This window comes from Acomys minous (genome assembly GCF_964271855.1).
Source record: "Acomys minous genome assembly, chromosome: 6".
Classification (NCBI taxonomy): domain Eukaryota; kingdom Metazoa; phylum Chordata; class Mammalia; order Rodentia; family Muridae; genus Acomys; species Acomys minous.
In genome coordinates this window covers 98,119,255-98,183,853 of record NC_140487.1, presented here as the reverse complement: position 1 = coordinate 98,183,853, position 64,599 = coordinate 98,119,255, and the positions used below count along the sequence as shown (strand labels likewise).

General features: G+C 50.9%; 2 protein-coding genes across 4 annotated transcripts; one reads left to right on the top strand and one right to left on the bottom strand.

Annotated features, from left to right (window-relative positions):
* The first annotated feature begins 18,770 nt into the window (after nucleotides 1-18,770).
* Nucleotides 18,771-19,250, top strand: LOC311599453 (large ribosomal subunit protein eL27-like). The gene has a single exon (XM_084785362.1). It carries the CDS (start codon nucleotides 18,799-18,801, stop codon nucleotides 19,207-19,209), a length of 411 nt encoding a protein of 136 aa, XP_084641488.1. The 5' UTR covers nucleotides 18,771-18,798; the 3' UTR covers nucleotides 19,210-19,250.
* Nucleotides 19,251-21,038: 1,788 nt separating this feature from the next.
* Nucleotides 21,039-62,383, bottom strand: RIMS3 (regulating synaptic membrane exocytosis 3). 3 transcript variants are annotated; one of them, XM_084784895.1, is made up of 8 exons: nucleotides 62,237-62,383; nucleotides 45,114-45,287; nucleotides 39,907-40,154; nucleotides 34,426-34,567; nucleotides 30,518-30,627; nucleotides 28,560-28,661; nucleotides 28,119-28,258; nucleotides 21,039-26,330 (listed from the first exon to the last, which is right to left on the bottom strand). In XM_084784895.1, the coding sequence occupies exons 3-8, from the start codon at nucleotides 40,121-40,123 to the stop codon at nucleotides 26,118-26,120; spliced, it is 924 nt and encodes a 307-aa protein (XP_084641021.1). In that variant the 5' UTR covers nucleotides 40,124-40,154; nucleotides 45,114-45,287; nucleotides 62,237-62,383; the 3' UTR covers nucleotides 21,039-26,117. The 3 variants fall into 3 exon arrangements, with proteins under 3 accessions (XP_084641021.1, XP_084641019.1, XP_084641020.1); XM_084784893.1 differs by having other exon boundaries at nucleotides 62,048-62,376; XM_084784894.1 differs by lacking the exon at nucleotides 62,237-62,383 and adding an exon at nucleotides 46,942-47,122.
* Nucleotides 62,384-64,599: the final 2,216 nt, after the last annotated feature.

The window sequence follows — 64,599 nt, the reverse complement described above, 5'->3', positions numbered from 1 at the left end:
ATGGTGTTTTGCTTTAGATTTTTAGTGTTTCTGCCTTGGGACTAGTTCGTTCTATCATGTTCTAAGACAGCAGACACTTTTTCTTTTCTTCTTTTTTTGGCGCTGGGAATGGGACCAGGGTCTTAAGCAAGTCTATCACTGACCTGTGCCCCAGCCTGCCATTATTACTAGTGATTTGGTGCCTCACTGTGTAGACCAGGTTAGCCCTGAACTTGCCCCGTTCTTCCTGCCTCTTCCTCTTTACCTGCTGAGCTATCTCACTGCTCCCATTTTTTGAGGCATAACTTTGTTATCTGCCCTAAACTAGCTGCCCTGCACCCAAGATTTTCTTGCTTCAGCCTCCCGAGGGATGGAATTATAGGCCTATGCCTTCATGCCTGACTTTTAAAATCAATTTCTCCACGTGATAAAGCACCATGGCCAAAAGCATCTTGTGGAGGAAAGGACTTAGTTCACCTTACAGCTTGTAGCCTCAGGCTACAGCCTCAGCCAAGGAGGTCAGGGTCGGGACTCAAGGCAGGAACCTGGAGGCAGGAAGTGAAGTAGAGGCCATGGAGGGGTGCTGCTTACTGGCTTGCTTCTCGTGGCTTCCTCAGTTTACTTTCTTTCTTTCTTTTTTCTTTTTCTTTTCTTTCTTTCTACATTCTTTCTTTCTTTTTTTTTCTCTCTCTTTTTTTTTTTTTTTTTTTTTTTTTTGGTTTTTCAAGACAGGGTCTCTCTATGTAGCCTTGGTTACCCTGGACTCACTTTGTAGACCAGGCTGGCCTCGAACTCACAGCGATCCGCCTGCCTCTGCCTCCTGAGTGCTGGGATTAAAGGCGTGTGCCGCCAGGCCATTGTTGCTGAACTGTTGGTGTCGTGGGTTTGTTGGGTTTTGGCTGTGGGTTTTTGTATTAGGGATGTCTTGTTCCTTTGAAAGCCAGAGCGTAACGGATGACTTCCTTAAGGGACAGCTTTTATTTCAGAGATAGAAAAGAAAGACGTGACTCTGTTGGGTATGAGAAACCCTGACTACCGAATGCTGAAACTAGACTTTGGGGTGGGTGGTTACTAAGCAGCAGCTTCGACATTGATACTGTTTCCGTTAACTCCATAAGCAGGGTATCAGAGTTCCAAGCCTAGCATAGCTACAGTGTGAAACCCAGTCTCAAAAACAGAATCGGAGCTAGCTGAAGCTACCCTGCCACAGAGTGTCAGCTCAGTGGAGTAGCGTAGCTATGATCGTGAAATGGAAGCTGGAAGTGCTGGCACATGACTGTTGCCCCAGCACTAGGAATTCAGCCCGGGAATTGAAGAACAGCCTGGGGAACAGTGAGACGCCACCTGGTGGCGCAGGCCTTTAATCCCAGCACTCAGGACGCAGAGGCAGGTAGACGTGAGTTCGAGGCCAGCCTGGTCTACAAAGCGAGTCCAGGACAGCCAAGGTTACACAGAGAAACCCTGTCCCAAAACAAAACAAAACAAAACAAAAATGAATGCACGAATAATTTTATGTTTTATCTTTCTTTTCATGTATTTTTGTGTGAACTGGTTGGGACTGTTCCCTGAGCCACACACCCACCATCTTAGAGAGTTCAGCTGTTGCCACTTGCAAAAGGATTATGCCAGCTGGGCTTGTTGACCAGTCATGTGCCCTCATGGTGGCATGGGGAGGGCCACAGGACCCTCACCTGAGCAGCCTGCCAGCTCCCTACCAGGTGTTTCTATGCAGCTGCACTTTAGTTGCACCTGGCAGGGGATGGGAGGTGGGGGCGGAAGGGTAGAGTGTATGTAGGCTGGGCCAGGCGGGGAGGGGAGGGAGGCTGTGTCTGTGCGGGGCAGGGAGCCCTGGCCTTGCTGGGTAAAGGCTTTCCAGGGCAGACTTTTGGGGGAAGAGCCCCGCATTTCTGTAAGTATCCCCTCACCTCTGCTCTGTAATTAAGTCCCATAGAAACTCATTGGTTCCCTAAAGAGAACGTTGGTAGAATTAAGCCTCAGTTTGTGGATGGAACATTAGGAGAAAAGGTAACCCTTGTTTGCGTCTCACCATAGGAAGGGATTTTAGCTACGGTGGTGTGTGTGTGCGCGCGTGCGCACACACACACACACACACACACACACACACACACACATATGCATATAGAAGACAGTCACAGAAAACTTGGAGTTCACAAATAAACACAAAGTGACTTTTAAATGTATAGACAGGCGTCCAACCTGTCATAATAAGAAATGCCAATCAAAACGGTACTGAGGCCAAGTGTGGTGGGTGTGTTTTAGGTGCAGCAAAGCTAGCCTGACCCCTGAGTTCGAGGCCAGTCTGGTCTACATAGCAAGTTCCAGGCCAGTCAGGGCTGCGTAGTGAGATCAGGTCTCAAAAAACTAAGGGGGGAAAAAAAAGGAGATCGGTATGGGGTGAGGGTGGGGGAGGGGGAAGGGGGAGGGGGAGAAACCTGATAGTGCCAACCAGGACTGTAGATATATTTGCCTTTTGAGCTACATTCTATTCCTGAGAATCTACTTGTGGGTAGATTGGTGCATTTTAATTGACCATGAAAATATTTGCCATTGTCTTCGGCAGTGAAAAATACAAACCATGCCCACTAGCAAAAATGGGTTTAATAAACTTTCCGCCCAACAACGGAATAGTCTGCAGCAGTTACAAAGAGCCAAGACTTGGTTGCTTTTTTTTTCTTTTTTCTTTTTAGCATTTTAACATATTTTTTTATGTGTGCCCACATGTACGCCTTGCGTCCTGCACATGCCTGATGCCTGCAGAGGTCAGGAAAGGGCAAGGTCATCTGGATCCCTTGAATCTGGAGCTAGCGATGGTTCTGAGCCACCGTCACCTGGTGGGAACTACGCCCAGGTCCTCTGCAAGAGCAACAAGTGCGCTTACCTGCTGAGCGGTTCCTCCAGGGCACAGTTTCTGTTCTTTTGTTCTGTATCCCAGCTTGGCCTTAAGCTTTCTACGTAGCCCTGGATGACCTTGAACTTCTGGTCCTACTGCCACTTCTTTGGGTGCTAGGATTATAGGTGGGCACTACCACGTCTGTGTATGGGGTGGTGTGGCTGGGACCCAGGTGGAATGCTAGGCTGGCACCCTACCCCCTGAGCTTGCCTCGCCCCACCCTGCAGTGTTTCGTAAAGGCAGCAATGGAAACACTGGCGTCCAATCCTCATTCTTCTTGTTCTTCTCAGGTGCCGTGAGGCGCTGATGAGGAGCATCTGGTTTAATTCTCCCCCCCCCCCCCAACCATGACAGACGCTATTGGTTTTTGCTATAAGTGACAATGACGTGTCAGGCAGGGTGGCAGGTTTGGGATGAGCAATTCAGGAGGATCAAGAGTTCAGGGCCGGCCTGGAGAAATGGCTCAGAGGTTAAGAGCACTGACTGCTCTTCCAAAGGTCCTGAGTTCAATTCCCAGAAACCATATAGTGGCTCACAACCACCTATAATGTGATCTGATGCCCTCTTCTGGCCTGCCGGTGTACTTGCAGACAGAGCACTGTATACATAATAATACATAAATAAACCTTAAAAAAAACAAAAAAAAAGAGTTCAGGGCCATCTGAGCGTGGTGGTGCACGTCTTTAGTCCCAGCACTTGGGAGGCAGAGGGAGGTGGATCTTTATGAGTTTGAGGCTAACCTGGTCTGTGGGAACCAGGCCCGACTGGGCTGCCTGCCTGTCTTGCTGTTGCATGTCCTGTTTTTAGCAGCTTCTGTGTCTGTGCTTAGGATGGTCAGCTAGTCATGTTTACCGCTCTGAGTACGCACCCCTCCCTTCCTTCCTTGGGACTTTCCCTCACGTGCGCAATCACCTCTTGAGAGATTTCATCTGCGAGTAGCATTTCTGCTTTGCTGCCTATAAAAAGACTCTTTGGACGCTGGACAAAGGCTGCTGCTCTCTTAGCACAAAGGACCCGCTCTTTTATTGTGTGTTAAATCCGCAGTCCCTCGCCCTTGACTCAGTACCTCGGTGGCACAGGCGCCACACTGGTCTACAAAGTGAGTCCAGGACAGCCAGGGCTACACAGAGAAACCCTGTCTCAAAACACACACACACACACACACACACACACACACACACACAGAGAGAGAGAGAGAGAGAGAGAGAGAGTGAGTTCAGGGCTATCCTGGGTTACCCAGGAAGACCCTGTCCCAAAATAAGAGGAACTAAGGAAATTACTCGGTTGGTAAAGTGCTTGCCTTGCAAACACAAGGATCTGAGTTCAACCCCCAAACCTGTGTTTAAAACAAAACAAAACAGGGATGTTGCAGTCACTTGGAATTCAGACCCTAGACAGGCAGCGTCAGGCTCGCTGGCTGGCTACTCTGGCCTACCGGGTGAGTTCTAAGCCACTGAGAGACCCTGTCTCAAGGTGGAGCAGCACCCGAGCTTGTCCTCTGGCTTCTCCACAGGTTACAGCTGCCCCAGCAGCTCTTGGCTTTGGTCAGCTGGAAGTCTTGCCGTGTGTGGCCTGGCTCTGACCAGCAGGCCTATGCTTGGTTACACTAGGAGGCTCTAGTTTCTACAAGCTTCAGGCAGGTTTAAAAGAGCTTTGAATTTTCACCTTCTTGAGTCCCCTGTGGCTTTGCTTGCTGTGATCTGAAGTTCACCTGCGGTCCCCTAGTCCCTCTAGTGAGCACTCACTCCAGTGTGCTCAGTCAGCACTGGGAGCCGCTGTCCTCTTACCCTGCTAGGAAAAAGCACTGGCTGTCCCTTTCTTCCACCCTCCCACCGGGGCCCCCACCCCTAATGCGAGTTCCTCAAGGAAGCTGAGTCCAGGCAACTCAATTCTTGACAACTCACGGCTTCCCTCTTTCGTGTTTCGGGAAGCTTCTGTCTTGTGATGATATTTAGGACTCTAGCCATGTCTAGCTGTTAACCTGGATTCTTTCCAAATCGAGTGGCGTGCTCTGGGTCTTGAAGTCTGCTGCCTCCAGGCACCAGCGAGTGAGGACGAAAGAGAAAAGAGAGACAGCACAGCCAGTGGACTCAGCTGCTGGCCTCTAGAATCAGGCAAGAAAGCATACGCTGCAAACTGGCTCCAGAAATGTCACGAGGTAGCCTGGACCCAGCAGCTTGTATCTAACATGATAGATTTTCTTTCTTTCTTTCTTTCTTTCTTTCTTTCTTTCTTTCTTTCTTTTTTTAAGATTAATTTTTACGTGCATTGGTGTTTTGTCTGTATGTATGTATGTGTAAGGGTGCCAGATTCCCTGTGAGGTTAAAGACAGCTATTAGCTGCCATTTGGGTGCTGGGAATTGAGACCCAGGTCCTCTGGAAGAGCAACCAGTGGTCTTAACCACTGAGCCAACTCTCTGGACCACATGAAATGGGTTTTTTTGTTTGTTTGTTTTTGGTTTTGTTTTTTGTGGGGTTTTTTTTTTTTTTTTTTGGTATTTTTGTTTTTTGTTTTTGAGACAGGGTCTCTCTGTGTAGCCTTGGCTGTCCTGGACTCTCTTTGTAGACCAGACTGGCCTCGAACTCACAGCGATCCACCTGCCTCTGCCTCCCGAGTGCTGGGATTACAGGCGTGCGTCACCACACCCGGCTCATGAACTGGTTTCTAAGACTTGACGTCCCACTACAGTCAACTGTTCCCTTTGCACCTCCGTCTTTGGCCACCTGCTTTTCTTCATCACTCCACAGCTCTGTCTTCTCTAGTTCCAAGCAACGTGTGAGCTACAGTAGAGACGATTCCAGTGCTTTCTATTTTGTTTTCCTTACTAGCAGGAGCTGTTAGGGTAGAATTTGTGATTAGTAGTCATTACTATACAGATACAGTACTTTTACTTTTGCCTTCATTTATTTAGTCGAGCAGCGGCAAGCATGTGCCGTGGTGCATGTGCAGAGGTCAGAGGGCGACTTGTAGAGCTGGTTCTTTCCTTCCACCGTGGTGGCCCTAGGGACTGAACTCAGGCTGACAGGTTTGGTGGCTGGTACCTCAGCGGCCACTCATCTCGTTTTTGGGGGGCTGCACATGTGGAAGTTTTTCTGTCTCCTTCCACTTCTTCGTAGATTTGTTTCTCCCCTTCCAGCTTTTCGTGGGTCAAACTCAGGTCGTCAGACTTGCATCATGCCTTACTTACTGACACACACCGGCTGACTGACTGACTGACTGACTGACTGACTTACTTGTAGAGACCAGAGGTTTTAATCAGACTGGATGGTAGTGGCAGTGGCGACAACAGCGCTCGCCTTTAATCCCAGCACTTGGGAGGCAGAGGCAGGAGGATCTCTGAGTTTGAGGCCAGCCTGGTCTACAGTGTTAAGTTCTCGGGTAGCCAGGGCTACACAGAGAAACCCTGTCTATAAATATAAATAAAAATAAAAATAAAAGAAGAAAAAGCAAAAGAGTTTTTAATCAGCATGTTTGCTGTGGATAAATTGAGTCTTTGGAATGCTTTCTAGTGTAGAAGGATTGGGCTGGAGTGGAGGTAGAGTTCTGGGTCTGACCAGGTACCTCTGGTTCTCCACCTTGCCTGGTACTTGGGTACCCAGTTCAGTCCTCTGTGCCTTATTAACCAGGAGAAAATGTCCTTAATACAAAACAAGAGGCTAGAGAGCTCCAGGTCTGGCATGCCTTCTGTAGGGTTGGCTAGCTGACCTCCCTATTATTCCTTGGACTTCCTGTCCCAGTAGCCTCTTACCTGCAGTATTTTCTCCTACCTAAGCAGAGAAACATTCAAGCGTCATAGCACAGGTCCGGAGGAGCTGGGGACTTGTGTTTAAGATGCTCTCTCATGGTGCTCTCACCTGCCTGAAGCAAAGAGGACACAGATGGTGTGGTCCTCACCAGAACAGGCTGCCAACTGTGCTGGCAGGGAAGGGAGTCTCCACTGGCAACGCTCACTGGCTTCAGTCAGAGCGTGCTCGCTCAGGTCTGTACAGCCTCAGCTTCAGAGAGTCCCTCAGCGGGCTAGTGCTGTCCTGATAACTCAGACACCTCATTCCCTGATGCATGTTTCCCGGCAAGCATCAGTGTCCTAAAACATGCCCACAAACTGGGGTGTGTGCACATTTACAGTTCTTTGTTTGATTTGGTGTTTTTTGAAACAGGGTTTCTCTGTGTAGCCCTGGCTGTCCCGGAACTCGATCTGTAGACCAGGCTGGCCTCGAACTCAGAGGTCCTCCTGCCTCTACCTCCCAGCGCTGGGATTAAAGCACCACTGCCACTGTTTCCCAAAGGCTCTTATGTGAAAAGCTTGGTTCCGTTGGTTATTCTGCGGTGTTACTGGAAAGTGGGGAGACCCACTTACCGTGGTAACCGAGGCGTGGTATGGGGGAGAATGGGGACCACAGCACAGCCGAGCTACAAGCTCTGTCAGAGACCATGGGATAGATTGACGAGACAAAGAAAACACCAAAGGCTTCCTACTGGACACAGGGTTTGCTGAAATGTAGGAGGAGCGGGGGGTGGGGGGGGGTGGGGGAGGGGTGGGGTGAGGAAGAGAGAGAGGGAGGGAATAGAACTGGGAGAAAGTCTGTGCCACACGCTGGACCAATAGCTCTGTTTTTATACGGCACTGCTCACTGTAGGTAGCGAGGCACCAGTTAAACTGCCTAAGCAGTAGCATCATTAGCTTGCCAGCTCGCTTGTCCTCGGATGACCAGCATTCCGAGGAAGAGCTGACTTAGCACTGTGTGGGAAGTAGGCCCCGTCTTCTGGTAATGCTACTCAGCTGGTTCCCAGGGATGTACGAGAACTTCACTTCGCCTGGGCACCCTGCTTCCAGCCCACCCGCCATTATCCCCTTGGCTCCCCTAGAACCTTGGGAACAGAAAGGGCACTTTAGGGGCTTTGGCAATTAATGTCACTGCCCTGTTTTTCTCAAGGATCATACTTGGGGCCTAATGAAAAGAAGTTATTGGAGTGTGTCCTTGAGAGGATCCAAGATACCAGCCCTGTCTTCCCGCGTTTGCTTCCTGACTGCCGTGGACTCTGCCAAACCCAAGGTTCCTAAGTAGCAGAGGCAAGAAATCTGGGGGCCGAGAGCCCTCAGGAGAAGAGCCAAAACAAGTCCTTCCTCCTTTAAAACCGATAATGTCAGTGTTTCGTCACAGCGACAGAAAACCATCAAATGCAGTCACTTGAGCTCAGTACACCTCTCTGGCAGAGGATAGAAAACAGGAGGGACTGGGGTTGTGGCTGAGTTAGCTAGATGACCGCTTAGCCTTGCACGGAAGCCCTGGGTTCAATCCCCAGCGTCACGGGAAATCCAAGCGCTGTGGTGCCAGCACTGGGGAGGAGGCATAAGGATCAGAAGTTCAAAGCCATGGTTGGCTTCGTAATGAGGTTGGAGCCAACCTGGGCTACATGAGACCGTGTCCCAAAAAAATCAAAACAAAATAAGACAGGTCACAGAATGCAAGTGTTTACAGAGTGTAGACTGTCCAATTATTTGACATGTAAATCTTAGCGCTAGATTAACCACTTCCGCCACCCACGGAAGCTGCTCTCACCATCACGTGGGTGAAAAGTGCAAAGAGTTGCTTATTTTACCTCTATTCTTACCTTCATTTTTTTTTCAATTTCTCTCATTATGGTTGAAATATGTTTTGTTTTGTTTGTTTGTTTTTGCTTTGTTTTTACTTGGGAATTAAAGGTGTGTGCCACCTTTAAGAAATCTGCCGTGTTCATCATCTTTAGTGTCCAGTCCACTGGTGTTGGTGTGTGACTGTCTCTGTAATCCTTTTTAGATCACCAAAAACCAGAAACGCCCCCTGTAGCATCACTCCCTGTTCCCTCTCCTCACAGCTCCTAGCACGTGGCATCACATTGTTCTTGTCTTTTTTCTTTTTTTTGTGACTGGTTTATTTTGCTTTACAGAATGTCTTTAAATCTCATTTGCACAGTCAAGTGTGTCAGAACTTCCTGCTTCACAATGGGCATTTGGGTTTTGTCCATGTTTTATGTATTATGAATGACACAACTGTGGAACAGTTATGCAAATATCTCCTTGAGATCCCACTTCCAATTCCTTTGGGTCTATGCCCAGAAAAAGAATTGCTGGACCTGCTGGGCGTGGTGGCGCACGCCTTTAGTCCCAGCACTCGGGAGGCAGAGGCAGGCAGATCGCTGTGAGTTCGAGGCCAGCCTGATCTACAAAGTGAGTCCAGGACAGCCAAGGCTACACAGAGAGACCCTGTCTCGAAAAACAAAAATAAAACCAAAAACAAAAGAATTGCTGGACCTGTGGTGACCCCGATCCTAATTTCCTGGAGAACCTGCCTGCCACACTCTATTCCTTTGAATTCCTACCCACAAGGCACCAGAGTTCCAATTACTCTCAGTCCTTAGAATGTTTACTATCTTCTGTGTGCTGATATTAATAGTGGCCATCTTAATAGGCAGCGTCCCAACTGTAGTTTTGATTTATATTGCCCTAATAATATGTTCAACTTTGCGTTGGTGAACATATTAGCCTACTTGTGTGTACCTTTTTTTTTTGAGACCAGATCTTGCTATTTATTTCAAGACGGGGTTTTGCTGCATAGCTCTGGCTATCCTGGAACTCACTCTATAGACCAGGCTGGCCTTAAACTCAGAGATCTGCCTGCCTCTGTCTCCTTAGTGCTAGGATTAAAGATGTGAGCCACTATGCTAGGCTCCATTTTGTTCTCTTGAGGCAGGATCTCTCACTGAACCTGCAATTCGCTGGCTTTGGCTAGACTGGTTGGCCAGTAGACTGCAGCCTCCGTATGCACACTGTGGCACATATGCTGCCTCCCCCATGTACATACAGAAGTATTAAAAAAAAAAAAAAAGACCTTGAATGGGGCTTGGCAGTTAAGAAACTGGCTGCTTTTCTAGAGGACCCGGGTTCAATTCCCAGCACCCACATAGCAGCTCACAATTGCTCTAAACTGCAGTTCCACAGGTTCCATACAGAACCCTCGTCTGGCTCAAGGGCAACAATAAAGTAGGTGGTGCCCAGATATAGATGGAGCCAAAATACTCACACACATACTTTTTAAAAATCTCTAAGATAGTAATAACGGGATTATTAGCAATAGGTTATGGGCCATCAGTCTTAAATTTCTATCATACAAAATACAAGCATCCTCACTAGGATGAAAGAAACACTCAGTGGAGGAATTTAAGTTAGCGAAACTCCGCGTGCCCAGCGTCTGAGTAGCAGGCGCTCCCTGACTGTGGAGCAAGCAGGCAGTCATGCTGCCGTCTCCAAAACTCCAGTGTCTGTGTTTTCCCAGGCAAGGATCCCGAGTGATAGGGCCAACCCACTCCTCCTGCCGTCCCCAAGGACGAGGATGGTTCCCAGTTCCAGGGACACGGTCCCAGCCTCTGCCCTACGGTTCTACCAGTCTCCCTGAGGAGACCTGCAGGACCACAGGATCGATCATACAGGGTCTCTCTCCAAGAGGCTGCGCCACAAACAGGTCTGGGTAGCAGGAGCTCCCAGTGACTGCAAAGCAAGCAAGTGGCTGTGTTGCTCACTCCGAAACGCCAGCATCCGTGTTTCCCCCCAGCATGAGGAGGGCTCTCAGGGGCCAGGTTCGCTTGGTTGGTTCCAGCCTCTGGCCTCCGAGCTATTCCGGCCTTCCCAGAGGATAGCTCCCCAGGTTCCAGGGACGTGGGGTTCCAGCCTCCACCGTTCTACTAGCCTTCCTGAGGAGACCTGCTGGACCTCAGGACCCCACAGACCGGACTCGAGCATAGCTGTCCTCTGAGAGGCTCCACCCAGCGGTGGATGGGAAACACGCTGAGACTCAAAGGCAAGTAGGCGGAGCATAGGGAGCCTTGTGGGAGAGTGGCAGGTGGAGGCGGGGCGGGGGCGGGGGGGGGGGCGGGCAGAGAAGGGGACCCCCGGAGAGGACAAGGACTCCAGAAGAAGACAGTTAACTAACTCGCCCAGGGGGCTTACGGAGACTGAAGCACCAACCAAGGACCATGCATGGACTGGACCTAGGCCTCCTACATATACGTAACCAATGGGCAGCCTCGTCTTCATGTGGTTCCATGCGGTTCCCCTAGTAAAGGGAGCTGGGCTGTCTCTGCCACGGATTCTGTCGCCTGCTTTTCGATCACTCCACCCTGTGGCCTCGCTGGAAGAGGATGCGCTCAGTCCTGATGAGACTTGATGTGTTGGGGTGGATTGGGGAGGGGGGCTCCCTTTTTCTGAGGAGTAGGGGAGGGATGAGGGGGAAAGAGGGAGGGAGGGAGGACCAGGAGGAGAGGAGGGAGGGGGGGCTATGATGGAGGATGTAAAGTAAATTAGAGAGAAAGAGAGAAACAAAGGAAAAAAAAAAAACGGGGAAAAGGGAGTACAGGCCTAAACAGAATTCTCATCAGAGGAATATCTAATGGCTGAAAAGCACTTAAAGAAATGTTCATCATCCTTAGCCCTCAGGAAAATGTAAGTCAAAATGACTCTGAGATTCCATCTTACACCTGTCCAAATGGCTAAGATAAAAAAACACAAGTGATAGGGAAAAAAGAGGGGAAAAAAGAAGGAAAGACGAGAAAGAAACACCACTCACTGCATATGCACCATAGGAGCAGCTCAGTAAGGCCCCTCTGCGTCATGGACATGTCTCAGACCCCAGAAAGGAAGGGACTTGTTATCAACAGTAGCCCAGGCTAGGTCAGACTTGCTATGCGGCTGACTATAGCAATGAACTCCTTAGCTTTCAGCCTCTGCCTCCAGAGTACTGGGATTACAGGTACGCACTACCATTCTCACTCAGAGGGGACGTTGTTGTTGTTTGGTTTTGGTTTTTTGAGACAAGGTTTCTCTATGTTATCTTGGCTTTGTAGACCAGGCTATCCTCGAACTCACAGAGATCACCTACCTCTGCCTCCCTAGTCCTGAGATTAAAGGCATACACCACCACGCCCAGCTATTTTGTTGTTATTGTTGATACAGGATCTCACTATGTGGTCATGGCCATCCATCCGGGAACTCACTCTGCAGACCAGGCTGGCCTTGAACTCTCAGAGACCCTGCCTCTGCTTCCAGAGTGCTGAGATTAAAGGCATATCCCACCACTCCAAGCCGATATTTTTTTAGAACTAGCCCAGGTTTTCATTCCTGGGTCCTGGAAGATATTCTTTACCAGTCTAGGAAGTTTTGAGGCAAATATACAGACATTAAAAAAAAAAAAGCCCAAGACTTTGGACCTCCATTCTACCACCCATACAGGAGGCGTTAGCTAGTGGGCCCTTGCTAGGCTTTATAAAGGAGCTGCCTGCCACCCTTCTGCAACGTCTTTACAACTGCCTCCCATAGTTGTTACTGGCACAGGTGGTGTTCTCATGTGCCAGTCCTCAGTGAGTCACTTTCAGGAGTCAGTGGGCTCTTCAGCGATTCCTTTTCTTTGGTAGGTTGTTCCTCCCTACTCAGGGAGCCCTGTGAGCTTTTGCAAGAGTCTGGCTACACAGCCCTGGCTGACCTGAAGCTACCTATGTAGACAGGGCTGACTTCAAACTCAGAGATCCACTCCTCCTGTGCCACCTAAGAAGTATTGAGTTTAAGGCATACACCACAATGTCCGACTTTGATAAGCCACTCTTTTGTCATTGCTCCCTCACACCACCTGGACCTATGGCCAAACTATAGAAACTGTGTGATTGGTGATTGCTAAATGTTCTGGCACGTTTTTGTCAACTGGACATAAGCTAGAGTCATTTGAGAAAAGAGAATCTCAATTAAGAAAATGTTTCCAGGAGATTAGCCTGTAGTGCATTTCTTTTCTTTTCTGTTTGTTTGTTTTTTTTTAAGCCAGGGTTTCTCTGTGTAGCCCTGGCTGTCCTTGAACTCACTTTGTAGACCAGGCTGACCTCGAACTCACAGCGATCCACCTGCCTCTGCCTCCCGAGTACATTACTCCCACCCCCGTGCATTTTCTTGATTGATGGTTGGTGGTTGATATGGGCAGTGCCACCCCTGGGCTGGTGATCCTGGGGTGTATAAGAGAGCAGGCTGAGCAAGCCAAGGAGAGCAAGCCCAGAAATGATGTTCTTCCCTGGTCTCTGTTTCAGGTCCTGCCTTGAGTTCCCTGCAAGGTGGCCTACAGACTGTAAGATGAAATAAACCCTTTCCTCCCCAGGTTGCCTTTGGACGTGGTTATCACAGCTGAAGAAGCAAACTTCTACACTCGGTGAGAAGGATGCAGGCTCCTGTGTTCTGGGTCCTACCATGACGTAAGCTTCCTGAGCAGGTGTACCATCTCAGCTGTGATCTTGGGAATAATCTAGAATAAGTCACTCTGGCTATGAAGACATCCCTACTTTTACATTCCACCTCCTGGAGGGGAAGGTACTTTTCCAACGTTCTCTCTACCAAAGCTCTGGTCCTTTCAAATGGCTCCTGACCAGGAATTCCGTGGGAGCAGGGCTTGGAAATGACGGTGATTTCCATCCTACGCCAGAGCCTCCTATTTTCAGATGGCATTTAAAAATGGGCATTACGAAGGGATAAGCTTAGAGGCTGCAGTGTGCTCCTGTTTTGTTGTTCTTGGGGGGGGGGGGATAGGGTGTGGTTATGTAACCCAGCCTATCTTTGAACACTCGATCCTCCTGCCTCAGCTCCCCAAGTGCCGGAGATATAAGCCTAAGCCACTACATTTAGTTTACTAATTGACAATTTACCCACTGCAGATAAGCCTCGAATGTGCTGGAATCTCCTGTAGTGGCGTTTACCCTTCATGTCTCTTCTTTCCTTCAGCACGCAGGGTTTTGTTGGTGTTTGGGCAGTTCATCTCTGCTTGGGGCTTGTAAACAGTAGTGTCAAAGAGTTGCCCACCACAATACGCCACAGGTGGCTTTTCCCACTGCACCTATGGGTAGATGCGGCAGTTACACAGCCACTGGCTTTTTCCTCCCCTCCATTTCCTGCTTCTCCATGGCTGAGGCACCGTTTCTCTAAGGCAGTGGTTCTTAACCTTCTAACGCTGTGACCCTTTGATACAGTTCCTTGTGTTATGGTGACCCCTCCCAACCATAAAATTATCTTTGTTACTACTTCATAACTGTAGTTTTGCTACTGTTATGAATCGTAATGCAAACATCTGATATCCAGGATAGGCATCTAGTATATGACCCCAGAGGGTCATGACCCCCAGGTTGAGAACCACTGGTTTAAGGGTTTCTTTCAGTGAGAGCTTGAGGTTTTGTCAGTAGATGGCGCTGCAGAGCCGTTGCAGCAGGAAGGAACTTGCATTTCCCTGCCCGGTTCTGGTGAGTTTGTCTCACTCTCCTCTACCACCAGAGGCACAAGCATAGATATCTGGTAGTGTCTTGCCCTAGCCACATGTCCCCATCCCGCCAACACCTAGCTCAGAGCCGCCTTGAGCAGTGCACCCATTGAGGACACTGCCTCTCTCAGCTGGCTGTGACACCAACTCCCAGCTTCTGCTCACCAGCTCCCTGGAGGGGGCTTCTAGCAGCCCTCCCCACATGGACACCAGGCCTTGCATCACCCTGTCTGCAAGCAGGCTCATGGCTCTTGGGGGGCACTTCGGCTAGTGATCACCTGCCTGCACGCAGGTGCTGCTTCTACCAAGTCTAGCCTGGTTAGCCCAGCACACATATGTTATCAAACGTGCTTTCTAACAGGCTTACGTCACAGCTTTGGGGAAAGAGTCCCTTCTTCCCTCAGCTGTAAGACCGGCTCTAGATCACTTTGTTTAAGGGGCCTTGTGTGCGCCAAGCGAGAACTCTATCACTGAACTACACTAGGCTTTTCCAGTTCCTTTTACACCTTCGTGGCTGCTCCACTGTTAAATTGCTCTTTCAGCCTCTGCCTCCAGAGTACTGGGATTACAGGTATGCACTACCATTCACACTCAGAGGGGACGTTGTTGTTGTTTGGTTTAAATTGCTCTTTTTCTTCTTCTTCTTCTTCTTCTTCTTCTTCTTCTTCTTCTTCTTCTTCTTCTTCTTCATCTTTTCTAGAGACAAGGTCTCTCCATGTAGTCCAGGCTGGCCATGAACTTACCATGGTTCTCCTGCCTTTACCTCCAAGTGTTTGAATATTAGGCATGAGCCATGATACGTGTGTGTGTGTGTGTGTGTGTGTGTGTGTGTGTGTGTGTGTGTGTGTAAAACATTAAAATTTCCCTGTTAAGCTGAGGTATCCCTGGCCTTAGGTTAAGATACTCTTTGAGTTCCAAAGTAGCCTAGGTCACATAGTGAAATCAGGTCTTTAAAAACAGCCAGGCGTGGTGGTGCACGTCTTTAATTCCAACACTCAGGAGGCAGGCAGATCTCTGAGTTTGAGGCCAGCCTGGTCTACAAAGCCAGTCTAGATCTTCAGGATCTTCACATGGTTGCTTCCAGGATACCCCACAGACACCCAAATATGAAGATTCTGAAGCTCTTTATATAAAATGACATAGCATTTGCATGTATCCTACACATGCCCTCCTGTTTATTTATCTTTGTCATAACTAATTCAATGTAGTTACTAGATAAATAGTAGCTATACCGTGTTGTTTACGGGATAATGACTATGGGTAAAAGTCTTTCCATGTACAGTGAGGATAATAGCATATATAAGTTTAACCTATAATTGGCTAACTCTGTGGATAAAGAAGCCACATATCTAGTGGGCCAACTTCTCACATTGGTACTACCATTTATTGGAGAAGAAGGAGGAGGAGGAGGAGGAGAAGGAGGAAAAGGAAGAAGGAGGGAAAGGAAGAAGGAGGGAAAGGAAGAAGGAGAAAGAAAAGGAAGAAGAAAAAGGAAGAAGAAAAAGGAAGAAGAGGAAGAAGGAAGAAGAAGATGGAAGAAGAAGAGGAAGAAGGAAGAAGAAGATGGAAGAAGAGGAAGAAGGAAAAAGAAGAAGGAAAAAGAAGAAGGAAGAAGGAAGAAGGAGGAAGAAGGGAGAAGGAAGGAGGAGGAGGAAGGAAGGAGGAGGAAGGAGGAGGAGGAAGAAGAAGGAGGAAGAAGAAGGAGGAAGAAGGAAGAAGAAGAAAGAAAGAAAACAACCTGAATTACTTGGTGACTTTGTTAAAAAATGAACTTATCTTGTCTACATTTCTTTCTGTACTCTCTCCTCTCCCACTGACCCCTGTATCCATTCTCGGAATATAGGTTCTATCTTGCAGTCAGGTAGCATGTGTGAACGCTCTTCGCTCCCATTCTTTCACTGCGGTAAGACACCTGCAGGACCTGGAGAGATGGCTCAGTGGTTAAGCGCCCTGGTTGGTCTTCCAATGGGTGCGGCTTCCATCCACAGCACCCATGTGGCTGTTCACAGCCTTCTGTCATGTAGTCCTGCAGATCTGATGCCCTCTTTGGCCCCTCCCTGGGGGCTTCAAGCATGTGGTGCACAGATACATACCCAGGTAAAACACTCACACGCACTTAAAAAGAAAGAAAGAAAGAAACCTTCGAGAAGAAAAGATGGACTTTGTTTTCTGGTTGAGGCCTATAGAGTCCGTCATAGTGGCTTTCACGGTGGTAGGTAGGCACGTGGTGGCAGTGTGGGGAAGCGGGTTGGCCACTGGTGGTTGTATAGTTCTGATCAAGAAACAGAGTTTAGCCAGGTGTGGTGGCGCATGCCTTTAATCCCAGCACTTGGGAGGCAGAGGCAGAAGCAGGCGGATCTCTGAGTTCGAGGCCAGCCTGGTCTACAAAGCGAGTCCAGGACAGACAGGACTGTTACACAGAGAAACCATGTCTCGAAAAACCAAAAAAAAAAAAAAAAAAGGAAACAGAGTTTAACATAAGCCGAGTGGGCTTTGACTATAACGCCACCACCTTCCTCCATCCAGGCTCTACTTCCCACACATCCTCCTCAACATGGCCACAGGCTGAGGACCAGTATCCCATCCAACATTCTCAAAACGTAACTTCTCCTGGGCCTGGGAGATGCCTCAGATGCCACCCAAGCCTGAAGACCTGGGTGAGAGCCCCAGAACCGATGTAAAGGTAGGAGAGAGCTGACCTCTGACCTTTGACCCCCATATGTGCTGTGGGATGAGCGCCCACCCATCGTACACACATCTAGCAAACTTAATTTAAATGTTCTCCCTGTATTCTTTTTTTTTTTTTTTTCAAAATTGCTTCAACTATTCAAGATCCTTTGCACTTTCTATTTCTGCAAAATCCTCCTGGGATATCTGTCTAAGGTACACCAAATGTAGAGATCAATTTGAGGAGAACTGACCTTTTTTTTTTTTTTTTTTTTTTAAGGTTTCGTTTATGGGGCTGGAGAGATGGCTTTAGGGGTTAAGATTGCTTGTTGCTCTTGAAGAGGACCTGAATTTGATTCCCAGCACCCACACACTGGCTCACAGCCATCGGTAACCCCAGTTTCAGGGGATCCAACAGGCACACGTGGCGCACATAAATGGCACGCATGTGAGCAAAATACTCACATATACACAATGTAAATAAAAAATTTTTTGTAAAGATTTATTTTTATTTTATCTATGGGTGTTTTGCCTGCATGTATGTCTATGCACCATGTGTTTGCAATGACCACAGAAGTTATAAGAAGACATTTGATCCCCTAGGATTGGAGTTACCGATGGTTATGAGCCACACCATATGGATGCTGGGAATCAAACCCAGGAGCTCTGGTAGACCAGTAAGTGCTCTTATGTGCTAAATCATCTCTCCAGCCACAAGACTGGGCTTCCTCATATCACCGTCTCTTTAGTCCATGTTTAATTTCTCTCAGCAGCATCTTGTTTTGGTATATAGTTCTTACATTTATCCCTATGTTTCTAGACGCTATTATAAACTTCTTGTGCACATGTGGGCACATGAACGTCCCTGTCATTTCTCTCCTTCCACTTTTCCTAATGTGTTAGTTAGGTTTTTGGTTAGCTTGACACACAAACTGGACACACTGGAGAAGGGAACCTCAACTGAGGAATTGAGTGGCTGTGGGAGAGCCTGTGGGGGATTTCCTTAATCGCTAACTGATGTAGGAGGTGTCAAACCACTGCTGGTGGTGACATCCCTTAGGTAGGTGGTCCTGGCCTACACAAGAAAAGTAGCTAAGCAAAAGCCAGAGGAAGCAGGCCGGTAAGCAGCAGTCCTCCGTGGCTCCATCCGTCCCTCCTACCCTGACTTCCTCCAGTGATGGACCATGACCTGGAAGTTAAAACAATCCATTTGCTCCCCAGGTTATTTGTGGTCATGGCGTTTATCATGGCCATGGAAAGCAAACGAGTCACTTGGGTCCTGGGGATCTGACACAGGCTCTTCTATGGCTTGGACAGCAAGCATTCTACCCAGTGAACCATCTTACTACCCTTTACATTTTCTCCAGCTTATGAGGTGCTATTATAAATAGCATTGTCTCACTTGGCAGGAGGATCATCACAAGGCTAGCCTGATCTACATAGAAAGTTCCAGGCCAGCTGAAGCAACATGGTAAGACCCTGTCTCAAAAAGAGAATGATTTTAGACTTAATTTCCTAATTATTTTTGATAGGGTGTAACACGTAATTGGATGTTTGAATGTTGAACTTGTACCTTGGATACTTGACAAGTTTATTACTGAGTTTTGTTTTGTTTTTTTTCCTGAAGAACTTCCTATCAATACAATCATGCTGCCTGTAAATAAGGTGATGTCATTTCTTCTACTCTCATTTATGACCTTTTGTTTATCTTTTATCGTCTTAATTGTCTAGGATTGCTGGTACAATTTCTACTAGAAGTAGTTATGGGCAGATATCTTTTTATTTCTATTCCTGACCTTAGGGAGAGGCATCTAGTTTTCACCATTATGTATCTTGTTGCTTCTAATGTGGTAGATTTGTTTTGCTTTAGTATTAATCTTAGTTAAAACCCACACAGAGGTGGATTCCGGCTGCCTGCTGCCGAAATGGGCAAGTTCATGAAATCCGGGAAAGTGGTGCTGGTCCTGGCTGGATGCTACTCCGGACGCAAAGCCGTCATCATGAAGAACATCAATGATAGCACCTCAGACCGCCCTTACAGCCATGCCCTGGTGGCCGGGATTGACCGCTATCCCCGAAAAGTGACAGCTGCCATGGGCAAGAAGAAAATCGCCAAGAGGTCAAAGATCAAGTCCTTTGTGAAAGTTTATAACCATAATCACCTCATGCCCACGAGGTACTCTGTGGATATCCCCTTGGACAAGACTGTTGTCAACAAGGATGTCTTTAGAGACCCAGCTCTGAAACGCAAGGCCAGGCAGGAGGCCAAGGTCAAGTTTGAGGAACGATACAAGACAGGGAAGAACAAATGGTTTTTCCAGAAGCTTCACTTTTAGGTATATTTTCATTTCCATCATTAAAAATTTAAAAAAAAAAACCCACACAGAGACACAGAGAGAAGGACATACAGAGACAGAGAGACAGCAAGAGAGAGAGAGAGAGAGAGAGAGAGACAGAGACAGAGACAGAGACAGAGAGAGAGAGACAGAGAGACAGAGACAGACAGAGACAGACAGGGACAGAGAGAGAAACAGAGACAGACAAGAGACAAGGCCTGGTTTGGGCTTTTGAACACTCAAAGCTCATACCCAATGATATATCTCCTCCAACAAGGCCACACCTCCTAATCCTTCCTCAACAGTTCACTAAGTGGGGACTAAGCATTCACTAAGCCTATGGGGGTCATTCTTACTCAATACCCTCCCCACCACCTCCACCCCCCACCATGGTACTTATTTATTTGTAGGGGGAGGAGCATGCGTCATACACACATGGACACTGGAGGACAGCTTACAGTCTGTTTTATCCTTGGACCTTGGGTCTCAAACTTGAGTCACCAGGCTTAGCAGCAAGTACCCTGATCCACTGAGCCATTTTGTTGGCCTTAGTTTGGTGCTTTGAGACCTAGTCTCACTTTGTAGCTTGGGCTGACCTAGAACCACTATGTAGCTCAGGAAGTCCTTAAACTGTGCTAGGATCAGCCATCAAGCTTGATTTACTTTAGCTTTGAGACCACATATTGCTATTTTTATGTAGCCAAGGCTACAGGCGTCTGCCAATCATGCTTGGCTTTGGGGTGGTTTAAGAAGGAATGGCCCCCATAGACTCATCTGTTCGGATGCTTGGCCCATAGGGAGTGGCACTATTAGGAGGTGTGGCCTTGTGGGAGGAAGTGTGTCACTGTGGGCATGGGCTGGGAACGGAACCCTGGGCCTCTGGAAGAACACTAAGTACTCCTAACCAATGAGCCATCATCTCTCTCAAGACCTGCTTTTGTTTTTTGTTTTATGATGATTATCAAATTAAGAAAGTTCTCTTCTGTTTGCTAGGTTTTTTAAAAAAAATCATTATAAGTAGGATAAAGCCTTATAAAATGTTTTCTGCATTTGCATAAACACATTTTCTCCCTTAATCTATTAATGTAGTAAATTACAGAGATGAATTTTTCTAATAATAATGAAACATCTTACATACCCGTGATAAACACTGCTTAATTATGTTGTATTACATTTTAGTAATTGTTGGAAATCACAGTTTGCAGTTAGGATTTTCACATCTTTTAGAGGTAGAGAGGTGACGGTGCGACAGAGGTCAGTGACTGTTGTTTTGTTTGTTTTTCGAGACAGGGTCTCTCTGTTTTAGCCTTGGCTGTCCTGGACTCGCTTTGTAGACCAGGCTGGCCTCGAACTCAGTGATCTGCCTGCCTCTGCCTCCCAAGTGCTGGGATTAAAGGCGTGCGTCACCACACCCGGCCAGACTTCAGTGACTCTTGTAAGCCCAGCTCCAAAGCTTGACCTCTCCCAGTCAGTGTTTCTGTCAGGTGTGGCTGGCATAAGGGCTGTGCCTGAGAGCCTTTGCCCTGTCCCTCCTTATATTTGGGTGTGCCTTGTAGAGTCTGGGGAGACAGAAATCAAAGGTCCCTGGGGGACCACACTTGGAAGCCAACTGGCCAGTCTGATTCTGTGGCTCAGGAATATTGAGCTGAGCTCCCCGGGCAGGGGCCAGACACCCACATCATCATCCATGCCTTTTTTTGAGCTGCACCTCCCCCTTCTCTCTCTCTCTCCCCCTCCCCTCTCTCTCTCTCCCTCCCTCTCTCCTTTTTAATTACTCAAAGCTTTTCTCTCCTAGAATGAAGATCCTCCTCAGAAAGCCACACACAAAACCAATTTCAAATAGACTTTATTTAATTTTTTTTCTGCCCAAATACTGTACATGCAGAAGCCATGTGAAGAGTTTTCTCCTCAGGGGGATCGGCAAGGATGTCGCATGAGACAGCCGCATTCCCTCCCAGCTGTCCACCTGCCACCCAGGAGCCAGGGGTATGGGGGGAGGGGGCTGCAGAGAGCTCAGATATAAAAGGCTAATTGCTTCTTATCTAAACAGTGTGCTTGTCAGTCCCTAACAGCTCTCCTTCTCTCTCTTTGCAGGATGCGTTTGGAAATTCTAAAAAAAAGGGTTCCTGCCTGCTGTGAGTTTTCGTGCTACAGGAGCTGCTAGAAGTCTCAGGTCCACTTTCCCTGAGGAAACAGACACTCTGCCTTCTGAGATAAGGTTTGGGAGAAGAAATCTGGGGAGAAGTGGTCCTAAAAGGCGAAATACTTGGAAGGAAATTCCCTCTCTTTTCCATCAGAGAGAATTCCTTTAACAGGCTGAGTGTCCGCTCTTTCCGGGCTGTCAGCTAGAAGCAGAATAAAGAAAGGCAGAGACTGCCTGCTGATGGGGACACAGCCCTACTCAGGACTCAGCCGAGGTGGTGACGTTACGGCACCTTGGAAACCGTCCACGGTAGACAACCCTTGGTTGTTTCTCACCAAGACCAGAGAGTGGTGGAAGGGTGGGGGTTGGGTGGATGGGGGGGTGGGGGGCCAAACTACAAAGAGGAGAAGCCACATTCGGCTTTGAGGCTTCTTTTCAGGAGCAGCATCTGGGCGTGGACCAAATGAGGGCCTGCTCATCTGAGAACCGAGGGACATGAAACTGGTCTCTCACCCCCCTCGGGGCTCCAAGCCATAGACCCACGAAGCCTGGAGGGAGCCGTGAAGCAACTAGCTACCGCTCTGGTTTTATAGATGAGGACGCCTAGGCCCAGTGAGGAGTCTCACACAAGGTCACAGTTTCTGGCAAAAAGAAAAAAAAAGAAAGAAAGAAAAGGTACAGAACAGCCATCTCTGTCCAGGTCATTGGCTAACGGGGCAGATGCTCAGTTGTCCCTGGAATTCTCAGGCCCAGAGACCCTTCCTGGCATCAGTATGGATGTCCCAGCAGGCCCGAGGCCCTGTCCCTACTGATGAGTACCCAGCCAGAGCCAGTTTCTCCAAAGCAGCCACACTCAGGCTTTTCAAGGAGCACCCAGGGAGGAGATAAGGGGTCTCACCCCTGCGGCGTCTCTTACAGGCACAGCCATGCTGGGCCCACGGAGCCCACGGTTCGGGGTTGGGGGTAGGGTGTGGGGGGGGAGTTGCTTTGCTACATGGAAAGATTAAGCCCTTTGTCAGAGAACAAGGACCCTCCCTTGGGCACACCGACGTCTGAGCTGTGTTTATCTAGCTCCACCGACAGAACTGCTGCCCAAGGAGGCCAAGTCGCTCTCTTTGGCATCACTGACATTGCTCTGAGATGCTCAGGCACTCTCAAGATGACCCTTTCCCAGCCAGGCCAGGCCGGTCCTGTCACCGTCAGGCAACACCTGATTGGATGGCGGTTGATCTCCACAGCCTCTTCTGACCTGGGCTAGAAGCCGACTGGAAGGAGCCGGCAGGGAAGGAGTCTGCATTCCCATCTCCTCTTCTGATCAGACAGCGGAAGCCGAAGCGGGAGAGGGCGGGGGGGGGGGGGGGGCGTGTATTCAAAAGAATGTCAGTATGTGTCAGGACACTGGAGACAACAACCGAGGAGTTGGAGCGAAAAGGAGGTGGAGGCAGGGAAGCAGGCCTCTTCTTATCTGCCTCCCCGAGGCCACTACAGAAGTGCTGCTGGACAAGCTTCAGGCCCCTGCAGGAAGTATTGCATCTCCCCAACAGGCGGAGAGCAACCTCGGGCAAAGGCAGTGACTTCTTAAGAGTTTGCACAGTGCTGGACGCAATTGGAGAAACACAGACGGAGCCGCCTCACTAGGGGGCTACTGCCTCCTAGGCCAGGGGCGATGGAGAACGACGTGAGGTATCGGGAGCTCTGGGTGTGCCAGGGCTCCTGGGAACACAGTTGAGGATTGTGCTACATTTCATTTCCAAAGAAATGCCCTGGGAGGGCTCAACTGTCTTAAAAAAAAAAAAAAAAAAAAAAAAAGCTGGTCTCCCCCAGACTGGCAGTAAAGGAAGAGGCTGGGATGCTTCGTTGGTTTTGGGTTGAGCCCCTGGGAGAGTTCGCTTGACCCCAGTGCTCCAACAGACATTGACCCCCAAGGGAGGAGCCATCCAGGCACCACCGTCCTGGCCTCTCTGGACCTTTCCTTGGTTCTGCCTCCACCCCATAGCATACAGGCATTGCCCGGGACCTGCTGACATGGTGATCCTCAGAGCCTGGTGGGAGGAAGGACTGGATGACGTCCTTTGGAGCCACTTCTTCCCCAAGGGATCACATGTCCCTTGTCGAACCGAGACTTGGCCCGTTCCCTAGAGAATGTTTCATATCACGGAGTCCCATCTCTGACTTCCTGGTAGGGAAGGAATCTGGTAATAAGTGGGACAGGCTGAGCAGAGCAGAAACACAGAGAGGCATGCGCTCTGAGGGGCTGCCCCCTGACTCAGCCATATCACCAACGAACCCGGCATGCCTAGAGGAGTTGGGGCGACCAAGTTCCACTCCAGGTGCATCCACTGCCATCTGGGGCAAGGGGTTATGTGAGGTGGCCCGTTGGTAAGGGGACTCACAGGCACCCAGTTCTCGACCCCATCGTCCTTCTTTTAAAGGGCAGATGGCCCCCAGCCCAGGCAAGAGTCACACTTGGGCACATCCAGGGTGCTGAGAAACAGACCTTTAAAATCCAGCCTCCCTATCACAAGTACACACCAGCCTTACCCGACCCACACATGTGGGTAAGGATCTAGTTGGGATTACTCAGTGTTAAAAAGGGTGAATTCCCCAAGATCGATTGGGGAGAGAGATTATCTTCTATGGAGGTGGGACAGCCAAGTGCCCATCTCTTAGGCAGTTTACAGCTGCAGACTGTAGGCAGGTCAGCATGAGTTCCTAATATATCAGTCCCTTCTCTGGCTAGAACATCCTTGTGCTGACCCTCCTAAGAGGTGAGAGACACGCTCTGCTGGCAGCTCCCACTTCTGGGAGTGACGCAGTGCCACATCCTCAAAGGTCTAGGCCGTCAGTGGGTCACTGACACTCCTCCACTCCAAATGGCTTTCACACCATCCAGAGGCTAACTGCTTTAAAGGCACACACACACACACACATACCACAAGCAAGATGAAAACAGCCTTTTTGCAAGCTAGTTTCCTCCTCGCCTCCAACCCATTAAGACTCGGAGGCCAAGAGCACGTTGCCGCACGTCTAGTGACACGGGAGACACGCACACTCCCCATCCAGCAAGGCTGGCAAGAGAGCTTTGCTGGCCACCACCTCACTCTCCTGCCTGTACAGAGGCATCGTCCCCCTCACCCCCCGGCTTGCATGGGGGCTTCACCACCTTTCGTTGAAAGGATGGCGCAGGACTCTAAGGGAGGCCCTTTGGGCTGGGATGACTTTAGGCACCCCAGCTTTGGTACAAGTGGAATTCACACACAGGCCAAGGTTTCTTCGGTACTCTGGTAGCTCTCCCCTGCCTAGGTACTTAGGCTAGCAGCATGGCTGCACTTGGAGATGGGCTAGGAGAGAGGTAGAGTCTTCCTCACACCCTACCCCCCCCCAACCTGCTTCCTTCTTCCTATTGGACATGGACCAGGGCTGCTGTGTCCTCTCCCAGACAGTCTCCAATTCCACCCTACAGGTAAGGATGGGAGGAACAAATGCGGCACTCGGGATCTGGCCCAGGCGACAGTCCCTCTGACAGGGTTCTCAGTGCTTGGGAGGAGCCCCAGCCAGACAAGGGAAATGGGGGGCGGGGAGGTAAAGCAGAGGCAGCTGGGGTGCCTATATAGGCCACTGCCAGAGGAGCAGGGAGGTGAAGGGGTGAGTATTGCTGGTACAGAGCTGGTGACGGAGGCACCATCGAGCGCAGAGCCAGGATGCTCACGGAGCTAGGAGGCTGGAGCCCTGGGATGTCAAAACTCCAGACGGGGACTGGTGTCTACAGATGAGCAAAGAAAGCAGAACCCCGAAAGAACAGCTTCCTGCAGCTAGTCCCCAGGCCAGGCCGGATTCCTGACAGCGGCTAAAAACAAGTCAACCTTAGCCCTCCGTCCTCCAGCAGGGAGCCCTACCTATGGCACCTCTTACCAAGTCGTGTTCCCTCAGGAATAAGGCCAAAAGGGGACAGGGACAACCCTCGATGCCTGAGAAGTCCATCTGCAACAGGCAACCTCCTAGGCCTACTGGGGAGCTCCTCTGACATGTTGGAGCACACTCTCCAGTGTGTCTGGCCAGCACCCCTGAACTCAGCTCTCCTGTACGTGCCTGTAAGAAGGTGCCAGCCCCAGGGAGAAACATCCTCAAGGCCTCTCCTCCCCAGACACCCTCCGTCCTCCCGGGGCCCTGGCCAGGGCCCTACGTGAACATGTCACATGCAGTGGAGTGCATTCAATGGGATGGATGACCACCAGCGTGGCTGTGGTAGGGAGATACGGATTCCTAAATGGAACCGGATATGGTCAGCTACAACGGATGCTACATTCCTTAAAAAAGAGCAGCAATGCTGGGAGGCAAAGAAAAGAGAAGACAGAAAGCCAAGTGGAGACCATAAGACAACAAGACAGGGACTAAGCAAGGCCCACCAGTGGCCACATCCCTATTTCCACCCCAGGAGACTCCAGGGGGGCAAGAAGTGTCCCCAGGACACTCCTTTGGGTTCCTGACTATAGTCCACCAGGACTGACTATACCCAGACAAATGGACAGAAATAATGTGGTCTCGCACGCACGCGCACACGCACACACACACACACACCCCACACAGACACACATAGACACACACTACAGTCTCCACTGCCAGCTGGGACAAGCCCAGTGGCCACCAGGCATGCAGCAGGGTGAGGGGTCCAGACAGACATGGAGGAGACTATGTACAGGGAGAGGTGGGGCCAACGAGCTCCGTTCCCACAATAGCCCCTGGCCTCTTGTCCTCAACGAGGTCCTTAGGGACACGAGGGACTGGTGGCACTCTCCAAAGAGGACTGGGACAGGCGCCTCGTGAGGGATCCGAGTGTGGAGTCAGCCACAGAGGATGTGGGGAAGAGTTTGTACCAGCCAGTGACCACAGCGCTCAGGTCCAGCTCGTCCAGCATGATCTGGGCCATGCCCATGAAGCATTTGTGGTCCATGCGGCCATAGTCTCCCCAGACGATCACCTAGCAGCAGGAGGGGGAAAAGAGGGAGGCATTGGTCCTCTAGGACTGGGCAGTGGGCCCAGGAACCTACCAGCTTCACCAGGGCACAGATGGGAGAGTCAGAATTAAAAATGCTTTGGGCATGTACTTTCTGAGTGCCTGGGACATGGCAGACTATATCCTATGAGGGCCACGCACGGACTGAACTACTGTAACAAGTTTTCCACCTTCTCTATGGCCCAAAAGATCTAATTAACCAACCCAATATCCCACAGTGATCCGGGACTAGGTCCCAGGTGGATCTGGTTCCAGACCTTCCAATACCCAGGCAGCAGCTGTCTCCACAAAGCAGCAGATGGGGTCTAGGGCCTGGGTCCCAGCTGCAGCTTTGCCACTGGCTGTTGTGAGCCTCAACAGCCTCTGGCCCTGACTGTCTCCATCTAGAACTCCAGGGGGAAGAGATTTTTTTTTTTTTCAAATGGGCATCTAACACCAGGCCTCTGCCCCCAGAATCCTAGAGTCCTGCCGTTCTTTGGCTTGTAACCCCCGTGGGCCCTTACAACAGAACCATCTCAGCTCGGGAAGAGCAGGCAGCTTGCACTAGCTCGAGGACGGAACATATCAGAGGTGGATTCCTGAAGGGATTATGGGATTCCAGGCTCTTCCGCTACTTCCCAGGTTCCCTGAGGTGAGCAGCTTTCTCCACAGCCCCAACTGACAGTCTCCAAAACTCAGCCAGAATCATCTTTTCTCTTTTAAAATTAACCTCGGGTGTTTGTTACAAATAAAAGGCAAAGACAGTCTTCAGGCAAGGCAAAGCCAATAGGGGCCACCACTTTAAACTTAGGGCGTGGCTGCCCATATGCAAACACTTTAACATTTTTCCCCCTAAAATGTGTATGTACATAAGCACGAGCAAAGGTGCACTGGGACCTCCTGGAGGCGGAGGCAGCTGTGAGCCACCTGACATGGACGGTAGGCAAGGCCTTCCATATGAGCAGCATCTCTCCTTCACACAGACCACCCACAGCGAGTGTCAAGCAGGAATCTGAACACAGGACCGAGCCAAGAAAATCACATAGGCCCGGGTGAGCTCAGGCTTATCTGCCGAAGGGGCACAGTGAGGCCACCCTTCCCCCCAACGCTCATAGGGAAGAGCCAACCAACACAGTCGTTCTCTCAAGGCATTAGGCTGAGAGTCACCCAGACCTGGACTCCGCCCAGTTCTGCTAACCCCTCAACTGAGCAGTCTTTTTTTTTTTCCTTTCTGAGACTCTGTCTCATTCACAAAATGGGGAAGCCATACCTCCTTTCATAGGATCATCTCTGACATAAATCATTCTAGAAAGTGCCCGGCAGCACCAACCCCCCCCCCCCCCCCGTGAGGTACAAAGCACGGGAGGATAGTGGAGATCTCCGGCAAATAAACCTGGTCCTGCCCAGCATGACACCTGGGGAGCTATTTTGCTATGCTCAGAACCTTACAAATTGATGGGGAACAAAAGCATGGGTTGTGAAAATAAAATACAGAGGGAAAAAAGAAAAGAGAGGGAGGGAAGTGGGGAAGGAAAGGGAAAGGGGCTGGCCAGATGGCTCAGGAGGTGAGATGCCACAGCAGGTAAAGGACTTCATTTCAATCCCTGGAACCCATGTCCAAGTGAAAGGAGAGAACTGACTCCATGCTACATGTGTACCCCTATCCATGTGTACCCCCACAAACACACAATGATAAAGAAGACGCAGTGTAAATGGCTGCACCTGGTTCAGTGCTCGACGTAAACTCGGTAAGTCTGCCCTGTAAACACTGACCTGCAGAACTTTGCCTTGGGGCCCCTCATCAAAGAGCAGAGCCTGCTGGTACAAGGGGTCGCAAGTCTTCTTGGCCACCTTTGTCTTCTTCTTGGCTATGCATGCCCCGTTTTCCAGCAGGTAAGCCTTGATATAGGTGGCTGAAAATGAAGAAGCACGGTTGGGAGAGATGCCACAGCGGGCCTAGTCTCCACCCCCAGGGGGTCCTGGTGGGAGCAGTGGGGATGGGGATGAGCAAGCCAGTGAACCCAGCAGACAGACAGACAGACAGACAGACAGACAGACTGCCAAACACTGAGTCCCCTTGGCCCACTTCTGCCCCATCTAGGTCCCCAGCCTTCCAGGCAAGATATGCTTTAGGTTCCTGGTGAGCTGAGGACTGGCTGGGAAACTCATCCCTGCCAGGGTCCTTCCTCACAGCTCCCAGCTGCTCTGCCTCACCTGGGAGGGATTTGGAGCCTGGTTTGGGGGTCAGGCCCCGAGCTTCAATCACTTCCACCTCTAGCTGGCCGCTCCGGTCCATGACAGCAATATGCACGTCTCCTGCAAGGGAAAAGAGCGGAAGCCTAGGTGAAGTCAGATGGGGCAGGCCATCTCAGGATGCAACACAGGACACCAATCTGCGGGGGATGCTGCAGTGTCCCGCCAAAGGGAACGTGACAGAGCAAAGTGTACATGTTGAAACTGCTCTCAGGAGATCACTTCAAAGGGACTGAGGAACACTGTGATTGTGTGTGTGTGTGTGTGTGTGTGTGTGTGTGTGTGTGTGTTGACACTCAAGGAGCACATGCTTAGGTCATAGCAAACTCTCACCCATGTATGGTGGACTAGGGCCTTCTGGCTCGCTACACAGAACAGCCAAGGCAGAGCTCACACAGCAGCCCTCAGCCAGTCTCTTAAGTATATGTCAGATACCAAAAGAGTGTCCATGCAAACAGACGCTAAGCGATGAGCCTGCCCAGGACATCTTCCAGCCTGGACAAAGAGAGCAGGCCTAGCCCACACCCCCCTGCCCGAGGAGAGTTCACAAGCTCACGCCAAAAAAGGTAAAAGATTCTATCATGCTGACTTCCAGGGACTCTTAGTGTTGCTCACCGTGAGTGAGCAGAGTTTAGAATTACACAGTAGTTGTTTGGAACACCCTTCAGATGGGTGTAGAATTATAAACCCGATCTGAGTGTTGCACACCCCCCCCCACACGCCAATTAAACGGGTGAGACTTTGAGTTCAGTCAACCATCATATTATTTTCATACATTTGGGGGGCAGGGATTCACCACACTCAGAGACACCCTGAAATTCATCCTCTTCCCCTCCAGTGAGTGCTTCCTGACCTCAGCAAGACGACCAAAGGGTCTCAACCTCTACAGAAGCATGCTTAACCGCGAGTGTATATTTGTCTTTCCTGGTATGGGACACAAGGGGGCACCACACACAAAATATTCCAGGTTCTGATGAGTGTTTATTATGGAGGGGACTGGCACTGCTCAGAGTGTAGGGAAAGAGGCTGAGACATCGAACAAGTTCTAGTCCCAAGCAAAAGCTTGAAGTTAGGGCCAAAAGAGAGTGGCCCTTGACTCTCGGAGGGTCCTCTGGACCCCTCTTCCAAGGAAGAAAGGATGGTGCAATGCAGAGAGTCCTGGCACAGAATCCTGGCTCCACTGTCTGCAAGCAGTTTCTACTTCTGGTGAGGGTCAAAGGTCAAGCATCATCAGGATGGGGTTGAGTAGAAACATCCGGATCAGGGGAAGCTCAGGCTAGACTGAAGGGGAAGCCTGCCTGGGCAGAACCCTAAAGCACTGGAGCTGGAGGCGGGGGGGGGGGGGGGGGGGGGGGGGGCAGGGAGGAAGGGAAGTGGGAAGGGCGGATGAGAGGCTTGAGAGCTACTAAAAGGACCCAGTGTGGGCTTTGAGACACACCTCCTAGCTGCCAGGAAGAGAGATGAGAAAATGACTAGAGGTCCCTAGGCGCCAGCCGCTGATGGGAGGAACCAGTCCAATTAGCCACAGTTCCTAAGGACAACATTAAAATGCTTTATAGAAACAGGAGCACAGAGCGGTGTTAGACTGCAAAACTAAAGCAAGGATTACTGACCCCATTTTCCAGATGAGAAAATGGAGGCTAAAGAAGAGAAGGGAAGTCCAAGGTTAGAAAAGGCAACTCAAGAGGAGCCAACACAGTGACGCTGTCTACACAGCAGGAGGTGGGTGACTTCAGGGAGAGAGGGGACAGTCTGGAAAAGCTGCTGATGAGAACTGAGAGAAGGAAGGCTGGGACTCTGGGCCTTCCTGGCTTGTGAGGACTGCAGCTGGACCCAGCCTACCTCACACTGAGCTCCAGAGCTCCTCCTTTCTGCGGTGCCCCTCCCCCACCCACCTGCCCTTTTTCAGCGAGACTTACCCATGGGGGGTGTTGCCAATGTCTGTCGTCCCACAATCTGGCCTGGTCCCAGGCCATCCAGAAAATCACTGAACTGGCTTTCAGCTCCAAGCCGTGTAGGAAAAATAAACCTGCAGAGGGAAGCAGAGGACACGTGAGGGTAGCAGGTGGGCTAGGGGTGAGGTGGGTGGCTGTGGAGGTCTGTCACCCAGGGTCCTGTGACTCATTTCTCCTCTGTACAGTGTGACTCTACTGCTTGAACTGGGAGCGAACGCTTGCTCATTCATGTACATTGAAGAAAAATACTTGGGGCTGCATGTCTCAGGCAGTCCTACTGTGTATTTCTGGCTGATCTAGGAGTCACTATGTAGCCCAGGCTGATCTCAGACTCATAAAAATCCTGCCTTAGCCTCCCACCTGCTTGGTTAACAAGTAGGTGTCACAATGTCTGGCTTGGAGAAAGATACTTTGATATTATTAGAGAGTTATGAAAATATTTAAGGCATTTTATCCTTAAGCCTCAGCTTTTTGTTTAGTTTTTTTGTTTGTTTGTATTGGTTTTTGAGACAGGATCTTTTTGTGTAGCCTTAGCTGTCCTGGACTCGCTTTGTAGACCAGGCTGGCCTCGAACTCACAGCGATCCGCCTGCCTCTGCCTCCCGAGTGCTGGGATTAAAGCCATGTGCCACCACGCCTGGCCCTAAGTCTGTTTTGTTTCGTTTTGTTTTTTGTTTTTGACAAGGTCTTGTCAAGCTGGTCTCAGTCTCTCATGATGTAGCCAAGAATGACCTTGAACTCCCGACCATCTGACTTCCACCTCCTGGCTGCTGGGACTGCAGACTGCATCATTGCTAGGACAGACCCCAGAGCGTCATGCATGCTTGATGAAAATGCCAGGCCAAGCCCAGAGGTCTGAAATGAGCCTCAGAAGGCAAGGCTCCCTGGACACACACACACACACACACACACACACACACACACACACACACACACAAACACACACGCCAGTGCCAAGAAGGAGAGACAAGCTGGACTCTTACTGCCTGGAATGAGTTCTAAGAACTGAGGTTTAATTTTTCTTTTTTTCCCTTAACCAGAAATTAAAAATCCACGCCAATAAGGTGAGGTAGTGCTCAAAACAGCAGCAGAGACCGAAATAAGAGCTGAACGACAGGTGACTGTGGGTGGTCTGTGACTGGAGGGGAGGGGGCTGGAAACAGTAACAAGAAAAACTGACAGTGATTGAAAGCTGGCCAGATGCCAGCAGCGCATCGAACGTTCCATATCATTAATCCTTACAACCAGTCTGTGTGGCAGAAACCGTTATCCAATTTTCCAGATGAAGCAGACATTTCCAAGAGGTCAGAGACTGGCCTGGCCCACTACAGGGATGACACCCACTCCCTGGGGAATGGGTGAGGACTGGGACAGTTGGCACAGGGAAAAGACCTAGACACATGAGATAACGACAAATAGCAATGAATGTTTGTTTCTGCCTCTGCTGCTGCCACCACGTCCTCAGGCCCAGGTGATCCGGGTACAACCAACAAGGACACCTTCCTTGGGGGGGGGGCCCACAGTAAACTGTAATATGCAGATCTGCTAGTGACAGCCATGAATGGTGGCTCAGAGAAGAATCCCTGTTGGGCAATTTGGAGTGGGGGCTCCAGTGGTCAGTGACAGGCAGGGAGCAATAGGTTTGCGGGACAGAAGCTGTATTTCTCCTACAAAGCTTATCTCCCACCCCCAGGAAGAGGCGACAAGGCATCTACCTTCATTAGCTACGATTAATAATAGCCCAATGTCATTCTTTTTGTGTGCTGGGGGTGGGTACACATGTAGTATCTCTGTGTGTGTGCGTGTGCGGGCGCGCGCATGCCAGAGGTCATCACTGGGGCCTTTCTCAATCACATTCTACTTTGTTCTTCTGACAGAATCTTTGAACCTAGAGGGTGTAGATTTGGGCAGATTGGCTGCTGGCAAGCCCAAGGGATCTTCCTGTCTGCCTCCTCAATAATGAGGTTGCAGGCATGTGCACAATTGCATGCAGCCTTTTCACATGGTACTGGGGACCCCCTATCCAGGTTCTTACGCCTGACTTGACTGACTGAGCCATATCCCCAACCCTCTCATTTTTTGGTCCTCCTCCTCCTCCTCCTCCTCCTCTACTCTCCGCTTTCCTCTACTCTCCGCCCACTCCTTTCTTTTTTATTGACACAGTGTCTCCTGTAGTCCAGGCTGGTTTAGAACTCGTTACGCAGCTAAGCCTCTGACCTTTAACTCTTTGTCCTGCCTCCACCTCTCAAGAGCGGGATTTATAGGTGTGCACCCACCACACCCAGACCTAGTGCCACATTCTTAGGACAGAAGAAATGAAGAGAGGTAGACTCAAAAACTCAGAACCGGGATGCCTGTGGCCAGGATCCGGGTATGGAGACTGTGAATAAAGGCTATAGAATCAAGTGACTTTAGTATGAACAATGAGTCGTGGGCCACTCAAGAATTGTGCCTGTGGACAAAGAGCCTCAGTTTCCTCACTTGTACACAAAGACATTGGTGGTTTCCACATTCACTCAGAGTAGGTGCAAGCGTTAAATGATCACCTCTCATGGCTTCCAGAGTCACTAGCTTGAGGCACCCACCTATCCTCTATACAAGGTCTGATGTAAGGGATGCTAAAATGTCTGATGTAAGGGATGCTAAAATGGCTACTGGTTTCCATGGTAAAAGGTACAGTTGGCCATCTGTATCTCTGCTGTATCAACCAACCACAGATTGAAAATATGAAGGAAAAAGTTGCCTATAATGAGCACATACAGACTCTTATTATTCCTTAAACAATACAGTCTAGGCTGGGGGTTGGGATGCAGTGCTTGGGAGGCTGAGGCAGGACAGTTCTGAATCCAAGGCCAGCTGAGCTACATAGCGAGGCCTGTCAAACGAGCATCTCCGCTGCATCCGGCTTATCCTGGGAGTTACAAGTGATCTGGAGGGAATCTGATGTACACGGGAGGATGCACGCAGGTTGTGTGCAAACGTTGTATTGGCATATTTACGGGATTTAAGAAGCTGTGGGTTTTAGATCCGTGGGAGGTCTTGGAACCTATCCCACGGGGATGCCAAGGGCTCAGTGTATAGTAGTGAGAGACAATAACTAGCTATTAAATAAGCCATGGGATCCTGAGACTGAAAATTATAGGGCCTTGATGAAACAGAAGCAGAAAACCTACAAACTCCAACTTAGAACAGATCTGTGGAGTCTCTAGCTAAGCAGTGGCTTTCAGTGTTTACTGCAACTTGCATGCAAAAAAAAAAAAAAAAAAAAGAGCTGGCGGAGCCCCCAGCCCACTGTCGATATACGTGCATCCTGGATGAAGAATTCAAGTTCTCCACGCGCCTCACCCCTGCTCCACAGGCAACACCTGCACTGTCTAGCTCTTCCCCTAACGCTGCTTTTGACCCACCACAGCGATTTTACTTCCTGCCTATGAGTCACAAGGTAAGATGTGACAGTTTGAAAAACATGGATCCAGTCCAATTTTCTTCCCTAATCCCCAAGCAAGGTGATTTATAAAGATTTCACACAACTAAGCCATGAAAATGGGTTTAGGCTTAGAAAGAATTTAGGGTCACATTTTCCTTTCTGCCTGTCTCTTCTGGGGCAGGGTGTAGGGTGGGTGATGGGGGGGGCGGGGGGGAGGGAAGGCAGGAGGCCCAAGTTCTTTCCTGAAATAAAAGAAGAAATGATGTGCTCCTGGGCTTCTAAAGTGTTCTATTGAGAGTAATGGGAAGACCTGGGACCCAAGGACCAGATATTCAGTAGAGGGGACAAGGGAGGTGGGGGATGGGGGGGACGGGGGGGATGGGGGGGGACGCGTAGGGAGGGATGCAGACGACTTGGCTGGACACCAAGTCAGCATTTGCACGCACGTGCCCTCGGAGCTGTTGCTGTTGGTGCTTCCATCAGTAGACTCCCGGCTGCCTTGGCGGGTGACTCTGCTCCGCATCTCCACTGCAATGCCAGTCTCCGTGCTCCGTCGGATGTTGCTGCGCAGCTTCTTGGTGGCCCCTTCTGGGGTCCCCATCCCAAGAAGAGAGAAGGGTCAAGGTCAAAGCATGCCCTAGGCTTCTCGAAGAGTGCTACCAAAATGACCCTCCGGACAGAGGCAGGGGTGGGCCTGCCAAGGCTGGGACAGCACTGAGCTGACCGCAAAGCTGGTCTGAAGCCTGTCGCCTAAGCCGGCCAAGGCTAATGGTACGGACAGAGCTGTGTGCCCGGATAGAAACGGAGCTGGAGGTAGAGAGAGCCCCCCTGCAGCCCTGGGGCCCTCACCTTCCACCAGATTCCCCCAGCCCCAACTCTGCTTCCCCTGAGCCCCAAAACTTAAGAACGGCTCCTTCTGTTCACTTCTGGAAAATCTGTCTGTTCTGGGATTTCCAGATTTGCTTTCCCTCCTCTTCTGGACAATACTACCAGATCCAAAGCCCACCCACCTCTCAGCTGCTCTAGAAAAGCCCCACTGGAGGCCTGGCCATTTGAAACTTGCCTTCTCAAGATGAGTCTGAAGGGGAGGGAGGGCATCATGAATGCCAAGTGGGAGGGCCTCGGAAGGCAAGGCAGCAGGAGGGATGGGGTGGTGAGCCTGATCAGGACCGATGTTGGATTTGAGAAGGTCCACAGCCAACACCACCCTGTCTGTTCAGGGGCCCCAGCCCCCTCCTCAGCCTGGCAGGAAACATAGGGCACTTTCCCTCTCTGAGTAGCACACCAGCCTGCCTGGGTTTCCATGGCAACCTCCTTAGCATTGCAGCGTGGTCGGTCCCTCTAGACAGCTCTCCTCCTGGGCGGGGGTGGGGGTGGGGGACAGGCTGGGGTTTTGCAGGGACTCCCCTGCTAAATCTTCATTGCTGAGCAACTTGATGTGGAAGGAAGTGGCACTTAAATAGGGCCTGTACCAAAGGGGCCATTTGCTGCCAACGGTTACAGGCCCAAGAAAATTGTTAGTAGCCTGGCCCATGAGGGTGCCTAGGGCAGGGTAGCTGCACCTGCATCCCCCGAAGGCAGCCAATGGTGGGTTTGGGGAGAGAACGTTCAGGTCCCCAGCTTAGGAAAGGGGCGCTTCTACTCCTCCCATTTTTTGCCCCACTTACTCTCCCTTCAGTGAGTCCCCACCGAAGGAGAGAAGGCCAAGAGGGCAAATGCTAGCAGATAGCGTGATGGAGGAGAGGTGACGAGAACAGGGGACAGCGTGCCAAGGAATATGTTCTCGAAACTCAGTGTAGCGGATCTAGCCTAGATTGCTATAATAGCTAGCATACCCCGGAAACCATGTTGCGTGTGCGCATGTACATGTGCGCGCACGCGCGCACACACACACATAGTCATTTAGCTCAGACATATTTCTGTTACACATACACAAGACAGACACACAGAAATGCCAACTATCACATATGAATATTATAACCTCATGTATGATATTATGTGACCTTATACAAAGCCACATAGGCCCTCCAGGTCTTGCGTGGATACAGTGTACACTGTCAAATAGGTTTTATATATATATATATGTGTGTGTGTGTGTGTGTGTGTGTGTGTGTGTGTGTATGTATGTTTATGTATAGTGTATGTGTGTATGTTTGTGTGTGTGTGTGATCTTCACTACCTAGAACTGAGCCTGTGTATGTTTATGTATATGTGTATGTGTGTGTATGTGTGTGTATGTTTATGTGTGTGTGTGTGTATGTTTATGTATATGTGTATGTGTGTGTATGTTTATGTGTGTGTATGTGTGTGTATGTTTATGTATATGTGTATGTGTGTGTATGTGTGTGTATGTTTATGTGTGTGTGTATGTTTATGTGTGTGTGTGTTTATGTATGTGTATGTGTGTGTGTATGTGTGTGTGTGTATGTTTATGTATGTGTATGTGTGTGTGTGTGTATGTGTGTGTATGTGTGTGTATGTGTGTGATCTTCACTACCTAGAGTTGAGCCCATCTACTCACCACGCATGATCATGTCCACCCACCCATGTCCTGTGACCTACCGTGGGACTCTCTCTCTCTGTCCCTGAATCCCAACTGCTGAGGCCCCTCTCACCCAGTTAGAAGACAGATGGCTGTGAGGGACTGAAAGTCACCCTGCCTCCCCCTCACATCCTCACCCCCTCAACACTCTTTTAGAACCTGGGGAAGCTCTGACCCATCTGGAAGATAAGTTGCCTTCTTAGATAAGGCTTGTCCAACCCAGTGCAAGCACCCATGAGTGGGGGACTCCTGAAAGGCCAGAGAGAGGTACTTGCCCAGACCCCTCGCTCACTGCACTGATGAGGAGCCTGGGGTTCTGATGCGGAAGAACTGGGGCTAGCCAGGAGACCCTCGGACTCCGTGCCTGCCGACATGCCACTTGCTGCCGCCCCCCCTGCCCCTCCCCCCCCCCAATGCTTCCTCTCTTGGAGGTGTGACTCAGCAGAGATTAAACTCCCCTGTCTTTAGTGTGAGGGGAAAGGTCTTGCAAGCTCAGAGAGAAATCCTCCTACTGGCTTTGTTCCTGTTCAGCCATGGCCCCTGGCTGACCCAGGGAATAACTACACTTACTTCTCTTGAAAGACAAGTGGTTGCAATAATTCAGTGTTCCCTGGAGAAAGAGTCCAGAGGCCAGTCTATCTGCCCCATCACATACAAAAGAGGGACCGCCACGGCCTGTAGTGCCGCAACACTCTTGGTGACTTCCAGCATCCCAGGCCCCTGGCTCAGAGGCAGCTCAGGAGGGAAGGGCTCTGTCCTAGGCACTGGACCCCTATGGAGCCAGCCTATGTAATGCCAGGCCAGATTTCACTTAGGCCCTAGGACCCCAAAACTCTGACCTCACCCCTTCATTGCTTCCACAACTCTGAGAACTAGTAGCTCTCGAAGGAAGGTGGGAGAAGGGCACTGTTAGCTCCGTTTTGCAGAAGTGGAAACAGTCCCGGCGGGAAGGTAGCTTTCCGTCGGTTCCACGGGAGCTACGGAGCCAGAACTAGCCCTCTACAGCACAGGGCGAGATCTGGAGGTCTGCAATAGCGCAGCATAGTGATAACTAGAAGGTGGCCCACAGGCAGGGGGCCAGAGGGGGCTGCTGGGGTAGACAAGGCACTGCACTGTGTGAACAGCAGAGGAACGATGAGGTCAGGCAGGGTGGCAGCCAGAGGAGGATGCTCATCACTGGGTGGGTGAGGTTCTTGCAAGAAAATACCCAGAGCCCCAAATGCCAGGCCCAGGAGAGGAGTTCTTCCTGACCACTCATAAGCCCAGCCTTACAGGGAATCAAGCCATTCCACTTGGGGCAGCAGGGGTGCCCTTCCTGGATCTTTCTTCCAGAACTTTTTCCCTGGGTCAGTGGTGTGGTGTGCACATACTTACCTGAGTCTCCGACCCAGGAGGATGCTCCAAACTGAGGCCCTGGCATGTACACACATACATTTAAAAATAGTAAAACTAATTTTTTTTTAAGTATCAACACTTTGCTGAGTGTCTCCCATGTGCCAGTCACAAGAGGTTGTGCACTTTTGCACATCTATCTTATTTAACCCCGGGAGAGCTCTATAAAGCATATGTTAATGCCTTCAACAAACAAACAGCAGGCCCAGAGAAGCGAAGCAGCTTGTCTGAACTGTCCTGCTAGTAAATGACGGGTGTGGCTGCGAAGGCCAGTCTGAGGTCATCCCCCAGGGCAGTGCCTTCTCCTCTGGCTTCGGAAATCTCATAGACAAATGTGTACTTCAGCCTGGATGACCTCGAGGGCCCTTCCTGCTATAACATCCAGTGATTAGATGATTCGCAGGACCTGCACTTGGATGTACATCTGGGCAACTGGCCTGGCCCCAGGCCCCGAGCCTTTAGTTGTGCCCTTACATACCACAAAGACAAGGTACCCAGACACCCCCATCGTCACCATCCCAAGGCAGCAGTCCCTTCCTGGCATCCGCTCCCACCCCAGCCTGCAGCTGTCTGAAGCCATGGCAGACCTCTGCAATGACTGCTAGTGACTCAGACCCTGCTTTAGCCTTTGGAGACTGTCTCTCCCAATCACTTTGCATACGAGACGTCTTTGAGTCTGAAGCTGGATTTCTGTGCTTACACTTCCAGACACAGACCTCTGGGGTCCAACACCTCCATGACCTTCTAATCTTAATCCCCCCGGCTTGGCTTCATACCAGCCCTCCTTGTCCCAATCCAACTCCCCACCTCCCTGCTCCCTACTTCCAAGCCTACACTGCCCACCCAGAGGCGCTAACAAGCCCAAGTCCCCTCCTCATCTAGCCTTTCCCTGAGCAGAAACCACACAGGAGGCTGAGGCCTGGAAAAGACCATCCCCCGTGTTCCCGCAGACGGCTTTGTATAGATCTATTTTAAGGTCTGGGAAAGCACCCCGCAATACCAGTCCCAATGGGGCGTCTTGATGAGCATCCTGGATGCTCCCGCATTCTACCCTTCCCCACCCCCCCACCCCCGTTCAGCTGCCTACTTGAAGGTTTTTGGGGGGGAAGTTGTTACTCTGCGCAAAATAAGCAGGAAGAGATTTAAAACAAAGCCAGCTGGTGTCTGGACTGATGCCACAAACTGAGGGGGTCTGGGTCGGGGAGGCCTGACTCTTCTGTGATGGTGGGGGGGGGGCACATGCGGCTGTGTGAGACAAAGTGGGTGACCCCAAGTCTGACATAACTGGAATTCTGTAGCCAGGAGGTCTGAGAATGCATACTATGCATATGAGGACACTAAGGCGAATGTGTAGGTCTGCGAGGCACGTGGACATCTAAGTGATGTGAGTCTTTTTGTCCATGTTCAGAGAACCATATTTAGAGTTTGTGACCACGGACAGTGTAATTCAAATGACTGGACCATGCTTTCCCGACATGGTAAGTGGCTTGTTGACCAATGTGTGTGAGTGTGTACAACTGTATTTGTGGGGCTATTTATCCTTAGGGGACCGAGAAATGACAAACAGGACAGGATCCTGGGGATGTGTGTCTGGAAATGGGTGGGGTCCCTTAGCGTGGCTGTTTCAAATAACTTCTGATAAGCCCACAAGTCGGTATATAGAGGTGGCAGCACGGAAAGAGCGGGCACCAGGAAGGGCATCCGGGGCTTGAGTCCAGACTCCATCACCCTGTGACTGCCTGCTAGTGAGGACCACAGCTTATCACGCACACCAGCCCATACAGCACCCACAAAGTGCCTTTGCCCGTAGTCGCTCAGGACTCAATAGCAACAGTTGCCCCCTCCTCTGCCCATCTGCCCCACCTCTTTGTGCCCACACCCCTCACCAGGCTGAATGGGCCCTCCTCCCCCTGGCCCCTCCTTCCCCTGGCCCCTCCTCCCCTGGCCCCTCCTCCGCCCATCTGCCCCACCTCTTTGTGCCCACACCCCTCACCGGGCTGAGGGAGCTGCAGTGTGCTTTTGCTCCACTGGGTCAGGCCGACGATAGCTACCATCTTGGCGCCCAGGCTGCTCCGCCGCTTCTTGGCTGTGGTGGTCCCAGCCCCACCCCCAGCTTGCTGGGATCCACAGATCTCGCCACTGATGCTGGAGCTCCGTACCACGTTCCTGGAGGCCGCAGCCGAAGCTGGACCAGGCTCCCCGTTAAACATGGTCCCGAGGGCAACAGGGCTTCAGGCGATTCTGAAGGTGGGTGGGAGAAAAAGGGATTCCACATTAAGCCCCTGTGACTCTTCTGTAACCCCACCACTTCCTAGCTGTGTGAGTTTGGGTCGGTCACTTGGTCTCTCTGAGGTGGTAAGGATGAAATGAACAAATAAATCTCCAATCTGACTCAATAAATGAGGGCACTGTCACTTGCCTAATGTGATTGAGGTCTGGGGTGTGACCCTCCCTCCTCCTAGTGTTGCCACAATCAAAACCAAGGCCAGCGGCCTAGCTCTGTGGAGACAGTGCTTGCTGCCAAGCCTCACCTCAGTTCTACCCCTGGAAGTAACACGGTTCTAGGGATCTCAACGCCCCAAAGTTGACCTTTAACCTTCCCACACAAACTGTGCCACATGCCTACCACCCCCCCACCCCGACACTAAATAAATGTAATTAAATTTTTTAATATGTAAAATAAAACAAACAAACACCCTTGGGAACAAAAATGGGACTTTTAGTGCCCGGCTATGGACAAACAGCAGATACCCGATGGCTGAGGTGGGACTCAAAAGGCTCCTGTACAAAGGCTGGGTGACTTTGTAACCAACCAAACATGTTGGAGTTTCAGTAAATGCCTCAGCAAAATTCAAAACGGCAAAAAAATATAAATAAATAAATAAATAAAAAATCAAAGTCCCTTTACTTCACAGGGTGGCTGTAAGAATTAAATCAGGGAGTGTATACAAACTGCAGAGAACAGTCCCAAGGCAGGTTGCTCTCAGAGCAGGTGACAAGGACAGAAAAAAAGAAAAAAAAAACCTGTACAGTCTGAGGAATGAAAAGGGGCTGGCCCAGAAAAGTCTAAAGTGGAGTCGAAACTCCCAGGCCCCTCTAGCGCAGAGTGGCCTCACTGTCAGCATCTGGCCCAGCTCCGTTCTGTGCTCTTCAAACATAACTGGACCTGTGCTGCAAATACATGTTAAATCCTGGTATTTTCATCCAGCAGCATATTGTCGTTAACACTTCGAATACATGTTTCAAGGCCACGGTAATCACCCCCTGTGCAGGCGGCACATAACTGACTTAAGTATTTCAATGCAGTTACCTCTTTGAATCGGACCCAAATCTCTCTTTCCTCTCTTTTACATAAACACGGCGTGGTGGCTTGTGCCTGTCATCCCAGCACTTGGGAGATGAAGGCAGGGTGATCAGGAGGTCATGGTCACTAGATTGGGCCACACGAGGCCCTGTCTCAAACAAAACAAGCAAACTCTGAGAAGAACTTCTTTCCTTCGCTGGTTCTGCTGACTTCCTTCGACGTGGACAGGGTGTGGACTGCTGTGGAACACCCGACCCTCTCCCCACTGGCTGCCAGGCAATGGTTTTTGGGCACGTGTTACCCTGCCTGTTGTTTCTGAGGCAGATGCTGACTAGTGTAAGGCTGCTGGCTTTCCCCTCAGAAAGTCGTTTGATTGGGAGTAGGCATCTGACCATTGCTCAAACAGTTCACCTTAGGAGTGGTAGAGCCCTGCCCCATGCCTTGCTCATATCCCCCCCACCTCAGCCCAACCACAGGCAGAAGCTGGTGCTGCTGAGGACCACAGCACACAGCGTGGAGAGCATTAGGCCACACCTGGAGCCTGTTTCCCTGAGGACTCAGTTCAGAATGAATGTGATTTTTTATTGCTTAAGCCAGTTTGGACCTGTGTTCTCCATTATATCCAAAGGCATCCTGCCTGACAGTAGGACTTTAAAAAAAAAAAAAAATTCTTGGACTATATTGTCAAATCCTTTTCCAAAGTACAAAAATTTACTGTCCTCATTAACTGCATTCAACAAATGTTTAATTTCCTAAAATTCCAAGGCCAGAGCTGAGTGCCAGGGCTACAGCAGTGAGCCAGGTCCTCTTGGTCCTGCCCTCCCAAGACCTCCAGTCTGGAAGGGGAGACAGACAGTAAATAACTAATTATACCATTAAATATTTAATGCTGGTTACGATAAGAGCCAGGAAGAGGAGGACAGAGGACTCAGAACTCCCGGGGGGAGGGGACGGCAGGCGTCTGTGGCCTTGTCTTCCAGAGGTGGGGTCTCTATGTGTAGAGGCCCCAGGCTGATGTCCAGTGTTATCTTCAATCACTCTCCGCCTTGTTTTTAAAGACAGGCTCTCTTACCGCACATGGAGTTCAGTAACTTGGCTGGGCCAGCTGGGAGTCTGAATTCGGGCCCTCATGTTTATGTAGCAAGTCCTTTACCCACTTAGCCGTCTCTCCAGCCCCCCAGGAGTGGGGGTCTCCGGCTACCGAGCACTATGGCTTGGCTGTTAAGTCCAACGCCGCATTGATTGGCTCTGCCCAGGGACAGTAAGAAAGCCACCCTTTCCGTGTAGCACCTTTGTTCTACGCTGGCATCCAGCTCTCTCTCTGGGTTAAGTGTGCATCCCAGGGGGCAGGACATTTTGCTTCAGGGACTCTGACTTTTCACAAGGATGTAGAAAAGAGGATGGGAAATGAAGGCGGAATGGGGCAGGGATGGGGGCCGTTGTCTGGCTGCCAAGGAAGACAGTCCCCACACCAGGAGGATGGTCTTTTTGTCACGTGGCTCCTGCCAGCCCAGGGAATTAAGGCTTAAGAGAGAAAGAGGGTAGGTCAAGGCCTCCTTCTGCCTTCTTTGGGGCTGTGGAGACTGCTCTCCCCCATAGTGCTACAGAGGCTGGGGTTGTATTTCCCTATCCCCCCATCAGCCTTAGAGCTAACGGAAAGTCCCTGTGGCCTGTGGTGATCTCTTCTGTTTAGTTTCCAGTCCTTGTGCCAGTCTGTGTGGGTTTGGGGGTATCTGGATAGTCTTCTGATGGAAGATGGGACGGGGCTTATCTGATGCTGTGAATCTGCCACAGTGTGGGTCTTGTTTGCCCAACTACAGTAGTTCTGCGAGCTGCCTCCTTATCTCTTCTTGGCAGACGAGAGCCGTGAGTCTCAGAGAAACAGAAAAACAGCTCAGCCCACTCTGCTAGGAGGTGGCAAGGCTTGGATTCGAACCCAGGTTTCCTGCATCTACGAAGAGGCCTACATGCCCCCGCCCCTCCATCCAGACCTCTCCCAAAGGCAAGGGCCCATCCTACCAGGAAGGATCTACCCTGAGTCTCTGGGTTCTTTGAGAAAACTGCAAGAAAGAGTATCTGTAATGAGAAAACCCAAGCTCCCCCAGGCTGTCAAGAGCATTTCAGGGGCAGAAACCCTAGATTATAGTTAGAAAAGCAAACACTTCCCTGGTGAGTCTCCAGGACACTTGAGGGCTGAGAAGGGACAGAATTCCAGAGCCTGCCAACCGGAGCTCACGTTTCTTCATGAATAATAAATAGACTGACAAGCTGACAGACATCCAGGGTCTACCATAGAGAGCCATGTTCAAGCATCTGCCTGAAGAACCAACCGATGAATGCTTGGGTGACCCCCAGTCTGCCAGCCACTCCCCAAGAAGGCAGGAGGAACCAGACCCAAAGCACTAGGCCTGAGGTCATGGGCACAAGTCTTACTACAGAAGACTTGTGGGAGGGTTGGGCATCAGGATGTGGGTCAGAAAACGGGCAGATTCCCCAACCTCCACCCCTTGCGTTCTTTTCTGGATCCTGGTTTTCTCATCTTTGTGTTCAATGGAGGAGGTCAAAGTGGGTGGTCTGGGAAAGCCCTTTTGTCACGTGCTGCAGTGCTGGGTGGAGGAAAGAACTCGGTTGGCAGAGTGCTTGTCTACTTAGCACACCTGTAGCCTCAGCATTTGGGATGTAGAGACAGGAGGGTCAGAAGTTCAAGGTCTTCCTCGGCTACATGAGTTCAGGGCCAGCCTGGGCTACATCAGACACTGTCTCAAAACAAGGTGAGATGGGGAGGGGCAGTGACAACAACAGTAACATGTCTACGTCCTCTCTGCAGGGAAGCCAGAGACACAGGGATCAGTCACACTGGGCCTCAGAGGCATGAACTCCCAGAGCCATCAGATCACAGGGATGTAGAAAGGGGAGGCAGCAGAGACAGGAAACAATGAGGCCCTGAGAGAACCCAGAATGAAGCATGTCGCATACTGATGACCTAAATGACCAAAGCATGTCGCATACTGATGACCTAAATGACCAAAGCATGTCGCATACTGATGCCCTAAATGACCAAAGCATGTCGCATACTGATGACCTAAATGACCGCCGAATGAACTGCATCCTTCTCATGGAAGGTCACAGCAAGCCTTCCATACTTGAGCAGGACTCTTTCCCTGCCCAGTTCAGAACACCACCAGGTCATGGTCCTCTCCACTAGGCCAGTGCTCTGTGCTGATGGCCACCCACTACACGGCAGCGGAGGAGGCACCCACAAACGGGCCAAGCGTTTCCTTTTCTGTCCCGAGAGATGAACCTCTACCTGGGGTCTTGTTATCCTAGGGATTCTACAATTCCTGGAGCAGGTCTCAAGGCCCTGCCAAGCCCCCTGCAGCCTTCTGCCCCACCCCACCCCTGTGTGGCGGTGTGGCTAACATCAATGAAACACCCCAAAAGCCCAAGACGAACTTAGCCACCCACTCTTACAACGCGGAAGCCCAGGGACCTCATCCCAGGGTGCCTGTGCCATTAGGCAGGAGAGGACAGCAAGTGCCTGAGGCTCACTCACCTTTCCCCACCCCCACCCCACCCCCGCGCCCTGTGCCCTTCTCCCCGGCCCACCCCCACCCCCGTCATCTGCCCACACCAGACATCACTAGTCCACCTCGATGCCAGAGGCCTGACAGAAGCCACTCAGCACAATGCTCCAGCACTAGATCAGAAGAACAGCGCCTGAGCCCAAACTGTCATGCCCTCCCTACTCCTGCCTTTCCACTGTGGAGGGGGAGGCCAAGCCCTGCAATGGGAAAGAGATACATCCACAGCCATGCTCCAACCCAAGTCTTCTAAGGCCTGGCCTCCCATCATCTGTCAGGGGCTCCTCCCTCCCACCTGGAAAGAGAGGTACTCACCGAGCTGCTGAGTCTGAATGTGGTGCTCCGCATCCCAAGGGGCTGTGCTCTCTCAGCAGCACGCCCCTAGGGCATTTGCACAAAGCTTCACTCCTGCTGAGATACCAATCTCCAGGAAACAAGGCAAAGGCAATCAGGGCAGGCTTCCAGGAGGAGGAAATGTGATGACCAGGTCTGCAGGGAAAGAAATTGAGCACAAAAAGAAAGCAAGTTAAAGCCTCTGCCCCCTGAGGAATTCCAGCAGCTGCTGGAGGAAAAACACAGGCTTTGAAGACAGTGGGACACTGAGCAAACCCTTCCAATTCTCAGATTTTGTTTCCTCCTCTTGTTTTGTTTTTCAAGGCCTCAAACTCAGAGCTCAGCCGGCCTTAATTAGAGACACCATCTCAAGTGGCCCAGGCTGACCTCCCACTCATTATAGTTAAGGATAACCTTGAACTCCTGATCCTCCTGCCTCCACCTCTGAGGTGTGGGATGACAGGCAGGTGCCACTACACCTGTGTTAAAACAAACAACATTCTTTAATATGTGAAGGGTTCGCACAGGCCAGGATGCTCTGGAGCGCTGGGCCCCATCTGTCTTCTCTCTGCGTGTCATCATCCCCTCAGACCAGCCCTCTCAGCCTTCCTACTGCTGCGGCCCTTTAATGCAGTCCCTCATGTTGTGGTGACCCCACTCCCAACCATAAAGTTATTGGGATGCTACATCATAACTCTAATTTTGTTACTGTTATGAATTGTAATATAAATATCAGTATTTCCTGATGGTCTCAGGTGACCTCTGTGAAAGGGTCAAGACCTACAGGTTGAGACATGCCCAGTGGTCAGGGTGGGAGGCCCTCCTAACTCTGAGGCAGTCGCCCACTGTCTCTAACCCCCTGTTTCTTCTAAGAAGAAGAGTCTAATGACCGCCTGGACCTACTCAGCTTTCCCAACTGACTATGGGTCAACAGGAGCAGATGCAGAGGAACCAAAAAAAAAAAAAAAAAGCTCAGGAACTTAGGCAGTGACAGCCAGGCCTGCCACTCCCTGAGCAAAATTAGAGGGCTTCTATCTCCAAGCCTCAGCACATGGCTTCTGTTCCCTAAAGTGGGATGACCACGTGTGCTTTAGGAGCGTTAGATAAAAGATTACAAAACAAGATTGGCACGCGCTCACTGCCCAACTGGGCTATTACCTGCTCACTGTGAGCGCCGGGGTGCCTGGAACGTGGTAAACACTTCCCCAGGTGTTAGTTCCTACTCACCATGTGCAGCCTGTTCAGGGGGAGGCCAGGGGTTAACAGGATCACCCTCAGCCACCCCTCTTAGGTGAGCGGGGTGATGGGAGGTACCCTGGAAAGTGGAGTCAGCACCAAGCTAGAGCTTTTGCTGGCTGCGGGGTCTCATGCCTGAGAACCCTTGCCTCAGACCCTGGTAGAGGCCGGTAGCTCTAGCTGCTCCTTCTACTTTGGGAGAGGTGGGAGGATGTGGTGGGGGAGGCAGGCTAGGCCAAGAAAGCACAGGCTGCAAGGATGGGGAACAAGATACCTCACTTACTCTCCTAATGTGGAGACCTCTTTCCAGACAGACAGACAGAGAGGAGAGAAGAAAGGAGGGAGGACAGATGAGAGAGAGAGAGAGAGAGAGAGAGAGAGAGAGAGAGAGAGAGAGAGAGAGAACACATAATTTCAAATATGATCACATCATACAGACCCACAAAGCTGCTACCCACATTTTAAAGACACAAACACATGTGTTCACTGATACACACATGCCCCAACCAGGATGCTCACCCACACAAAGACATACAGAAGCAGCCACACAGACATTCAGACTCGGTGTACACACCTTCATACAGTGTCTCCTCCCCTTGGCTCTGCCCAGTCAGAGGAGCAACAGCAAAGCTCCTTGCTTCCATTGGCAGGAAGGCGAGCCGTGTCTTATCCCAAGCCTGACTGCCTAGGCTGAGGCTCACACACCAGCTTGGAGCAGGCCCTTGCACGAGCTGGAACACGTACACACTCAGACACACCCCAACCCCCAATCCCATCTTCCAGGCCCCCATCTCTGCCAGACCGGACAAAGAAGCGCATCCGCAAGGTTTGTGGTAAAGAGATGGGAAGGCTGGCAGGGAGCAGCTGCTGTCACCATGGCTACCAGCTGACCCACTTCTCCACCCAGCCCACCCAGCCCAGTCGAGGTGGTTGGTTACAGGCAGCTTCCGGTAGGGCCCTCTTCCATCACACACTGAAAGGGAACAGCCTTCTGAGGGCGTGTCGAGGGAGGAGTTGAGACCCAGTTACACTGGGTCTTATGAAGGAAGGCACCAGGCTCCAGACAGTCCCGGAGAGCAGAGCACTGAAAAGATGTCCCTGAGAGACCTGTCTTTTCACATCATCTGGATCTCTGGCCTCAGAGCATCACCTAGGTCCTGGACATTCTCAGTCCCAGCCCCTCCCGCTAATGCAGGGTGGAGTGCACACATCCCTCCCTCTGTCCCAGGGCTCAGCATACTCACAAACAGGTCCAGCAAACTCTGGGCTGGAGGAGCCCTATCTCCTGTGCAGAATGGAAGCTCATGAAAAGCCAAGGCCCATCTCCTGCTTCCTTCCAGGCACTGAGCTAATACATACCTTCTCCTAGCCAGGGGATGCCCAAGGACATGGTTCTGTATATTCCTTCAGAACCAGCAACTTAGAGCAACTTAGCCTCCAGGATGATCAGTCCCAGGAAGAGATGGTCTTTTTACACAGGATGAAACCCGCCCCTCTGTTTGACACCTCCTATCTCATCTCTGTCACCTGGCCTCCAGTCCCTGCCTTCCTCCTGAAGGTCCCACTACATCCTGGCTTCTTGCCCCATCCTGTAATGGGACCAAACTTGCTTTTCATTCTTCACAAATGCCGCTGGGTCGTCAGTGTTTACTTGGGACACTCTTCTACAGCTTGCCCCTACCACCATGATCCAAGTATGACACACTCGTCTGTCCCTCCACCCTTGCCTACCAGATTCCTACTCTCCTCTCAGCACCCCCCTCCCCTTTGAAGGTCATCATTCCTAGCATCTTCCAGGGCAAAGTAAGTCTCCTCTTTTGTCGCTCCAGAACTCTGTTCTGTCCTTGAATGTTATGGGTTAAAGTCCTGATGCCCTGTACCTTAGAGTGTGGCCTGACTGGAAATGTGATCTTTGCAGATGTGATTAAAGTCAAAGTCATCCTCAAAGGTGTGGGTGGTTGTCCCTACTCCAACCAGTATCCCCTACAGGAAGACATCTCTGAACAGAGGCAAAGGGAGAACAGTATGAAAGTCCAGACTGGAGCATCAACAAGCCAAGGATTGTCAAGGATTGCCAGTAGCCACCAGAAGCCAGGGGAGAGGCATGGGGCAGGCTGCCTCCACCAGTCTGCATAGAAATCAACTCCGCCAGACACCTTGATTTCAAACTTCCAACCTCTAGGCTGTGGGAGAACTGATCCAGGTGCTCTGAGGTGCCTCATTTGTGGTACTCTGTCCCAGCAGCCTTGGGAAATGAGCGTACTGCAGTTTGTAACGTGTTCGGTGCCCGTCTCCCACACTCAGCCCCAGGCTGTGAGCTGCACGTGTCCTGTGCTCTTCACCCCAAGTCCCCACTACGTTGCACGGGTTTGGCAATGTGGCAGGACTCTAAATATTTATTCAAAGAGTGAGTGGCAACCAAAAGCACTAAATGAACGCTGATGGAGAGAGGGACCATGAGTCAGTTTTATTTCCTTCGTGTGACATATTGTGTTTTCTAAAGCTACTACTTTAGAAAGTGTATTAATGCTATAATGAAAGGAGAAAAAAAAACAATAAATATTTTCCTTTCCAAAACATATGCTGAAACAGCAGACATTCCCACCCATGTGTGTTCTGAGGGTGGGAACAAGTTCTGCTGCATGCTTGACAGCTGCTTTCTATTGATGAATCGATTCCTCCTTGGTTGGCAGAGTGCTTTCTGCAGTTAGAATGACAGAGCCTGCAGCCCGAGCTCTAGGGCCTGCCTGGGAGGGTAGAGGTTCCAGGTGGGAAACATACACAATCTGCTTGGCCGTCTCCACTATCTGCTCTTCCACCATAGACTATGGAATCTGGTCAGTATGGCAGCCATCACCTGATGGTGCTAAACTGGCTTCTGAGATTATGCCCTGTACCCTGGTGATAGGCCATGTCCCTATACAAGCAGGAAACTCAATGAACATACCAACCAGTGCTTCTTAGACCCAGATGTGGACACAAATAACCCAGAGATCGTGTTGACATGCAATCCTGACTCTAGGGTTCACAGATGGAGCCTGACATTCTGTAATTATTATTATTTTTTTTTACTAGATCCAGGACAGTGCCCTTGCTGCTGGCCTGTGGACTACTCATGGACCTGAGATGCCTAGGGAAATAGTCTGGGTGTTTTGTAAAAAGAAAGAGCACCATAAGATGGGGAGAACCGGAGAAGGCATCAGGAAGAAGTATAAAACAAAGCATAGCAGAAGATAGGTGGGAACGGGGAGACAGAAGCCACTGTGCCTGAAGGCAGTGGGAACCACTGGGAAGCTCTACAGGGCAGGCATGTTCAGAGGCTCAAAGGCAGAGCACAGCAGAGGATCGGAAGGTAACTGCACCGTGGAAGGGCAGACTGGAAAGAGCGGTTGCAAGCAGTCAAGGACGGGCCCTGATGGCGGAGCTAAGAAGTATGCCTTTAGTCCTGTAGGAGTAAAGTCTAACAGGATATAGGCACGAGGCTTTCCAGACATCAACCTGGCACAGCGTGCGGAATCAGAAACAAGCTGACGGAAGGGACGGCTGCTCCATATAGGATGGAAGGGCTATGCAGGAAGAGGAAAGGTGGTCATGAGTCAGGGATGGGGTTTAGGAGGCCCTAGCGGGGGAGCGGGAAAGGGTTGGGAGGAGGGATTAAATGGTATCCAAACTGATTTTTTTTTTTAAAGCTGATTTAGAGGGAGGATAGAGGTGTGAGGTGCCATCAGCAGAGACTGGTGTCCCTGAAGACAAACCTGGCCATGTTAGTCACAAGAAGCCTAAGCTAACACTGGGAGAGACAGTGGGCAAGGAGCAGATGCACTGGGCTCAGGAGACCTCCATGAATGGGCAGGAATGGGTGTGGTCCCAGATAGGAAAGGGGATAGGACAGGGTAAGAGGGGTAACGACCATGGTGAAAGGCAGGAGAAAGGACGTACAGATGGGAGGAGCTGGGCATGGCGGTTCAGCCCTGTGATCCCAACACCGGGAGCCTGAGGCACAAGGAGCTCCATGAAATCGAGGCCAGTCTGAGCTGCCGAGTTAAGTTCTTGTATCTTTCTGTGCTGCTGTTTGGTTGGGTTGTGTTTTGTCTTGGGACAGGGTTTTCTCTGTGTAGCCCTGGCTGTCCTGGAACTCACTCTGTAGACCAGGCTGGCCTCAAACTCCGAGGTCCATCTGACTCTGCCTTCAGAGGGCTGGGATTTAAAAGGTGTGCAACACCACACATAAGCCTGAATCCTTGTCTCAAAAAAAAAAAAAAAAGCAGGGGGGGGAGTAGAAAAACTCAGAGAAGATGCCATGAGACTACAGATGGACCATCCCATCCCACCTCACTGTGGAGGTCACAGAGAGGTCGGCCTCAGAAGCAGGAGAAGCCAAAAGAGAACACTAATTGATGGACTAACTGGTAGGTAGGCTCCTGTTATATAGACAGGGCTGGCCTCAAACTCACAACCCTTCTACCCGAGCCTCTGGGAATACAGTTGGGTACCACCAACTGGATACCCCGGGGAAGGCCTGGGCTGCAGTAGACCCCAAGGGTACGCACATCATTTATCATCCACCCGAGAGAGAGAGGGCATGGGCACTACTAGCAGTCCTGTGAGGACTACAGACAAATATATAGACTGGGACGAACCAGGCAAACCCTCAAACTATATATATGGTCACCCCAGCCCTGAAAGATGCTGGATCTCAGTAAGACACCTATCTGCTTCCCACGCTCCCCCTTCCTAGATGGGGTGAGGAAACCCACAGGGTGTCCATGGCAGGGACAGGTAAACTCATCCTGGGGCTGGGGGTGCTGCTAAGGATGTTGAGCTCAGAGCCTCTCTTCCCAGCTAGCTCTCACTTGAGCAGAGAGGCTCAGCAGGGCAGCATCGGCAGCACCAAGGACAGCGGCCGGCACTTACTCCCTGCCTGCCCCTCCCCTGGTCAGGGCTGCCTTCCAGGCCGATCAATATTTCATGAAGGGAAGGGGCTCCGGTTACCAGCCCTGCACTGAGCCGGAAGGCGCCACCGCTGTGCCCACCCTGCCCACCCTGGGGACCTTCCTCACATATCAAGCACAGCTTCGGCTGACCTGGCCACAGACAGGAACAGCCTCTCTTCCTTCATCCCCAGGTCTCTCTCCTTCCAGGCCTGTGACACACCTTCGTCCAGAACCAGACAGACACACACTGTACAAAGAAGGCCACATACACAAACACCATGGACAACCACACCCAGCACGCAAGCTACTCAAGCAGGACACTCAGGCATGAAGCTCAAGTGTGCACAGCACACAAACATGTGAACAGACACACAACACTGTGTATTACAGACACACATTACAGAGCCGCAATGACCACAGACCCGCATATACACATCACACACATGATCTGCCCAACACAGAGGTGGGGGGAGGGAGAATACGCCTTGACAGTGACCCTCTCTCACCACGGATACACAGCACACACCCACATTCTGCCCAGGCTCCCACTTTCCTTGTGCCTAGGGCAATGTACACACCTCGTGAATGTAACTAGGTAGGACGCAAACCTCTCTCTTTTCCTCTGTCCCTTCTTCAGTCTCTGCTCTGGACTTGAGCCCTGTGGAGAAACCTTGTCTCTGAGGCTTCCTAGGTAGCTGCTGTCTAGGCCTCAGGGACAAACAGAGGCACAAAGATGTGTGTAGAGGAGAGAGTCGGGAAACGGAGACCCTGGAGAGTCTAAAGCCCCTAGGCTCTGTTGTCCTAGGGCCCCAAGCTCTGGGACACAGCACTCCAAGGACTGCTTTCCTCGCCTGCAACTCCCAAAGCCTCGCTGCCGCCTGGGGCACCAGGCTCCCAGGGAGCTCCGGAATCTGTGTTGTGTGTGGAGACGGGAGGGCCATGAGCTTTGAGCTCCCATCCGCCCACACTACATGCCAAGTCCTGGCCTGGAATGAGAGCCCTTTCCTTATACCTCACCCAGACATCTCGACACCTTTCAAACAGGTTGTGGGGACCGTCTGCAGGAGACCGTGGCAAGTCTCAAAACAAAAAGAACAAAAAACAAAAACAAACAAACAAACAAGCAAAAAAAAAAAAAAAAAAACAAAACCCAAGGAACAACTCAAGGCCTGACTGGTGTGACTCAGTGAGGAAGGTACATGTGAAGTCCTGGGTTTGATCCCCAGCGACACAAAAAAGAAAGGAAGGGAGTAGGGAAAGGAAGAAGAGGAGGAAGGGCAGGAGGAGAGCCTAAGCACCGAATACGCTGAGGAGGGCAGGCCATTTAGTAGGGAGAATTTTTTTTTTTTTTTTTTTTTAGGCAGATGGAAGGGACCACTTCAAGATTCAGCAGGCAAAAGGTCTCTATCTCTGACACCCCATGCCACGACTCTGCCCTGTCCACAATTCGTGTACCACACTGATGATTTCTGCCAAATCCCAGTCTGCTGTACATTATTTTCTTTAAATTGACACTTTCAACTTAAATGAATTATTTTAAATAGACATTCAGAAAGTCAATATCACTTTTAATAAATAGGAAAAATACTGTAAAAATAAGTACAGTAAGACAGCAAAGTCTTAGGCTGGTGAGATGGCTCAATGGGTAAAAGTCCCCTGCCTCCAACCCTGATGGCTGAGGTTCAATTTCTGGGACCAATTCCGTGGAAGGAAAAGAGTTGACTCTGTGATCTCCACTCATTAACAGTAGCATGTACCCACCCCTACCCCCCCCCCACAAACTCACTTTTTAAAATGTATTTTTACAGACATGGTGGCTCCCACTAACCCTAATACCTGAGAGGTGGAGGCAGCATACTGCCAGAAGTTTGAAGCCCGTCTGGACTTCACAGTGTATGCTGGGTCAGCCTAGGATAGTGTGAATCCTTGTCTAAAAAAAAAAAAAAAAACCCAAGCCAAACAAGCAAAGCCCCATTGTTACATTGTAACCATGTGGAGTTGCCAAACACAGTACTTAGCCCAAACTGAGGGTTCTGAAAGACAGTCACAACTACACAAACTCATTCTCCCTGAGGTGACCCTGGACTTGCTAGATTTAAGATGAAACTAAAGTTCTCACTATGTGATTTGAGGTTATACCACGGCAGCTCTGGGAGCCTCTGCACACCCTCCCAGGTGGGCCCCACTGAGGGTGTCACTCCACATGCTGGGAAGCCCACCCACCTTGCCTTCCTCTCAGCGGAGCTAAGCAGCTGGCTGGCACCCTGTTGCCTCCACCCATTACAGAATAACCATTTTATGACAATTGCTCCACTTGAGGCTGATGATGTGGCTCAGGAGGTAAAGGTGCCTGCCACTAAGCCTGATGACCTGAGTTTGGTCCCCAGGCTTCACATGTTGGAAGGCAGAGAGAACTTCCACAAGTTGTCCTTTGACCACCATGTGTATGTTATGGTGTGCACACATGTACACACATGCATGCCTACGCAGGCGCACTAGCACATACATACACGCAAATAAATAAATATACACTTTTTAAAAAGAAATTGCTCAGGGTTGGGTTTTTTTTTTCCTATTTACAACTTGTCACTATGGTCCCCATCTCATATGAAGCTCACAGCAGGAACTGCAATCTTCATTCCTAAGATGAGAAAAGGCCCAGGCAGGTTAAGAGATTTGCCCACAGTCACACAGCTCGACAAGGCTGATCCACTAGTAGGAGATTGGACTCCCACACAGATGACATCACCCTGGCTGTGGGTGAGTCTGGGTTGGGCAGCAGGGGAGGCAGCAGGATGGTTACCTGAACTATGTTTCTAAGGTCTCACAACCCCAGAGAGCAAAGCGGCAGGCAATATTAGGAGTTCTACCCTGGAGTTAGGCAGCTGTATGTCTCCAGGTTGTCAACACTACCTCTCAACCTCAGTTTCCCTGTCTTTAAGGTGGGCAAAATACAGCACATCTGTATCTTTAAGACATAATGGAACCATGTGCCTGGTGCCTGGTACAGAGTAAGTGTTAAAAGGGTTTATTGATAGGAAAGCAAGAAGAAGGGAATCAATACAAGTCAAAAAACGGCTGACTAGTGAGACAGGTGTGAAATGGCTCTTCACTGAGGAAAGTCATTATTATTATTATTATTATTATTATTATTATTATTATTATTATTATTAATCATCATCATTATTATTATTAACAGGGGTTCTCTGCATAGCCCTGGCTGTCCTGAAACTCACTCCATAGACCAGGCTGGCGTTGTCCTCCGAGATCTGCTGCCTTCTTCTGCCTCCTGAGTGATGGGATTAAATGCGTGTGCCGCCACTGGTGAGTTCAGTCTTACAGGATGAGTGTGTTTTGAGAGGGAAGATGGTTCTAGCTGGTGTGGTAGCTCAAGACCTGTCACCCTAGCCCTTGGGAAGCTGAGGCAGGAGGCGTGTGGGTTTGAAGCCAACCTGGGCTGAATGATGAGAGGGTGTGTCTCGGAAGAGCGTGGTGGGTGAGTGCTTGTTTAGCTGTGTACAAGGCCCTGGAATTAATAATGCCCAGCTCTTAGAGGGGGGGTGTGGTGGACTGCAGTTCTAACTGCTCAGGCCTCCTGTCACCCCATTCCAAAGTGGAGGAATCCATCATCTCATCCTGTCTGTCTGTGCTTGGTCCTTCAGAGGCTGCCCTGGCCGCTATTACCCTGGGATGAGTCCCCTTTAAGTCACAACTCCAGGCCCTCTTTCTCCAGGTGCTGTCGGCATGGAAGGTTGGCGCTCTGCCCACCTGCCTGCTCCACCTGGCACTTTAAATACACAGCAGATGCCTTCTGAAGCACTTGTCCGGCTAACGGTGATCCCTCACACACACATACGCCCGAGGTAGGTTCCAGGAGTCACGCTCATGTCTGACTTTGTGATCCCTCCCAGCAGGATACAGGTGAGTGGTCAAGGGTAAGTCCCTCAGAGCCAATCAGATCTTCTCCTGGGAATTTGGGCTTCGCTCTGCCAAGCCCTACGTGCTAGTTCTGAGTGTGGCCAGAATCCAGTCAGAAGGGAAAGATAGGCAAAGGCAGCCAGCAGGGTGCAAGGAGTGAAGATTCAAATTCTCCTGGCTTTCCAGGTCCCGCCTCCTTAGACTAGTGTCATCCGTTCATCCATCCAACCATCTGTCCATCTGTCCACATCCCCTTACCCCGTTCCCTGTAACAAACCTTTATTGCTGAGGCTGGTTTGCCTGGATTTTTCCTAATTAAGACCAAAGAGAAGCTGCTGGAGATATAAAGATGAGCATCCTGAAAAACACTCAGTGCGCCCAAGCTTGAGGCTTCCCGGGAGGCGGAAGTAGAGGTGGAGAGTTTGGCACCGACGGGGCGAGGGCAGGGTGGGCGAACCACACTGCACAGGTAAAGGGGCCTACAGAAGCTTCGCAGTGAAGGGAGCAGCTGAGGCGGTTTTTAAAAGTGAGAGACATCCTCTTGAACCAGGGGAAGAGAGGGTGAGACATTACAAGCAAAGGGAACAGCAAGTGTGGATCCACCACAGAGGCAAAAAAACAGCCTGGTCTGCCGGAGGAACGGCCAGGTGTTCAAAGCGTGCTGCGGAAGTGGGGGATGGACAGGGAGTCTGGCACAGATCAGAAAGAGCTTTGAATACCATGCTAAGAAGCCGAGGCCTTTTCCTGTCAGCTATGGGGAGCTATTGAAGTATTTTAAGTAGCAGGAGGGTGACAGGGTCAGTTCTATGTTTTTAAAAAGATCGCTCTGGGGATGTGTGGTGAAAAGATTGAAAAAGGCAGGCCTGGAGGCAGAGAGGCCCCTGAGGATGCTGCAGGCTGAGGGACCGGCCAACTCACTGTGCACCTACTATGTGCCGGGGCTAGCACAGGTTCCAGACCCACTGAGTGCTCAGGTCAGCAAAGAGAGCTGACGGGAAGGAAGTGAGGGGTGCCAAGTGGCGTGAAGAGGTGCAAGGCTCTGGGGCTGGGGCTTGGTTTCCACGTGCTCACTGTGCGACCATGAAGACCTGAGTTTGAATCCCAGCACCCACACAAAAAGCCAGGTAAGGCTGTGTGTGTGTGTGTGTGTGTGTGTGTGTGTGTGTGTGTGTGTGTGTGTTTAAGCCCAGGACCATGAGCTTATGGCTCAGTGAGAGATCGTATCTCAAGACAATAAGGAACAGAGGCAACAGAGGAAGTCATTCTGTCACAGATAGGTGTACTGGCCACTGGTGCGCAGGAACCCTATTACACACAGGGAGACATACACACATAGGAGAAAGGCGGGGAAAGGAGAAAGGTCCTATGGAAGTGGAGTGTTTCGCGCCTGCCTTTTAGACTCCTCTGCTGTGACGGCGCTTGGACTGGTGTCTAGGAACAGGAAGAGTCAGCAGGGCCCCAGGAGGGGGTGTGCATCGGGGACAGCATGTGCCAGTGTCCTGCAGCGGAGGGTAAGAGACTGCGTCAGTAAACCTGGATCTTATTCTAAGAAGCCCTGGAAGTTTTAAGCAGGGAAATGACACAATCAAACATTTATCTTTAGAAGATCGTGCTGGCTACATGTACCAAGCGACAGCAAGTGGGGCGGTCATGAGAGGGTAAGGAATCCCGGGTGGGAGGCTGTCATGGGTGTCTGGGTGACGGACAGTAGTGTTCTGGAGGGGGGTGGGGGTGGGCAGGAAGAGGGGCCACAGCCATGACCTCAGAGAGGAAGGTCTGGAGAACAAGGCTTGTTAGTTAGGCTGTGGGCTGTGGGGGCGAAGACAGGGAGGTGTCCAGGAGAATTTCCGGCTCCCAGCTTGAGCAAGTGGGTGGGTGACGGTGACGGTGATAGAGACAAGTCGGGGGACCCTGGAAGCAGAGCAGGTGCGGGTGGGTGGAGCTGGGGACCTGGGTTTGATCCTAAGGTGGTGTCTAGGGAGCAGTAAGACCTACAGGTACTGAACCCAGAAGAGATGACTAAATTCAGAATAGTAAGTGAGATGACCCGGGGAGGACGGGCAAGGGGCAATGCCGTGAGACAAGGGGTCAGTGTAACTCCGAGGAACCATGGCAACAGCAGGGTCTGGGAGCAGAGTGGCCAGACATTCTGGGCTTGGAATTGTCAGAATCATGAAGCCAAAAGCTCGTCTTTGTTTGGACCCTGAAGGCATCTGGCCATGAATCTTCCTCTCCCAGCCAAGGAGCATGCCCTGGCCTTAGACAGCGCCCATATGAACGCTTTCCCTTGCTCTGTATCCCTTCATCCCTCTGAGCAAAGCCAAGTCCTCCCTTCCAGTCATGACAGCGCATGTCCTTAATTCCAGTGCTTGAGGAGATGAGACAGGAGAACTGTCACAGGTTAGAAGTAGCAACCGGGCAAGCCAGGGCTACACAGTAGGATCTTGTGATGTGAATGAATGAATGAATGAATGCCAAGTTCTCCCAGGCTCAGGCAGCTCAGGCAGCCCCTCACCTAGGTGAAGACTTCCCAGCCCAGGCCTGCTGTCTTGTCTTTGAATCTCAGGTCTTTTGATAACTGCAGGGCTGTGTGGTCAAAGGACCTCAGTTTCCTCATCTACACCATGGAGGTGGCAATCATCTTCCCCTCATTGGTGAAGATGGGTGTGTGAAGTACTTAGCAGAGAAACCACAGGGTAAACACCATGTAAGCCTTGCTGTGACTAATGTCCCTCCTAGTCTTCAGACAGGTGGTCACCCTCCCCCTCCATCTCTGATGTTGTCTACTCAGGAGCTATTTTCAAACTTGTGTCCTCTCTGGATTATGATCTAGGTAATATGGAAATCCCATGATAGATGAAAGCTCGGGTCCCTTGTTCAAAACTATTCTCTTCCAGATGGTGACAGCAGGAAGTAAGTGTGGAGTCCTACTAAGCTCCTCTCATGCTAGCCCTCACATGCCATCTGACACAGGGCCTTACAATTTCCAGTTAGAATTTCAGTTTCTTTTTCCTCTTTTTTTTTTTTCTTCCTTCCACAAAATAGGGTTTCTCTCTGTAGCCTTGGCTGTCCTGGACTCACTTTGTAGACCAGCTGGCCTCAAACTCACAGAAATCCACCTGCCTCTGCCTACCCTAGTGCTGGCATTACAGGCATGCGCCACCATGCCCAGTTTCTTCCCTTTTCATAGCTGATGACATGAAAGTTTAGACACGGTCTTGCTCTGCTCATGAACTACCAAGTTAGGACTCGAACACAGAGCAGGCTGGTTTCAAAGCTCTACACCTGTGCTCTGGCTACCCGAGGCTGGGAAAACCTAGCCCCAAGGGCTGAGCTTCAGTCAACAAGGCTGAGATGTGGCTCAGCCCAGAGAGAGATCTGGAGAGACTGGGACTGCTTCTCTCCTGGGAAGAGCCACATAAACAAGGGCCTCCCTGGGTACCATCTCTGATGCTAAGAGAGGGCAAAAGGTCACTTACAAGGAGGCTCACTTTGGCCCATAGAACCCTTTAGAGGTTGCCCCTGGATCCAGGCTAATCCTCACATCTCTAGACCCCTGCTGCTCCAGGGTTGTGGAGCTTGGCTGTCCACCAGCCTGCCACACACTCCTCCTCTATACCACCAACGCTCTTCCCACACCAGGGGCCCTAAACGCTGTTCCCTCCCCAACCCTGGCTTCTTTGCCTCCTCGACTACTTTGGCATCCTCCGTGCCTCAGCTAAGAGGTCATCCGCTCTGGAAGCCCTTCCCAAGCCCCGAAAGTAGGGGAGTGACCTGTAGGGATAGGGTCTGTGAGCCCTTGCTTTCAACACGTCACCCGCATAATCACCTGCTCTAGATCATGGCTCTGCTAGAGAGTGTGTTCCCTACAGCAAGGTGCTGCCTGGTTCTTAGAGCTTGCTGTACCAATGGTCCTGAGTGGACTGGAGCAAGAGGGTCCCCCTCACTCCCTTTATCCACTCCTCCCTTGCCTCCCCTTCTCGTTCTTGTGCAATGGCCTTAAATAGTATCTTGGCATTTTGTTTTGTGTTTGAGACAGGGTCTTATGTAGCCAAGGCTGGCCTCAAACTTGTGATATAGCTCAGTTCAGCCTCTTGCCATCAGCTGGGATGACAGAGTGTACCGTCAGACTCGGCTCTTAGTCAGCTATCTTGAGCTCTAAGTGTGAAGAGTCCAAACTTGCAAGGGAAGAGAATCATCACAGAGTGGGTGCTACCTGCCCTAGGCTGGCTGCATAGCTGAGCCCACACCTAATCCAGCAGAACCTTCTAGGGCGCTGGGCCAGCGAGGAGGCAAAGCATACCCGGTTTTAGTTTCAGTTTTTGAAACAAGGTCTCACCCTGCAGCCCTGACTGGCCTGGACCATGTTATGTAGACTAGGCTTGCAACAACAACCCTATTGCTCCTGCCTTTCCAGGCACAAGGAATACAGGCATGTGCCACCAAGCCTGGTAATAATTCCCGCTTTCCAGAGCCAGCTGAGGTAAGAAGTCGAGATAGAAACCTGTAATGGTTGCAGGTGGAAGACGCAAAGCTTGCTCTGTCTGATGCCCAAGGACCTCATCTCCTCCCTGCCACTGACCCCACACCCTTGTGACTCACAACCAATCCATCTCACACACAGAGCCCCAGCCCAGCCCACTGAGCGCCTATGTCTGGTAACAGACATCCTGGGGCACACAGCCCCATCATGAAAAGAGGCCAGCGGCCAAGTCATCTGTACCCACAGTGAAAGAAACATCCCCAGGTCAGCCAAACACAAAAGGTGGAGGTACACCCCCATTATCAGCAAAATGTTGCTGCTGCAAGAGATGTACTCTGTACCCCAAGTCAGCAGAATGCTAGCGGGGAAGAGCCACCGCCATAGTCAGCAAAAGGCTGTGTGAGAGGCATTTCCCTACACCCCCCTGTGCCTGGGCTCGTGACAAGAGTTGGGTACACAGAAAAGCGTTCCAAAGTAGGGCTCCTAGGGTCAGAGAGCCCTGGGGGTGGCTGTTGCCTTGGGATGGGGCGGGGAAGGCTTCAGCTGGGTAGGGGGCAGACTCAGGTGAGAGTTCTCACATGGCACTAATGAAATCAACCACCAGCCTTTCCCCCCCTCCCATGGGACCCTCCAGGCTCCAGCTGATGCAATGCCCAGGCCTGATAATTGTTTTCTTCACTCCTTAAAGGGCCAGTTACTACTACCGCTATGGACAGATATCATCCAGACCCCTGACCACCTTTCTACCCCCCTGTGCGGAGCTCAGAAACTTCTCAGGGAGAGGAGGAGCCCAGAAAGCCAGCAGCTTCAAGCCTGGCCTCCAAAGAGTAAAATCCAATCAACATCCAGAGACTAGGAGTGGAAAGGAGGGAGAGAGAACAGTTAAGACAATGACACCGACCAAGTCCCCTGGAGAAAGGGACCAAGGTCCCTGCTGGGTCCTCAGCTCCTGGCTCCAGCACGCCTGCCCCAGTAAGTACTTGGTACAGTGTTGCTTGCTCAGCAGTTATCCACTGAGCCCATGAGGGCTAAACACACGGATAAGCTGCTCAAACCTACCACTCTATTTACTCCTCCTAAAACGTAGATCTGTTTTGCCGAAAGAGGTTCAATGATGGCAACTATTTCCTTTAATATCACATGGACAGAAAATATCAGAGCCAGGGTTTGAAGACAAGAAGGGTCAGCTCTTGGCTTTACCCACTGTAAATGCCCACATGGCCGGTGAACCCCAGGAAGTCCATGAATACCTTACCTGGTTTAAGCACAGATATCATGGACCCCTCCCCAGCAGGCCCCTGCCCAGAGGCCCTTGCCTGTAGGGACACTTGGCAGCTGCGTGGTTGTGATTATGGACTAATTGGTGGCTGGCAGCAACTGTGGAGATGGTTTGTTAACCCCTTGGTGAAAGACCCTCTTTCCACCATTCAGGGCCCAAAGCCACGTGAGAAGGCACCACCAGCAGGGAACAGGGCAATAGGAAAAGCAGCCTTCCTTCTCACTCACAGACATCACCCTTAGAGACAGGGTTGGCCACAGCCATTCCCCCAGGCCCAAGCCCTGAAGGCCCTTGATGGCATCGCCAGCTAGAACCCCTTGTTTCTCTGGCCTTAGGTATTTATTTCCCACCTTAGCCAGAGACCACAAGAGCTACAGACCATTCCTGAGGTTCTGAGACACTAGGAGACCCACTCTGTGAGGCTGTGTTGGCCAGAGGTGACAGGGGCCTGGGATCCAGGCATCCAGGAGGCCAGCCAGGGGTACCTATCCTCCCAAAGGAACAAGACGCCAGAATGGCCCATAAAGGGTCTTGCCAAGCTCCCCTGAAACCCTGGTCGACCCATCGTGCCCCTGACCACTTTTACCCAGCTTCCCAGAAGCCCCTTCTTCCCACCCTGAGGCTGCGTGAGCACCACCTCTCTCCTTTACTGAGAAGGGGGGTGTTTCTCTGGCTACAATGGTGTCACGTTGGGAGGAAAAAGTGGCCGCTTCCCAAGCAGGGTACGGGCAGGAGGGAGAAAGGCAAGCTGCCTTTCCAGGAGGAATTTAAAGCACTTTCCAAAAATGCCCTGCGAAGCAATGCTGTTGAAGACCAGGGCCCCAGGTGAGCCCTGAGCGTCAGCAAAGTACTCCAGATTCTAGGGTTCCTACCCCATTTTCCAGGCTCAGCCCCCGCCCCACAGTCATCCCAGGCTGTGCGCATCGCGGGCCCCCGCCCCCCAGACCTGGCACACATCCCTACGTAGCGTTCAGCGGCCGGCTGGAACCCCCCTCCCCGGTATGGTCCTCTGACCGTAGCCCCCTCCCCACGCCCACTCTCAGGAGCGCAAGGCCTGCTGACTTACCCCGAGGTGGGGCCGGGGTCCACGCCTGGAGCGGGGTTCCGCTGGCTGAGTGGCTTCGCAAGGCGAGGCAGGTGCTGCCCCGGGACCCCGCCCCGCGGACCCGGCGGTAGGCGCGGCCCGGCCCCAGGCGGGCGCGGACTCCAAAGGGGTAGGGACGCGGGGCGGGGAGGGGCAGCGACAGAGACTCACGGGGGCATCGCCCGCCACCGGGCCGGACAGCTCCGCTCCGCTCCTCTCCGCCCGCCTGCGCTGCTGGCTCTGCTGCCGCCACAGTTCTCTCAGACGCCACCGGGTGCAAAGCCCTAGCCACCTCTGGCGGGAGGTGAAGAGGGAAGCGGGCCCTGCCAGGGGCGGGGCTTCTGGCTAGTGGGCGGGATTAGCGACGGGGGTGTGGTTAAGTGGGCGTGTTCTGACAATGGGCGGGGCCTTGGGAATCTGGCCCTTCTAGGTCTACCCAGGTTGAGTAGGCCTGGAAGAAATGAACCTCTAAGAAACAGGGGTTGGGCCTGCTCAAGTCGTTCCCTGCCCTAAGATGCTCCTCCTGTCCACTTGTCTATGCCATCTGTTCTTTCTTATTATTCCTTGTCTTTAGGGGCACCTCCTAGGTGCCCACATCTACTCTAAACCAAATCCAGGAATGTCAGATGGTGTGTAATAAGGCTAAGCAACTTACAAACATAGAATCCATTTTAAAGATAAGAAAAAGAGGAGAGAGAGAGAGATACAGAGAGAGAGAGAGAGAGAGAGAGAGAGAGAGAGAGAGAGATACACACAGAGAGAGGGATCAGCAGTTAAGAAGACCCCGCTGCTTTTGAAGGGGATCAGAGTTCATTTCCCAACACCCACATCAGACAACTCACAACCACCTGTAACTCCAGCTCCAAGGAATTTGACGCCCTCTTCTGGCCTCTGCAGGCTCCAGCACATGTGTGCACATACACAGACACACACAAAGTAAAAAGTCTTTTCTTGTTATTGTATTTGTTTCTTTTTTTTTTTTTAATGGACTTTCCAATGTTCCTTTCTGACTTCAGGTAAGGGACTAGAATATCAGGCCTTTGACTATGCTAACCTTCTCCACCTGTGGCGGTGGTTTTCAATGTGGGATGGTTTTGTTCTGAGGGGATTCTTCACAGTATCTGGAGTTATTTCCACAATCATGAGAGGCCTTTTTTGTTTTGTTTTGTTTTGTTTTGTTTTTCGAGACAGGGTTTCTCTGTGTAGCCTTGGCTGTCCTGGACTCCCTTTATAGACCAGGCTGGCCTCGAACTCCCAGCGATCCGCCTGCCTCTGCCTCCCAAGTGCTGGGATTAAAGGTGTGTGCCACCACCGCCTGGCTTGAGAGGCTTTCTTGATGGTTTCTGATAAGAAGAAACCCTGGAACTGTACTGCCCGGTCCTGATGCCAAAGAGTCCTCAGACCCAGGGTCAATAGGACTCTAAGTGGTTCTCTAGAGGGACAGAACTTATTGAATGAATAACACACATTAGAGAGATGGAAGTGTTTGTTTGAATGGTTTGTAGGCTGGGGCCCAGCTAGTCCAAAAATGGCTGCCAACCAATGGAAGGTCCAAGCATCCGAGGCTGGATTGCCTCAGCTGGTCTTCAGTATATGCTGGAATCCCGAAGAAGTAGGCTCTAATGCCAGTGAAGGGGTGGACTTTCTAGTGAGGGGAGGGCGAGCAGGCTAAAGGAGCAAGCTTCCTTCTTCCATGACCTATATCTAGGCTGCCACCAACAATGGGATCTCCCAATTTCAAAATAACCAGACTAAAAGTGGGTCTTCCCACTGCAAATAATTTAACTACGGGAAAAAAAGAATATTTTATTGGTGCAGAGCCCCCTGGGTTTCAGTTCATCCCAGATGTAGTCAGGCCTCGACAACCAAGAACAGCCATCACACAGGGCTTAGCATTGCCTGAATGAACGTCAGGGGGATGCACCGATTTAGGACTCAGCAACTTGGGACTTGAGGATCTTCTTCCTAGGGTCCTGCCTGCTCCCAACTCACTATGTTTAAGCAAGCTTAGGACTGGTCAGCTCGGCCCTCAGGCTGGAAGGTTCTTTTGTTCTTTTGTTTGTTTGTTTGTTTGTTTCTCTGTGTATTCCTGGCTGTCCTGGAACTCACTCTGTAGACCTGGCTGGCCTCGAACTCAGAGATCCACCTGCCTCTGCCTTTGAAGTGCCGAGATTAAAGGTGTGCACCATGAGGCCTGACTGCTGCTGGAAGGTTCTTGGTTTTGCAAGATATGAGGTGTGGAAAGCTGGGAAGAAGCAGAGACACAGCTCAGATTAAAGGGCCTCCCTCCTTCCACCTTATACCTTCTCCACAAGGTAAACTGAGGCCCAGCAGTGAAGAAGCTTCAGGTTGTCAGCTGAGACTCATGATTTTGTTTGTTTATTAATGATAATGTTATTATCATCTAATCTAGACCTGGAACTAGAGCCTGTGTGGAAGGCTGTCCGTTCCGGAGCAGGCAGGGAAATTAGATTAGAGCAGGCAATGTGAGCGCCAGGGACGTTATCTGGAACAATAATGAGGTGAAAGATGGG

Bases quoted from the DNA above. Each gene is read 5' to 3' on its own strand.
- LOC311599453 (XM_084785362.1), top strand. From the start codon at position 18,799: ATGGGCAAGTTCATGAAATCCGGGAAAGTGGTGCTGGTCCTGGCTGGA.
- RIMS3 (XM_084784895.1), bottom strand. From the start codon at position 40,123: ATGTTTAACGGGGAGCCTGGTCCAGCTTCGGCTGCGGCCTCCAGGAAC. The intron at 28,662-30,517 runs GTAAGTCTCGCT...TTTCCCTTGCAG, and splicing joins ATTGGCAACACCCCCCATGG to GAGACGTGCATATTGCTGTC. The intron at 26,331-28,118 runs GTCAGTGTTTAC...TCCTGCTGCTAG, and splicing joins CCCAAGGCAAAGTTCTGCAG to GTGATCGTCTGGGGAGACTA.